At 39.7% G+C, this 72,089-nt stretch overlaps 1 protein-coding gene and 1 pseudogene across 1 annotated transcript; both read left to right on the top strand.

The window, feature by feature from the left end:
• The first annotated feature begins 36,147 nt into the window (after positions 1-36,147).
• LOC139707396 (rho GTPase-activating protein 29-like) lies at positions 36,148-54,677 on the top strand. Its single transcript, XM_071618634.1, is given in 9 exon segments — positions 36,148-36,442; positions 43,376-43,513; positions 44,071-44,261; positions 44,527-44,664; positions 47,759-47,795; positions 47,798-47,981; positions 50,780-51,098; positions 51,221-51,329; positions 53,824-54,677. Coding segments are annotated over 9 exon segments (2,265 nt in total).
• An 805-nt stretch (positions 54,678-55,482) lies between these two features.
• On the top strand, positions 55,483-57,416 carry LOC139707469 (endoplasmic reticulum chaperone BiP pseudogene; annotated as a pseudogene).
• The last annotated feature ends 14,673 nt before the right edge of the window (positions 57,417-72,089 follow it).

The raw sequence follows: 72,089 nt of genomic DNA, 5'->3' as shown, positions 1-72,089 counted from the left end.
CTAAGGATTATGGATAGGTCTCAGGTTACCATTAGGGTTAAGGTTTTGCTTAGGTTTAGGGATAGAGTTAGAGATAGTGTTAGGGGTAGGGTTAGGATTAGGGTTAGTGTTAAAGCTAGGTTTAAGTCTCAGATTATGGCTTGTTTTGGGGTTAGCATTAGGGTTACGGTTAGGGCAATGAATAATGTAAGAATCAGGATTACAATTTAGATAGATTTAGGGTTAATGTTTAAGATTAGTGTTCATGGTTAGGTTTAAGTTTAGGATAAATTTAGAGCTAGGGTTATTGTTAGGTAGGAGACAGGGACAGGGTTAGTTTTAGGATGAGAACTCAAATTAGGGCTAGGTTTACTGTTAGGGTTTGGTTTAAGGTAAGAGTGGTGTTTCAGAGCTAGGGTGAGTGTTAGGGTATAAGTCAGGGTCAGGGTTAGTTTTAAGATTAGGGTTAGGACTCTAATTAGTTCTAGGATTTGTTCTAGCTGTAATTTAGGGCTTGTTTTAAGTTAAGGTTTAGGGTTAGGTCTATTGATTGGTTTTGTTTAAGTTCCAGGGTTAGGGTTAGCACTAGTTTTATGATGAGTATTAGGGTTAGGTAAACTGTTAGTGTTAGGCTTAGGCTTATCGTTATGGTTATATTTAGAGTTAGGCTTAGATCTAGGGTTAGGCTAGGACTAAGGATAGGGCAAGGGTTAGGGCTAGGTTTAGATTTACAGTAAGGGATAGGGTTAGAAGTAGTTATAGGGCTAGTGTGAGAGTTAGAGTTTGTGTTAGGGCTAGGTTTGGATAAGGGTTAAGTTAAGGCCACGATTAGGGTAGAGTTAGTGTTCAGTTTAGGCCTAGCGATAGGGTTATGGTTAGGTTTAAGTTTAGGATAAGGGATGTCGTTATCGCTAGGTTTAGAGGTAGGGTTAGGGTTAGAGTAGGGATAGGGCTAGGCATAGAGTTAGGGTTATGATTAAGGCTAGGTTTAGGGCTAGGATGAGGGATAGTGTTTTTTTCTTTAGGTTTAGGGCTAGGATTAGGACTAGGGCTAATATCAGCTCTAGGGTTATGGTTAAAGATAATTTTAGGGTTATTTTTAGGTCTATATCTATTGTAAGGATTAGGCTTACAGTAAGGGTCAGGTTTAGAGCATTTGGCTGCAAAATTTCGTTCTTTTAAGTTGAAGCATTTGCTTTCAGGAAAACAGGAAGGGGACTGGGTTCCACTCCCTGGAGTGCTACTCAAAGATGCACATTCCTTTGTGCATCTGCATCAAAAGAGTTTAGATCCCCTTCTGGGACACTGGCCAATTTCACCTGTACAATCTGGGAACCCAGAACCCATGCTTTTCTACAGAAATGAGTGAACTTCATAAAAATTAACTGAGGGCCTGGGGACATAGCTCAGTGGTAGAGCACTTGCCTATCATGTGGAAGGACCTGGGTTCCATCCCCAGAACTACAAAAGTACATAAACAAATAAGTGAATGAATAAATCCAATATTGACGTGATTCCAGGGGAAAGTTTTCATTTGAAGAAAATTGTCTGTCAGGAGTACTTGAAAAGAAAAAAAACAGAACCCACATGAAAACAATCGAATGCATTTTTTAATTGGTATGCACAGGAATGGAAAAATGGTCTCCTTAAAGATTCTTTTCCGAAAACAACAGAAATCCTGGGTTGGTGTTGAAGGGAAAGTGAGGAAGAAGAGACAGATAAGCAAGAAATGAAAGACTAGACCAGGCAGAGATACACAGGAGAGTTTATTTTTCAGACTTGACAAGTAAAGGCCATCTCTCTATAGGAGAGAGGGGCAAAACTGGGAAATTTGTGGGGGAGGATCAGGAATCAGAGCCCAGTGGGTCCTCATGCAGATGGTTAAGTGTTGGGTTTGTATGAAGATGAGGTGAGCCTTTCTCAGAAATGCCCTTTGGTGGGAAAATGAAATGTTTTCCTTAATATGGGAGCTGTCACTTAAGATGGCCATCCAGGTGCTAAGCAGTGACCTTATAATGAGAAACTGATGTGACTCCATGTTTGAAATAACCAGCCTCTACCTCAGAGCAGGACCTGTCCAAAGTGGGGCGGGGGGAGATCCAGCATTCCTAGGCACATAGCTACCCCTAACTGCAGTGACCAGATAGCCTTGACTCAACAATGCAAGACCAAAGAATGCTTGAGACCTAATTTTGGACTATAGCAACAACCAATCAGAGTGAGACAGGGAACATATATGAAATGCCAGGTGACCCTCCCAGTAGTTTTGGTGATTGATAACATGTTAAAAAACCATGTAGTTTAGTGCATACGCCCCTCGAAGCTTAAACCAATCAGTTCAAACATATCCACCTCTTGAACTAACCAATCACCCTTACCCAACTTGTTCCAACCAGTGAATGTGCTAAACAATGTTAAGAGTTTTTGTTTGATTTTCTCATGGTGTGAAATGATTTGCTGTGTGATGGATGTTGTGATGCATAGAGTATCCAAAAAAAAACCCTATAAATCCTCACTGAACTAAGGGCCAGGACTCACTCCCTGGGACTGCTGCATTGGAAATGGTTGTGAGTCCAATCTGGAGCTTGCAATAAAGACTCTTGTGTGATTGCATCAGATTTGGCTCCTGGAGGTCTAATGGGGTCCCACGAATCTGGCATTACAATAGGTACTAAAAAGAAAAGAAAAATTGGAAGGGAGTTGTTAGAGACACAGCAGAGACTCCTGAAACCTTACACTACCCTTGGGGACAGGCACAGAGAAGCAGTCTTTGGTTCCCCTACAAGGAAAAGGGTGTTTGGGGGGATTGGCTCAGCAAACAGGCTTGAGAAGTATAAGATTCTTGCTTAGTATCTGGATGGCCATTTTAAGTGACAGCAGCCATTTTAAAGAAAAAAATTTGCTTTCCCACCCAACCCTAACCACTCATATTAGGACCCACCTTGGCTCTGATTCCTGAGCCTCCCAGCATCGGGTTCCCTGGTGTGACCAATCTCCCCTTTGAGGTTCACTGAGTTTCCCCTGGCCTCAACCTGGATTCCATCATGGAATTAGGCTTCTCCATTCTGCCAAAGGCCCTCTCTGCCCCCACCACCATACATTTCATCTCCAGTCGACCTAAAGGACCTGGGAAGTGATGGGTGATCATCTGGCACTCTATGTGGTTGGGGTCACCCCCAGAACAACATTCACAGCTACTGCTGATCCCTTCTATTGACTCAGTGTATAAGTGGTCATTTATTTGGGTCCTGGGTTTTGAGACAATACCACCAAGGATGATTGGGTATTCTTCCTGGTAAGACTACCTCTCAGCGTTGGGTTAATCTCTATGAACTTTTCCCCCATCTATGGGTGTCTGTCCCTTATACGGCTTTTGCTCCTACTACATAGTCCTGGCTGGTTCCCAAGTGCCTCTATGGGCTTCTGGTCTTATGCTTACCCAGCAGGGTTGACAGCCACTTGAGCAAAACCATGCTCTCAACAAGACTGGGGGACAGCCCACGTTTAAACTCACATCCTATGTCTCATGGGTGGCTTTTCACCCATCCCCTCCCAGAGTACTCTAGGCTGCCTCCTGGCTAACCTAGGGTCTCTTTCACCCCAGATCTAAACCCTGCAAAACTTATCTGCTTGTGCAATCAGATCTGGTTTCAATATCCTTTGAATAATAACTCTTAATTGCCACTTGAGGGCACTCTAGACCCCTATGTTATCAGGGATCTCTTCAACTATTGTGAGTGTTTGGGAAAATGGAAAGAGACATCATATGCTCAGGCCTTCTCCTTTCCATGTCCTAATTCCTCTCTCTGCAGCTCTTGCTCTACCACACAAGTCCTCGTAGTCCTCTCCTCCCCTACACCTTCCTCCAAAGGGACAGAGGATTCTACCCAGGACTCTTCCTCCTTTGACCCAATGGGTGAGACACCCACCTTGCCACAGTTCTCCTTCTGATGAAACTACCACAGCAACTGTCCCCTTGGCCCCTCCACCTTCTCTCCTCCTGCCACACGCTCACAGGCTGCCAATGCCCAACCCACATCTCTGTGTCTGATACACGAGGTGGCTGGGGTAGATGGTATAACCCGGGCTCATGTGCCTTTCTCTTTCTCACATCTTTCCGAGACAGAAAAGTGGCTTGGGTTCATACTTCAAGCCCCACCACATATATCAAAGAGTTTCAATATCTGACTCAATCATATAATTTGACCTTCCATGATGTCCATTTCATCTTGTCTAACACCCTCTTGCCTGAGGACCATAGGCGAGTTTGGGAGCAAGCTAGAAATTATACTGAAATACATTATACATCAGACCTCCCCTGCCCATCTGATTGACATTGAAGCAGTCCCTGATTGGGACCCCAACAGGGATTATAATTTTCCTGGAGGAATAACTAGTAGAAACCAATGCATTACTTGCCTCATGAAAGGACTTAGAAAGGCAGCCCATAAGGTTACCAATTATGAAACGCTCCAAGAAGAATTCCAAGATAATAATGAAAACACTTCAGCATTTTTAGATCACCTGACTAAGGCTTTATTACAATATATTAATCTGGACCCTGAGGCTCCAGATGTGAGACAACAACTAAGGACATAATTTTTCCCACAGATTTTCCCTGATATTAAAGCCAAACTAAGGCATGTTGAGAGGAGGCACCTAACTCCCCAAGTGAGGTTCTGGAAGTGACCTTTAAGGTGTGTAATGAGGGGGGTGAGAAGGCCTGAGAGCAGAGATATCACATGCTTGCTCAAGCCATCTATCTGGCCTCAGCATCTATGCTTGGTTCCACTGGCCCAAGTAAGTGTCCTTTGAGTCTGCTCAGACCCCGTTTGAAATGTGGTCAGATGGGTCACTGGGCTCCTACATGTCCTAAGCCTTGTAAGACTCTATGTCTTTGTCCTAAATGCCATCAACAGGGACACTGGGCCATTGACTGTCCCCAAGCCAATAGGAGCCCCCAGAATCCAGCCCTCCTGGTTCCTCTTTTCAATTCTTGGAGTGGCTGCAGAGGACTGACAAGACCCAGGTCCCCACCACCCAACCACTACCAACACTCCATTGGAAACTCAGGGTAACACTGTGTATATCAGGTAGGCCCATCTCCTTCCTCCTAGACACCAGGGCTACATATTCAGTTCTCAAGGTGTTTGGGGGGCTGACTACCAACTCTCATAGACACCTAGCCTTGTTTGTGCTTGTGGCTCTCTAATTTTTACTCATTCCTTTCTGGTCTTTCCACAGTGTCCTGTTCCCCTTATGAGAAGGGACATCCTCACAACATTGGGGGCTATGCTCTCCTTCTCCCCTCATAGACGCTTCCATGCAGACTCACCTGCTGTTCCCCTGACCCTCACCTTGGGACTATCCCCTACTCGGTTGGCCAGTGCCTTCCCATGACCTGCTTCTGAGGTGGACGTTTCCAGTCCTCCTATCACCTCATACCACGAGCCCATTCACATCTGTCCCAAAACCTCCTCCATTTTCTGCCCAATCACAATACCTGCACTCCCTCCTTGCTGATGCTGTCCCTCTCTTTGCAGAGCAGCCTTGATCACATTCTTCCATCATCTTTGCTCTTTCATCCAGGTATTGGGCTGCTTTGGACCCTGGCCTGAGGGCTCAGGACAATGACCCCACACTTTCTTCCATTCACCTAGGGCTCTTCTTTACCACACATTGGATTCCCTTGGGGAAGTGACTTTGCTTTTCCTCAACCTTCCTTCTCACAAGTCTACTTCCTAGAGATGGCAGTGACAAGTCTCCACTCTAGAGATGAAAGTTAACTTAGACCTTGGCCCAGCACCAAGATTCTCGATATTCCCATCCATTCCCCTTGGCGAGTTCACTCTCGAGTCTTGGTTCTCAGCTCCTCTGCAGAGCTCATGAAAGCCCTGGCCAGGCACCAAGACTCTCTTTGGCAAATCCTGGAACTAGGGAAGTAGCGGGTGAGGACTCCCTTCTCTCAGTTGCAGGAAGGCTTCAGCTCCAGGGTGAGAAAATTGTGTGGTGGTGACCCCTTTTCACTCTGTCCTCTCTCTCACTCTGATTTGTCCTAGAGCTGGGGATGCATCCATGTAGCCACTCCAGAAATCCAACTTTTCATGGACAACTCCCAGTCCAGAATCCCATCTGACTCACCTCTCGGCTGCCCCCTCACCCATGTAGCCTCACTTCATTTGGCTCCTGAATAATTCCACATTCCACTCAGTCATGGCCCTTTTATGACTTGGAAAATGACCACCTAATGGCACCTTAGGGTCCAATATTTTATGGAATCTTTATAACTTTTGAAAGCACTCAGGAAAATGGATGGAAATCCCTTCTATGAAGGTTTCTCCTCTGTCCACTCTAAGCCTTCCCTGGCTCCTCTTACTTCCGCGTCCAGCTTATACTTGCCACTAAAACTCTGGATTCCTCCAGAGACCTTCCTTCTAGACAAACAAGGACCCAGAAGCATCCTCCCTTCTTCTATTGGCATTGAACCTTGTCAATCTCTGGGCAGCAATGTCCCTGGCCAAGGCCACACTGAAGCTAACATTGAAATACAAAGGACAGACTTGGCTGGCTGGATACAAGACCTAAGACTAAAAAAAAGTGTCAATTTAACTTTTCCTTTGGCTACAATACAGAAGAAAACTTTCTCTCTCTCTCTCCCCATCTCCCTGAACTCACATGCCCTTTTCACCTTTATGTGGCTGAAAAGCAGTGGTTTGCTCTACATGTCCTTGGACACATGCTGGGGCCAACCTTTGCCCCGGGTCATTTATCTATTGAAGGGTCTTGACCCTACTGTTCAGAGATTGGCTCCTTGTGGCTGCAGCCTCTGGACTCAAACTAACTTTAGGGACCCCACTCAACATCCTGGCTCCCCCTCACCTAAAGGAACTCCCCACCTACAAGGGCTTACATTCCTTACCCCCCTGTAATTTTCCACACCTGCTCACTTTTAAACACTGAGACTCCCATTAGTTTCCACACCTGCTCACTTTTAAACACTGAGACTCCCATTTCCACTCCTCAAGACTCTTCCACCTCTTTTCCTGCTAACCATTCATGCTTAGAAACTTTGGAGGAGCTTCTTCACCATTCCTCCCACACACAGTAAGTCCCCTCACTCCAGGCAACATACACATGGTTCACAGATGGCTCCCCCTTAATTCAAGAGGGAATTCACAGGGAAGGGTAGGCAATAGTCTCTCTGTGTAAGAGCCTCCACTCCCAATATCAGCAGGCTGAACTTGTTGCCCTCATCAGAGCCTTCACTTTGGCAAAGAAAGCCTCCCTCAATGTCAATTGCCCCTTGAATTACATTTAGACTGAACTAAACTCCTTCCTTGGCTCTTCCTTTGTCACAGGCCCTCCAAAAAAAGCCACTCAACATCTCCCCTTTGAGCTTCTATATGGTTAGCCCACCTCCCTGCTCAGCTCATCACCCTCTGATTCTCCACTACCCCTTGTTCCACATCTTTTCTGGCCCCTTCTTGCATACACTAGGATCCTTCTTTGGCAACACAGGGATGTTGTTCTGGCAAAGCCAATTCTGCCTCTTCTCTTTCTCCCACTCTGTCTCCTGGTGACCTGGTACTTTTTCCACCCCCAATAAGCTCCTCTCCTCCTCTAAATTCTCTGCAAAATGGACTGGACCCCATTGGGTCATTCTTAACCCTTGCTTGGTGGCCCACCTTGAGGGCATCCCATATCGAGTTCCTAACCCCCATTTATAACAGTCCTCTCTGCCCTCTTATACACTGAGACCCACAGGCCCTCTCAACTGTGTATCTCCAAAGTTGAAACCCCAATCTTCCTTTGGTCTCTGAGGACCATGAGGACACTGCAGAACCATGAGTGCCATCTTCCTTTTTTTTTTTTTTTCATTTTTGCCCTCCTCCCTCACTCTGCACTCACCTCCCAGGGGTGTGCTACCACCAGGGACTACCATTCCAGTTTCCAGGAGACTTACAGCAACTTGCTCAAACCATACTAGCCATACAATGGCAGCTTGATTCTTTAGCTGCTGTGGCTCTGCAGAATCCAAGAGGCCTTGACCATTTTATAGCCAAGAAAGGTGAATTTATCTGAACCTACGGGAGGAATGCTACTAACATGTCAATCAATCTGGTATAATAAAGGACAAGTAAAACAACTCCAACAAGACCTTGAACACAGGAAAACACAGCTCTGCTCTGCTGAATGAATACTAATCCCTCACCAAAACTGGGCCACCTGGGACAGCATTCCAGTACCACTGAACCTCCCTCATTGTCCCAATGATTCAAACACTGCCTCTTCCCAGCAATAAGCAGTTAGAGAAGATTGACCTACATTCCTCTTCCCTATGGGGCCCAACACAAAAACAAAAAAGAGGGAATATAAGGTCCTTGCTTAGTATCTGGATGGCCATCTTAACTGACAGCTGCCATTTCAGGAAAAAGCTTCACTTTCCCACCCAAGGGTGTTTCTGAGAAAGGCTCACCACCCCCTCATACCAACCTGACCCTTAACCACCAGCATTGGGACCCGCTCAGCTCTGATTCCTGAGCCTCCCCCATAAAAGATCCACAACTCAAGCCTGTTTTGCCCTCTCTCCAGAGAGATGGTCTTTCCTTGTCAAGTCTGAAAAATAAACTGCCTTATGTATCTCTGCCTGGTCTCCATCTTTCACTTCTAACTTACACTTCAATCTCTTCCATTAGGTTGTATTTACTGAATTGAAAAAGACTAGAAATATGGTTCAGTGATTAACTGTCCCTGGGTTCATGTCTGGTGCCAAAAAAAGAAAAAGAAAAAGTGTCTTGTGGCTGGGGATGTGGCTCAAGCAGTAGCATGCTCACCTGGCATGCATGGGGCGCTGGGTTTGATCCTCCGCACCACATAAAAATAAAATAAAGATGTTGTGTCCACCGAAAACTAAAAAATAAATATTAAAAAATTCTCTCTCTCTCTCTCTCTCTCTCTCTCTCTCTCTCTCTCTCTCTCTTAAAAAAGTGACTTGTGTTATCTTCTTTTACTGAATAAAATTTGGGGGATGGGTATTTAAAAAAAAAGTGGTTGTAGTTGACACCATGGCACACACCTGTAATTCCACCAACTCAGGAGTTGAGGCAGGAGGATTGCAAGCTTAAGAACAATCTGGGCAAGTTAGTGAGACTTTTTCTTATAATAAAAACATAAAGGACTGGGTATGTGCTCAGTGATCAAACAACCCTGCATTCAATCCCCAGTTCCTCCACAAAAGAGGGGGTTGGGAATGTGTAACAGGGCTTCGCTTGATGCTCTTTTATGATTGTTATGCTCCAGTTCAGGACCCCCAAAAGACCACCAGAAACTGAGATCTATGTAAGCAGCAAAGAAGTATTTATTGCGAGCTAGCTGGGTCCTCTGTGCACACAGGAATTGGTGACACTGAGAGGCTCTGAGCCCAGGGTTTAAGCAGTTTTATACACTCTTGGGGGAAGGCAGAGACTTCACATTCATCATAGCAGCTCTTAGGAAATTATCACACGCCATGGGAAAATCATAAAACAACTCTAAAACAGGATTAGCATATTCACTGTCAGGAACAAGTTGGGTAGGGGTGATTGGTGAGTACAAGAGGGGGATTCTTTTCAACTGATTGCTTTAAGCCATGAGGGGAGTATGTGCTGAACTACATGGTTTCCCAACATGTTATCAATCACTATAAACTACTGGGAGGGTCATCTGGCATCCCAGGTATTTTCCCTGACTCATGCTGATTGGTGGTTGCTAGGGGGTTGCTATGAGTCCTCATGTAGCCTGAGTCAGGAACACCTGGCACTCCGATCTCTCCTGTTATTTGCAGATAAACAACTCAGCAGGGTGGTTATGTGCCTAGGAGTGCTCTGTGGGTTTTTCCAAGGACAATGGTCATGCCCCCTTTCTTGGACAGGCTTTGCTCTGAGATAGAGGCTGGTTTCTCAAAAATGGAGTCACATCAGTTTCTCACTATATCCCTTGTGCCTTGAAACTTATATTTTCCCCCACAAACCATCTCCCTAACCTTCTTCTCCCTGAACTTCCTTTCCCTGATCTTCTCCTCTCTAATATCATTTTCTCTGAAACACCTCTTTAAAAACAACCTGTTCCTGCTGATGGGCAGATCACAACCTTTGGGACAGGTGTCCTCTGTGTTCCTCCTTTGCTAGCAAAGTAATAAATATTCTTTTTCCTTTTTCTGAAAACTGTGTCCTGGTTATTGGATTAACACTGGGGACACCGACCTTTTACTACCCTTGTATAGAGCCCCTGGGTTCAATCTTCAATACTAAAAATAAATAAATAATTGGGCAAGCAAGCAGGATCAGCATACCTATCACTTGGCCATTGGCGATTATTACTTTTATAGTCCCCACGCTTGCTTTCCTGATTTTAAAGGCTTATAAACACCTTCCTACAACCACACACACTCCAAACTGTTGCCATCAGTTTCAGACAACTCAAGAAAACCAACACTTGTTGTGTTCTTCCTGAGGATGTCTATCCTGTGTACTTACAGGTGGAGATAATGGTGAAAGTTTTCCATCAAAATGACACCACTTCATGTCAAACTCTGACAAAACAGGGCTGGGGGGAGGTACTAAGAAGAGGGCATCTTGAACTACCCAAGTAGCTGGGATTACAGGGGCATGTCACCAAACCAGCTACTACACAATATTTTTAATAGACTGAAGTTTTCTGATCTATTTCTTTCCCTGGATTTCACTCCACAGTGGCACACTGTCATGTGTACAGGATACACATGACAATCTAGCCTCATCTCAGAATTAGCATTTTCCATCTCTTATTTCCAAATGCTCTCAAATACTATATGTGGCTTTTAGCATGGCTTACATTTAAACTGAGCATGGTGGTACCTGCCTATAATCCAGCTATTCAAGAGGCTGAAACCAGAGGTTGAGGCTAGTCTGGAAAAACGTAGTGAGATCCTGTCTCAAAATAAAATATGGCTAGGAGCCAAATGTGGTGGCAAGTGTCTGTAATCCCAGTGGCTTCATAGGCTGAGGCAGAAGGATAATGAGTTCAAAGCCAGGCTCAGCAACTTACCATGGCCCTAAGTAACTTAGTGAGAACCTGCCTTAAAAAATAAAAAGAGCTGGGGATGTGGCTCAGTGCTTAAGCACCCCTGAGTTCAATGCCCAGTATGAAGAAAGAAGGAGATGAAGAATGGGGAGGAGAAAGAGGGGCAAAAAGACAATAAGGAGGAGGAGAAATAGAAGAAGGGACAGAAAAATAAAGCAGCTAAGGGAAAATGGACAACCCAGACCCGAGGCAGAGTCCACCCAAGAGCTGACCATTCCCTCTACTGGGCACAATGAAATCTGACTCTAGAACCCAGCAGTAGAAAATTGCTTCGGGGAGAGGGGATGCACTGGGACAAGCCTGCCCCCTAGTGGCTTATTTACAGGTGGCTCTGGCTTCAGATTTCATTTTTCTGTGTTTGGTGCTGACTCTGGAGAGTAGACTTGAAAATTAATTCAAAACTAGATCTCCCCCCTCCCAGAAAGTGATTTTCTGTTTGTTTCTTTTTGTTATTGGACACAGTGTGTGGGGGAAGAAGCACTCTTGGTGCCCCTGGGTAGTGTCCTGATGCTTGGAGAGCTTGAACTTGAATGCAAACCGATGTTGGCCTTCGAGTCTTTTAGGGCTCACCTTGAGGTCTCTGTCAGCTAGATGTGAAGGTGCTGGCCCCAAGGACTTGGCCCCAAGGACTGAGATAGGGGCATCTTGGAGGTCGCTGGGTAGATGAAACTGGAAAACTGGATCCTAGTTGCTGGTGACTCTAGCTTTCCTGCTGGGTTTTGCTTTTCCTGGATTAGAGATCCTGTGACTCCTGCTGCAGGCAGAGCCTGGCCTCATGTCATCTCTGGGAACCCAGGGCCTCAACTCCTCATCTGCCTTAATGGCCAGTCTTGCTACCCTTGTCACTACAGAAATATCCCTGACCTAAGAGAAGCTTTACTCCTCTATGTAGTGCAAATCATCAGCCTCCAGTCAAGTTGCCCAGGGTGCCAAGTCACTCAAGTACAAGCCAGTCTTTCCCACCTGGTGCCACTGAGTCCTCTGATAGTGTCCCTATTTCTTGTTAATTCACTCTGGGGAACTTGGTCCTCTCAGCAGCCTTCTGGAAATGAAAACGACCTCAGGCCATGTTGAAACATTATGCAAGCCTGCCAACTGCCTCTTGGCAAGCTTTGCCCTGGGGGCACCTCTCCAGCCCCACCTCCCTGCTCTCCCTAGTTCAAGGTGATGAGTTGCCATTACCCCAGCTAAAACCAGTCTAGTCAGAGGACCTTAGCAGGCAGAGTCCAGTCTCTATAAGCTCTTTGAGAAGTTGGGGAGAAGTGTACATGGGTCAAAGGCATGTGTCCCAGTCATGGTTTGGGTATGAGTTGTCCTCTAAAAGCTGCTGTATTAAGAAGGGTTACTCACCCTTTATGTGGGAAAGACAGTTTCACTGAGAAAGCCAATGTCACTGAGAAAGCCCAGAGGCCCCTTTAAGTCACCAACCCCCAGTGGCAACTTCAGTGTTTAGTAGCAGAGGATTTGCAGCCTCTCCCATCCTGGGCGGAGGATTTAGGAGTTTCTAGGTGCTTTCTATGGCCCACCCCTCAGCGAGATGCCTTTGTCCCCTGCCACAGTCTGGCTGGGCACAATCAGGAGCCACTTGTCAAAAGAAACTAACTTTATTTTTAGAACCACACACGCCAAACAAAACAGCCTCTCAGGAAAAACCCTCAGAGCCCCAACTGCCACCACCGGCTTTCCACAAGCCTCTCTCTCCACCTCAAGCCTCTCCACCTCCCCCAATCCTCCTGCTCTTGAGGCCGATTGGCTGGGTTGTATGGGCGGAGCCAAACAAGTCCCCCAATGAGCAGCTCAGTGGTCTGAAAGGGCGGGGAAACAGCCCAATGAGCATCACCGAAGAGGAGCCAATCAGCTAGATGTTGCTGGGGCCGCTGTGAGCCAATCCTCAGCTGGCAGCTGGAAGTTTGCTGGCAGCTGGAAGTTTGCTGGGGCCCCTTCGGCTGTGGCTCTCAACATTTCCCCCTCTCTGTTTAAACAACAAGCATGTGGCTTAGGGACCGTGCCTGCCTTAGGTTGTCCAATAGTACATATGGTCCTTACCCGTTAGGTTGGTACCATTGCAATTGGATCTTACCTGTCACTGACTACCGGTCCAGTATACAGCCACACCTGTGGAGAGGTCTTTGTACCAGCGGGGGGGTGAGGTTCTTTGCCTCACCTCTCTTGGCCCCCAAATTTTAGCTGGATGATCATTCTTCACCGGCACTGGGATGAAGATAGGAATTCTGGCAATAATGGCTAAAGAAAAAATTATGTAACATTCCAGAAGGCACTAAAAGAAAACAATTTTCTGAACAATTTACATTATCTTTAAGAGAATTATTAAATATAGTGAAAAGGAAAGGTGAAAGTAAACAAACAGATCTGTTAACCTCCTTGTTTGTTCACATATTAAAACAATCCTCAACAGTTGTTTACCCAACTTAAATTAAACCATTTAAATCACGTGAATATAAAAAAAATTGGATCCATTTTTTTCATGAGCGCTCATCATATATGATATATGGACATACGTACATTCAAACATATAACACAAAACACAAGTGTGCACACATAATATAATACATAAAACACATAACCTAATAGTAAAGGCCTTATAACTTTTTACAGGTGAAATCTCCATTGCAATGTTTAAAAACTCTATAGTCAAAAAATAGAACTGATCAGCAAAACATTAACCTAGGTCTGTATGAGCTCAAACAAAATAGAATGTGGGAAAGGGCAATAATAAAATTGATATTGAAAAAAAAGCATCCTGGTTCTATCACAGATGTAAGGATAGCCAAACTGGAGTTTTGGATATCAGCTGTTATGGACTTGAGTCAAATCATCTTCTTTTTGGTCTGTAGAAATCACTTTAGTTAATCTCTCTGGAATCCAAATTGGCTGCTGTTCTCCCTGTGGAAACACACAAACAGGCCCCCGACTCCAGACAATCACTGGGTCAGGACCTTGGTTAATCTCTCTGGAATCCAAATCGGCTGCTGTTCTCCCTGTGGAAACACACAAACAGACCCCCGACTCCAGACAATCACTGGGTCAGGACCTTTCCATTGTCCTGTTAGAATATCCTTCCAAAGTACCTTGGGCTTATGTACATTTTTTGGACACGTGTGCCTTTCCATAGCACTAAGCCCTGATGAATCCAAATTTTAAAAGTTTGGAGTAAAAAGGGTTATTTAAAGTTTATCTTTGGGGGATACATACCCCTTCCCAATTCCCTCTTTTTGCTTTAATAAGTATATTTTAATAGTTTGATGAGCTCTTTCAACTATGCCTTGTCCCTGTGGATTGTATGGGATTCCTGTTATATGAGTAATGACAAATGATGAGCAAATTTTTTTTTTAAATGTAGAAGTATAGCCAGGGCCATTATCTGTTTTTAACTGTTTTGGAATGCCCACAGTGGCAAAATTTTGTAAGCAATGAGCTATAACATCTTTAGTTTTTTCTCCGGCATGAAGGGAGCCCATCAAAAATCCAGAAGAAGTATCAACTGTAACATGCAAATATTTTAATTTTCCAAATTCTGGCAAGTGTGTGACGTCCATCTGCCAAATATGGTTAGGTATCAATCCTCTAGGATTGACTCCAAGATTAACTTGTGGTAAAAAGGTCACACAATTTTGACATTGTTTTATTATTTGTCTAGCTTGTTCCTTAGTTATTTTAAAATGCTTTTGTAAAGTATTAGCATTGACATGGAATCTTTTATGAAAATTTATAGCTTCTTCTAGTGTAGAGAAAATATGTATGTCATGTGTAGTTTTATCTGCTAAATCATTGCCCAAACTAAGGGCTCCAGGCAATCCTGTATGTGCCCTGATATGTCCTATAAAGAATGGATCTTTTCTGTCCCAGATTAGACTTTGTATAGTGGAAAGCAAAGAGAAAACAGTAGAGGAAGGGGAAATCCTACCAGCATCTTCAAGGGATACTATAGCATTAACTATATACTGACTCTCGGAAAATAAATTAAATACAGAATCTTTAACAAAAGCTTGTAATACTGCATTAAGCTCTACCTTTTGAGCTGATTGTTTGGGTACTAAAAATGTAAAAGTTTGATCAGGTGTAACTATTGATGCTGTACCATTATTTGATCCATCAGTGAATGTATTTGGAGCATTCATGATAGGTGTTTTTCTTGTCATTTTTGGAAAAAATACAGGATGCGATGACCAAAAAGACAATAAAGGATTAGATGGTAAGTGGTTATCAAATGAAACATTAGATTTGCACATGATTATTGCCCAAGTATTTAACTCATTAGCTAACTCATCAATTTTATTCATAGTATATGGAGTAATAATTTTATTGGGAGAAATTCCAAACACTCCCTTTGCTGCTTTTATTCCTTTGAGTATTAATTGTCCTACAGCCTCAGGATACCTAGTAAGAATAGTGTTAGGAGAATAAGATAAATGTATCCAAAATAATGGACCTTCTTGCCAAAATACTCCTGTAGGAATATTTTTTGTTGGTAGTACAAAAAGTTTGTAAGTGTTGCATAATATTCTAGCAATGTGTTTTTAGCTTTGTGTGCTAATAATACATCATCCATATAGTGAAATATTTGTAGTTCAGGATTTTGATTTCTAAGTGGCTGGATTACTTTGTTAACATAAATTTGACACATAGTTAGGCAGTTAGCCATCCCTTGAGGGAGTATTTTCCATTCATATCTCTGATCAGGACCCTCATGATTCAGTGCCGGGATAGTAAATGCAAAATGTGGACTATCCTCAGGATGAATTGGAATTGAAAAAAAAAAAAAAAAACAATCTTTAATATCTATAACTAAAACATACCAGGTTTTTGGCAAAGCAGACAACTGAGGAATCCCTGATTGAGCAGGTCCCATAATAACCATCTCATTATTAATGGCTCTTAAATCTTGCAATAATCTCCATTTACCAGATTTCTTTTTGATGACAAAAATGGGAGTATTATGGGGAGATACAGAAGGTTGTATATATCCCTCCGCTAATTGTTGTTTGACCAGGTCATGGGCTGCTTGTATCTTTTCTTTAGTCAGGGGCCACTGAGGAACCCATACTGGTCTTTCTGATTTCCAAGTAATTTTTATTGTCTCAGTGGCCCTTTCTGAAAATCCAACCCATGTCTGTCTGTTCCTTGATCTATTTGTATTTGTGCTGCTATACCTTGTTCTTGTTTTTCTAATCTTTTTCCTTTCCTAAAACCTTGTCTAGTCATAATAGTGGGTGAATTTTGGGTGATGTTATTTGTTAATGTCAAACCTAATTGATCTAGGACATCTCGTCCCCATAAATTTACGGGAAGATGATCCAATACATATGGCTGTATAGTTCCTTCACATCCTTCAGGATCCTTCCAATCTAATACCATTGTACTTCTATGGGGATTAGTCGCCACTCCTAGGCCTCGAAGCGTTTGAGTGGCTTGTTGTAATGGCCAATGTTTTGGCCATTCTTGACGAGAGATGATGCTAAGGTCTGCACCTGTATCCAGTAGCCCATTAAATTCATGTCCTTGAATATTTAGTTTTAGCATGGGGCGAGAATGTAAATTTAAAGAAAGCATAGCCCAACTATACCTGTGGAGCCTAATCCCTTGGAACCTCTTTCTACAGTACGACTAGAAAATGTATCATGTAGGCTGGGTATTAGTAACTGTGCTATTCTATCTCCTGGTGAAATTACTGATATACCCTTTGGAGAACTGGCTATAATTTTTATTTCACCTTCATAATCAGGATCAATTACCCCAGGACTTATCATGAGTCCTTTTAGAGTAGAAGAGCTGCGTCCCAATAATAAGCCTACTGTTCCTTTGGGAAGAGGTCCTTTCACCCCTGTGGGAATGATTTGAACTCCCATCTCTGGAGTTAGTACTGCTCTGGCGGAGGCGCAGATGTCCAATGCTGTGCTCCCTCTGGTATTTCCGATGAGGGATCTGATGGACAATGTGTCCTGGGCACTACCCTGATGGGGTTGCTGGGTTCCTCCAGTGCTCCATATATTTGTGGTTTTGGGCCCCGGATCATTGGGCCCCCCTGTCCATTTTTTGGCAACGGAGCCTGATGCCTTTCTCCATGATATCGTGGATAAACACCTGGTCCTTGTTCGTTTTTTGATTATGGAGTACCCTCTATGGTGGTTTGAGAACAGCATTCATTAGCCCAATGTCTCCCTCTATGGCATCGTGGGCAAATACCTGGTATTCTACTCCTTTGATACCTAGTTTTGTTAAACCCTCCTCCAATGGGGCAATTCCTTTTAAAATGTCCTGTTTGTTCACAACAGTAGCATGTTCTTGGCCTGGCATCTAAAGCCTGTTTTACTGCAGCTGCCACAATTTGCCCTTGTTCATTAATGTCTCTGGCATCTAAAGCCTGTTTTACTGCAGCTGCCACGACTTGCTCTTGTTCATTAATGTCTCTACATAATTTAATATATGTGTTTAATCTTCATGTTTCCATGGTCTAATGATATCTCTGCACCAACGATTTGCTTGCTCATAAGCCAGTTGTTTTAGTAATGGCATTGCTTGTTCTGTATTCCCAGAAACTCTGGTAGCTGTTTGAATAAGCCTATCTACAAATTCAGCATAGAGTTCATTAGCTCCTTGTATTACCTTAGATAATTGACCTTGTAAACCTCCATGTCCTTGTAAAGTCTTCCATGCCTTAATTGCATCTACAGCAATTTGTGCATATACACCAGGATCATATGCAATTTGTTGCTGCTGATCCACATAAGGTCCCTTTCCTAACAACATATCTAGATTTCTCTGAGGATAACCAGCTGCTGCATTTCGCCTAGCCGTCTCCTTGCAAAATTCCTCATTAGCAACCTTCCATAACAGGTATTGTCCTCCATTTATCACAGCTTTACACATATTAGCCCAATCTGCTGGCGTCATGTTCAAGTTGTTAATGGATTCGACCATGCTTACAGTGAAGGTTGCTTGAGGACCATAGGTTGTTACAGCCTCTTTTAGCTGCTTCACTGTTTTGAAATTTAAAACATGGCAAACTCGCTGCCCTCCTGCCTCAAATACAGGGCATGTTAATATTTGAGATATTGTCTCAGGATTCCAACTATCAACTGCGGGGGTTGGGGGCCTCCCAGCATATGGAGGTGGCCTTGTTAGTTGGACACTTACATCCTCTGGTGATAGAAAGGTGTTAGTAGCAGTCTCCTGTTGTAACTTTCCCCCTGATGGCTTTTTCTGATTTACACTTTCTTTCTCTGTCTGACTAGCTTGAGAGGCCTTCTCTTTTACTTGAATTTCCTCTGTCTGACTAGCTCGAGAGACCTTCTCTTTTACTTGAATCTTTTCCTCTGTCTGACTAACTTGAGAGACCTTCTCTTTTACTTGAATCATTTCCTCTGTCTGACTAACTTGAGAGACCTTCTCTTTTACTTGATTCAATATGTCTTCTCCTTCCTCTACCATTGTCTGAACTGAAGGCTTTGGACTGAGCAAACAAGATACGAATGTCCACAATGGCAATGTGCCAACTGGCAGAGTCCCTGGGCTTTTCTTTTCTATTCTTTTTAAATCTTCACCATGATGGTTCCATTGTGATATATTTAACAACTCCTCCTTAAAAAGCCATGGGCTACATTTTTGTATTGTATCAACGTATGCCCTGACTGCTCTTGATTTTACTGGGATGCCTCCTTCCTCTACCAATTTACTTAACACTCTTTCGGTTTGTTTTTTACTAATTTCTGATCCCATATTTCTACTATAATACAACCCAACAAGATAACACCAAACAAAACCGAGATAGAATGAAATAAAAATGGAACAACAAAAAATCATTATAACCTTTCTCCCTATCTGTTCCTCAGATGCAAATAATTTTTCCTCAGATGTGAGCGGTTTTTCTTCCATCTCACTCATCTCCAGGGACAGGCAACTTAAAACAAAAGTGAAGCAAAACAAAAGAGAAATCTTAAAATGGCTACCCATCCTCTCTCCCTGCCCTCAGGGGCGAGCAGTTTACCTTATCACTTACCCTCAGTCGCTCCCCGTGCGAGCCACCAAATGCCGCAGTCTGGCTGGGCACAATCAGGAGCCACTTGTCAAAAGAAACTAACTTCATTTTTAGAACCACACACGCCAAACAAAACAGCCTCTCAGGAAAAACCCTCAGAGCCCCAACTGCCACCACCGGCTTTCCACAAGCCTCTCTCTCCACCTCAAGCCTCTCCACCTCCCCCAATCCTCCTGCTCTTGAGGCCGATTGGCTGGGTCTCGTGGGCAGAGCCAAACAAGTCCCCCAATGAGCAGCTCAGTGGTCTGAAAGGGCAGGGAAACAGCCCAATGAGGATCACCGCAGAGGAGCCAATCAGCTAGATGTTGCTGGGGCCGCCGTGAGCCAATCATCAGCCGGCAGCTGGAAGTTTGCTGGCAGCTGGAAGTTTGCTGGGGCCCCTTCGTCTGTGGCCCTCAACAGTCCCCTAAACTTTAGCATGCCTGAAAAGCCACCAAGGAAATTGTTCATCAAAGATTCCTGGGTCCCACTGTCACAGACTCAGGGTCGGAGACCGAGAATTCGAGTGTCCAGCAGCTCCCAGGTGCTCGGTGCTGTCAGCATTGATGGCTCCCCTGATGGTACTGCCCTGTCTGCTCTTGAGGCCCCACTTCCTTCTAGGTGGGCAGCGCAGGACCGCCTCATCACAAGCTCTTTTTGTGCCGTCGTTATTTCTGGAACAAGACCTTAGAAGGGCCCTGGATCCCTTGGACTTGGGCAGCATGGAAAAAGTTGGAGAAGCTGGCGGGTTGGGGGAGGGGTCGAAGCAAACTGGGTGGAAAGTGGGGAAGTGCTCTTCTGTCCAGATGGGGAAGCTGTATGTCCTTGCAGGAGGCACAGACTTCCTCAGCTGCCCCCGAAAGCCAGCCTTTGACTTCAGAACACCCAGGTCTGCAGGGAGAGCTGGTGGGGAACCCAAGGGCCACACCACAGGTAGCGCACCTGGGAGGAAAGCTACCTGCAAGGACTCGCATCTGTTCCCACTGTGCTTTGGGTGTTCCCCTCAAGTCCTTGCTCACTTTGCTTTATTAGAAAAAAATTACATAAGATTTACTTACAATTTTAGGGGCCATTAGCAAAAAGCAAACGTTTTGGAGTCAGAAGTCCTGGTAGCCCTTCCCTTGCCTCCAAGAGGTTGGGAGTAACCATGTAGGAAATGGTGGAAAGGCTGGGGGCCTTCTCCGAGTCTGTTTCTTCATGATTGATGGGTCAGTACTGCACAGGGCTGTTCATGCGGATAGAGCGATAGAATATGTGCGCAAGGTAGCCCCAGCACACCATGCCGCTGCTATGTAGCCTCCAGCCGAAAGAAAATGATTCAAATAATTTAGGCTTTTTTTTTTCCCCCACGGTGGAATTCTCTTCCTTCCTGTATTTTTTTAATTTTTTTTTTTTTATTTTATGGAGCCAAACCTGGCCTTCCTCGACCGTCTTCCTGCACAATGTCCCTGGTACAATATTGGCACATCCATGTGAATTCTTTAAGTAAATGGATAGAAACTTGAGAATTCAAGGGATGAACTCTTTGGTTTCCTGTTGTTAACAATTTCTGAGGTGGCATATCCCAGTAAATCAGTCCCTCTCCTGTATCCTCAAGGGACACTTTAAGACCCCAGTGGATGCTTGAAACCACAGATAGTAGCAACCCCGAGTTCTTTCCTGCACATACTACCCATGAGGAAGTGTGATTCATACATTAGTCATCATAAGAAAACAACGATAACCAAAAATAGAACAATTTATTACAGTATATAAGTATGTAAAAATACACTGTAATAAAAAAAAAGAAAAAAAATTGAAACTTAAAAAAACAGCTGCTGTATTAATGGAAGAGGAGAAATGATCAAAACAAGAGAGTTGTAATCTAATCAGTGGATTAATCCATCCAATGGATTAATTAGTCATTTTCCAAGCACACTCAAGTATTTTCCAAGTCTATTCTGATAATTAGCATTTCTCCCTCATATTTAACAATACAAATAAAATCAAAACAGAACCATGATGTTGTCAACCACAAATAAGAAAACTAACAACTAGACATTGGTTCAAAGGAAATTCTAGAGGCAAATAGAATTTCTCTTTATAAGATAAATTATAGTTTTCTGTATGGGATGGATAGTGATGAACCTAGCCTGATTCCACCTTAAGATTGAGAACCATCTCGTCACAAAGCCATGAAAAGTTCATTTCTGTTTTACTATAAATTACTGTAATTTCTAAACTTGTTTGCAATTCCTGCCTGTGCCTTGAACTCACCCATGCCTGGCTTTCCATGACCAGATAACAACCTTCTCTGAAACCTCAGTGGTGCCTCATAAATTCTAATATTGGGATTTAAATTTACTCCCTTCTTTGAAATATCATGCCATGTATATCATTAACCTAATATCTGCCTTTGTATTATACTTGTCAAAATACTTTTAGCTATAAGTTCTCAAGACATCCCCTTTGCAACTTTTTGTGATATAAAACCTTGTTCCTGTAGTGCTGAGGGGCTGGTCATTAGCCTGTGTTTGGAGGGACAGCCACTGATCAGTCTCATCATGTACATAAACACAAACTTGCTTTCATTTAATTTAAAATTGGAGTTGGTGGTCTTTTCTTTGCATCAGTTTTCAAAAATAGATGCTTAGGGTATATTTGTAGAGGAACTCAATCATGCTTAATTGGAGATGATATATGGGGTTTACTTAATCAAATTCATAGAAATTTTTTTTTCTTTGTATCTAACTTGAACTGTTATATTTAAAGCTTTGTCCCAGGGTTTCATAAACTGACTTCCAGACCACTCATGTATAATCAAATCAAGCCTTTATTGAAGCACACTGGTGGCGGCTGACCAGAACATAAAGCTGTTCCCCTGATCAGCCCTGAACAATTGCAAGGGCACTCCTTATACGCCTGAAAACCGCAAAAGGGATGTTCAGGGGGTCTAGCCAATGCAAGCAAGCCAGGTTACAGAAGTAGGACAGTGCAGTCAAGCGGAGGGAAGCCTAAACAATCACAGTTAGCCCAGTCACCCCAGTTACAGAAACAGAGCCCTGTTACCCTAGTTACAGAAACAATGCCCCATTGGGTAGTTCTGTGTTCTTAAAGGTTTCTTTAGCAAAAGGAAAAGAACATCTTGCCCCAGTCATGACTCTTCTACTTGGCATGGTTGTTTTACAGGATGAAGTCATAAAACAAAATGGAGTCACATTTGCTCCTATTATCACATTCCCCACTGGTTTTAGTAGGTTTGATGTCAATCTTGCACATCATTAGGCCTCAGTTTTTGTTCCCTCCTTCTGTGTCTAAGGGACTATACTGGGCTCGAAAGAGCATAAGTCTGACCTCATCTACATTCTTGTGTATATGGTTTAGGAGGGTTTTTAAGAGGCAAGGTCCTACAGTAATACCAATCAGGAAAAGGACTAGCTGCCCAACTACGGCTGAAATGATGTTAGTCAACCAATGGGACAATGAGAATAGGTTTTTGGAACAAATTGTCTGAAGTTTAACTTTATATCTATTTTATATATATCCTGTGATAAGAACTGCAGTTTCTATAGCAGTAGATCCAGCTATTCCCAAACCAGCCAGGAGGGGAACTAAAATGGGGGCAGCCACTCTATCTTGATAAATCAGTGGGGCCTGGCCTTTTAATAAGTCCAGGTGTTCTTTTCCTTTTACTCCATCAAAATAGTAGGTTACATAGTTCAGAGTTATTAACAGTTTGGAGATTTATTCAAGGAGTTCAAAGTGGGACCCAGGAAGCACAATTTTTGGTGAACAGGGAGTTGTCCCACTTATAAGTTGGGTTGTGGAAGCAAATGTCTCTTTATGGGTGATCACCCAGGGTGTTCTTGGGAGCAGTTTCCCAGGTACATCTTCCTGAGCTAGACATATTGACGAACATCTATGTTGACTGTAATTTTTCCTCTAATATTAGGGACCTCCAACTGCCATAAGGGAAAAGTGTGATGACCGTTATTGCTACTTCCAGCTGAAAGGAGGGCGATGTGCAGTGGGCAAGCAGTTTGGAGTCCCTTTTTAGAAACTGAGTGGGTCAAGGAGTCCATGGTAAAAATCTGGCTCAGGAAGAACAGGATGTAAATTCACCTGGGGTGGGCACTTCTATGAGAGAAACAAAAAGACATGAGTGCTGAAATAAGATTAATACAAATAGCAGTTTTAGCATCTGGAACCTGTCCATGAATATCATGAAAATGACAGAAATTAATAATTGTTTACCAGGAGGCAGAAGACCTGAGAAAATGTCCCCATATCAAGGCCTAACAAAGCCTAATATGGCACTTTTCTAGGGAACATTGTCAGAATTATCAAGAATGTAGACACAAAATTTAGTTAAATTAGTTAATGTAATCTGGTTTTTGTAAAAATACCTTTTTGGCATGACCTCTGTGTTCAGTAAAGATCCTTTTGTTACTTAGGGCTAGATAAATATATTAATAAACATTGATTAAATCTACCTGTGTTGGAAGTTAGGAAGATCTGTAGGACTTAAACTGACTAAAAACTTCTGGTAGTTTTTTTTATTGATAGTTATCAGGCATTTTTGCCTAAGGATTTCTCTATCGTTGCCTTCAGTCTTACTTATTTTGAGGGGTGCTAACACTAGTGTACATTTTAAGTTACATTAAAATAACTGTTGTTTCTTTTTAAATGTCCAGAAATGGCTGTGCTTTGGTTTTAGCTGTTTTTGCTAGGTGTTTCAGACCAAGCAGGTCAAATTGACCTTGTTTTTATCTATTGGTAAGAGTCAGCTGAGTTTCCTTGGAGGACATTCTTGAGGAACTTGTGAGCAGAATTTTAGCTCTGTTAGTGTCATCTGCATTAGGATGAGTCAAGGTCTTGCTGACCATATGGCTTCCCTTGGAAGCATCAGGCATGTCTCCTTTTTAAATGACCCTCCTCTTTTGCAGCATGTACACACTTTGTCTTTCTGTTCTCCAGGTGTCTCATTATTCTCCCTTATCGGGAGGTTATGTGGCCCAGAGTTGCAAAGCTTTTCCCCTTGTCCTGGGTTCAGGCTGACTCAGAGGGCTAGAACCAAATATTGTTGTTGTTGGTTTTTTTGGCCCCTTTATTTTAAACTTAATATTTAAATTGGGCCTTAAACATCCAGCAAGTCAGTTTTACCAGTTTTAAAGTAAGAATGCTGGGCTTTAACTTTAATGTTTATAACTTTACAGTTAATTTTTACATAACACAATATCATTGTTTTATTTATTAATTTATGTAATGCTGAACATCTGCCTGATGGCAAAAGTTGACACCTTAGCATCTACTGTATGATCAAATCACTGTACACCAACAAGGCAGCTTGCAGACCTAGAGACCCCATTAGATTTTGGCTATAAAAACTCTCTCTTGCCAGATCTTCCACTTTTGCTCTCTCCTTTTTCTCTCACTTCCCCTGTCTCTCATTCTCCTTCTCACTTTTTTCCTCTCTCTTTTTCCTTCTCTCTCTCTCTCTCTCTCTCTCTCTCTCTCTCTCTCTCTCTCTATTGCTTTTCTCTCTTGCACTTTCTTGTCTCTCTCTTTTTCATTTTCCTCTCTCTCTCTCTCTCTCTCTCTCTCTCTCTCTCTCTCTCTCTCTCTCTCTCTCCCCTCTGTCTCTCTTTGTGTTAATCAGAAATTGTCACAGTAAAGGTCTCTTGGTTGCTCTGAGTGTAGTGGTCACATTTTTTTAGTTATAATGAAAATACAAAGTGAAATTAACAATAGTAAAAACATATTTAGCTCATATATAATTTTGAACCTTGCCTGAGTTATACATTTATTTTTTTTATTTGAGATCACAGTAATCTTTCCAATAAAATTAATCTTTGAATATAACTTTAAATTAACTGAAATCTGGCCTACTTTAAAGTTATTCTGACATGTTGTAAGGTGGAAGGCAGAGCCTTGTCTAAGGAAAGGCAGGGTTCTTCACAATTTTAGGTAAAATGTTTTAGTTCTAAAGTTGATCTTTGTCTCTCTTTTTAGATATCATTTTATAAAGTTTCATATATTGTTTTCTGACTCTGTATGAATGTTAGTAGTACAATATGACATACATCTAAAACATTAATTAAGGAAAGGCTGAGAGCCCTTAACATTTTTTATGTGGAAATTTAGCAGAATGTTTTATAATAGTTAACCTTTAAATAGATTAGTCTCTCATTACTTTTTAAAATATCTTTAAATTTTTATATCTCAATGTAAAAGATAACATAAGGTTTGGTTACAAAACATCAAATAATATAAATCCTCAATAAAATTTATTATCTTTATAAGTTTAAATTACTGTTACAGACAATTTTAGTTTGGAGAATACCACCTTGATAAAATGTTTCTTTAAACCTTTTACCTTAAAGACTTCTATACCTGAAAGATACGAACACATTTGATCTGTAAACAAGAGTAATGTATCACACTTTTATTGATGTTTTTATATTAACCAAGGTTAGCTTTTAAAGGAAAATCTAGACTCTGTAATGTAGGACAATACTTTAAAGTAACAGTTGCTGTTTAGCCACAGATGTAAAAACCTTAGTTTTTCCAAGATTTGTTGTTCTAGTGGATAAAACTTAACAGACACAATGTAATTAATATTTTTAGAAGTTTTTGTCATTTTAACATATAAATATATCAGTACATTATTATTTGTCCTTCTTGAAAAACCTTGAATAGTTTTAACTATTTGTATTACATATATAACCAACTTAGTTACATATAAACATTTTAATATTTGTCTTTTATTTATAGACCTTTATATTACTTAATTAGACTCTTTTGTTGTTTACTTAGATATATTATAATTATACTTTATGACATAAAGACTTTTTACCTGGAAACCTTTTGTAATTAAATATATTTTAATATTTAGAACTTTTTAATAATTTTCTTAACCCATTGATCCTTTATTTAACCTTGAAATAACCCTTATAAATTTCTGAATTTAGATAAATTAATTCCTTTTAATAATATGAAATATTTGTTACTTACAGTACTTTAATTGAAATACAATTGAAGCATCTTGACTCTTTGTAGAATTATACCTGTTGGGACTTTGTAATTTATAGTAACTTTGCTTTTATAATAACACAAAATAATTTTACACTTTCTTTTTAGTTTACCAATTTATGAAAACATCAACATTGTTTAAATATTTTACCTTATGGAATTTAAGGAGTTAAGAGTACTTGATATTATATTTAACAGTTAGCATTTTAACTTTTTACCAATTAGATGTCTTTAAAAAACACATCCATGATTAATTTTATATACATTTAGATAAAATTTATGTATCTTTTTTAAAAACAAGTTATCAGACAAGTGCATTGAATAGTATTAGTAATCTCTTTTTTCTGTTGAATAAAAATCCTAGAGACAATGGATATCAGACACTTTATAGACATTGACATTTTAATAGCTGTTTACCCATGTAGAAACAAAACTGTGTATTAGTAACTTTAAAGACATTTGTACTTTTATCTATTTTCCCAATTTGAATTGAACCTTTTAAATCATATTAACCAAAAGTATTTGGATACATTTTTTAAAATTTTTATTTATGAGCTCATTTGTACCAAATATATTTAGACATGGCAATAAACATAGACAGTACACCGGTGCACCCACACAAAGCAAATAGACAAACAAAAGCCTTGTAGCTTATTAAAAAAAAAAAAAAGAAAACTACTAGATTGAGAGTTAACACTTGTAAATTGGCCTTGGAATAAAGCAGAGTGTAATCAGAAAAACATATTAACCTAGGCATATTGGATCAAAATTATGAGTTTAACAAATATAGAATTTTAAAAGTTTTCTGACTTTTTTCCTGAGGTGGTCCTGTTTATGAAAGCTGAAAAGAGTTGAGGGAACATAGACAAATGAAGGGGGTTTATTTCTCCCTGGAGGAACTTCCCAATGATGCAGCTTTATTGGTCTCCTTGGGAGAGTCCCCCAGGTTGGGATCCCATTTTAAACTGTTTTCTCTGGTTTCTTGGATAGCGGCCACCAACTTATTTAGCCTGACATTGAAAAATCTTTAGACTATTTTTTAATAGTTGGGAGTTATGCATGCTTGCAAATACTGAGAGACAAAAGCCAAATTTTCTAGACAAAATTATGCTTTTTATTATACAATTTAGGAATAATAAATAATAATTTTATAAAACACTTTAATTTTAATCTGTCCTCTATAGGAACTGACATGATTTACCCAGTTGGCCACCTGGCCAAGTTCCTAAATGAAGGCAATCTCTAGAATGCTTTTTTTTTTTTTTTTTTTAACCTTTAGCTTTTACTTTTGACAATTATTTTGGTTCTGTTGGCAGTACTTTACATTTTAATGCAAACTGTAGTGAGCACAGTTAAAACCATTTTAACCATTTTTTTCCATTAAAAACAAACTGAGGTAGATATTAACACAGAACACAAAGGGAATAAACAAAAACAAACCAACAGACAAAGTCCTGAAAATTGTTAAGAAAACAAGTTAAAGGAGTCCAGGTAGAGATCTCTGTAGCGCTTCCTTGTCTCTGATGTCAGTGGAGCAAAGGAATCCTGGTGAAAGAAGAGCAGTTATGAGAACAAGAAAAGGACCCCACACACAATACTCAGACAGATAAACACAAGACAAAGGGCTGGTGAACAGACACTGGACAAATGACAAACAGCAAGAAGATGCTGGAGAAATGAAAAACAGCAGAACAGATACAGGACAAGCAACAATCGCTGAGATCACACAGGGAGGCCTCTAATGGGGCAGAGACCCTGCAAACAGAACAAACGGCCGGCAAACTGACACTGGACAAATGACCAACAGCAGAAGACACTGGAAAAATGACAAACAGCAGAACAGACACTGGACAAGCAACAATTGATGAGGTCACACAGGGAGACTTCTAATGGGGCAGAGACCACATCTCGTCCTGCCCCCAGACAGATGAGGTCTCCCAGGGAGGCCTCCAGTGGGCCCCACATACAGACAGATGAGGTCACACAGGGAGACCTCCAGGGAGACAGTGACAACGTCTCGTCCTGTCCCGGGGAAGGTGTAAGCGACTGTGTCCAATCTGACCTTTTCCCCCAGAGTTGACTCCCCAGAACTGACAGCCAGCAGGAGGCTTTTCAGAGCATCCTAGGACGGATTGGAATTGTCCTAGGATTGAGGCTGAGGAACATCTCTCAGGAGCTCCCCTCTAGTCCAGGGCCGAGGTCCAAAGGCCCATCATTGGAGGCAAATTTGGTGTGAGGGTAAGGAAGAAATGGATCCAGGGTGAGCCCCCAAATGTTATAGTTCAAGCTTTGACCCAGAGTTTCATAAACTGACTTCCAGACCACTCATGTATAATCGAATCAAGCCTTTATTGAAGCACACTGGTGGCGGCTGACCAGAACATAAAGCTGTTCCCCTGATGAGCCCCGAACAATTGCAAGGGCACTCCTTATAAGCCTGAAAACCGCAAAAGGGATGTTTGGGGGGGGGGGTCTAGCCAATGCAAGCAAGCCAGGTTACAGAAGTAGGACAGTGCAGTCAAGCGGAGGGAAGCCTAAACAATCACAGCCCAGTCACCCCAGTAACAAAAACAGAGCCCCGTTACCCTAGTTACAGAAACAATGCCCCATTAGGTAGTTCCGTGTTCTTAAAGGTTTCTTTAGCAAAAGGAAAAGAACATCTTGCCCCAGTCATGACTCTTCTACTTGGCATGGTTGTTTTACAGGATGAAGTCATAAAACAAAATGGAGTCACATTTGCTCCTACTATCACAAAACTACACATTCCTCCTGTCAATATGCAGAGGCAGATGTGATAAAGGACTGTGACATCATACCACCACCAAGAGTTGGATAATGGGATTCACTTTGACCCTTTCTCTCATGAATGCTAGATGATTCACCTTGTGTGACAACAACAACAAATAAAATAAAATAAAATAAAATTTTCCACCTAAGTGGGTCGAGCCCAGTAGCTCATCCTGTCTCCTACCTGAAAAGGCCAGAGATCCTCTTAAAAAGCTGGAGACATCCCTAACTTAAGGTCCTACATCCCTAACTTAAGGTCCTACCTCTGATTAGTCTGTCATATGTTCCCACGCCCAATTGTTTTGTGCTTCAGAGAAATGTGGCCCTGTACTACACTCCAGGATGCTTTTGGCTCTTGATAATCTTCTCAAAGCAACTTATATAACCTTACCAAGGAAGATGGGTCCATGAGACCAATGCTAAGGACAGATAGACCCAGGATTGCATCCAATACTATTTATTGGAGACTAAGGGACAGAAGCATTTCTCAGGCAGCAGCAAGATGCTGGACTGCCACTGGGATGATACCTGGACATTCTCAAAAACAATAATGTCTCTGACACATCAGTGGATATTACGAAACAGGTCAGGCCAGGCTGGGTGGGGTCATGCCTTTAATCCCAGCAGCTGGGAAGGCTGAGGCAGGAGGATGGCAAGTTCAAGGCCATCCGGGGAACTCAGAAAGATCTTCAGCAACTAAGCGAGATCCTGTCTTAAAATAAAAAAATAAAAAGTGATGGTGGGTAAAACACCCTTGGGTTACATCCCCAGTACAAAAAAAATGGCGAAAGAAAAGTAAAGGTCTGAGAATCAGAGACTGGGACAACATGTTTCTGTGATTGCTAACAACTTTGTTGGCCTCCAGGGCTTGAGATGTGTGTCAGGATTAACTGGTGGGTAAAATGGCAGTTATGACTGAGATGGCTCTGGTCACATCAAGCTGTATCCCTATGCTATGGTTTGGTGCAGTTTTGTGTATTAGAAAGCTTCATGTATTAGAAAGATAAACCTCATTGTGGTGATTTTAGGAGGCAGAATCTCCTGGGAGGTCATTGGATGTGTGTTCTCAGAAAGGAATGGCTCTCCTGAGATTCTGAGTAAGTCCTGAGAGCTGTTTAGAAGCCTGAGCCTGAGCCCCGGGTTTTGCCCTGGCTTCCTCCCACAGGCCAAACCAAGAGGGCTGCCTGATTTTGGCCTTGCATCTTTCAGAACTGTGGGATAAATAAATCTGTTTTAAAAAAATAAACTGAGCCTGTCTCAGGTATTTTATAACAGTAACAGAAAATGGATTAATGTACCTATGACCAGAAAGGGCTAAGGATTTCATTCTTCTGTAAGTGAAATTGTACCTCAGGTAGGAATCTCTAAATTGGAAAGAAAATCACTTATTAATATTTTAGCAACTGTTATAAAAGTTTGAACACTTTGAATTGTCTACTAGCAGTGCAATCTGAGAGGGATTTGGCCTAGGAGGACTCCAGAGGAGAAGTGATCTCTTTGTCCTGCTGTTCATCAGGAAGTCACTTGTGCCCTAACTAGTAAAAAGTGATGTTTCTGATAAAAATCTAAATGTTTTTAAAGAAGAAATGAGAGCCTTTTATCAATGAGCACACCCTACATCATTGACATATTCAGCAGGATAAATCTGGGTTCCCTGGAAACTTCATCCAGAGGAATTTTGCAGTCCAAGGCTATTATTCATCTTATAGGTATGGTACTTGCCCACTGGTGCAATCTAGTCTCTCAAGGGTTTTAAATGATCTATGGCCAGGTACCAAGATGCACACCTATAATCCAAGCAAGTTGGAGGCTGAGGCAGGAGGATTGAAAGTTCCAATACTGAGATCCTCTCCCAAATTAAAAAAAGAAAAAGTGTTCGGGATGCAGCTCAGTAGTAAAATGCCTCAAGTTCAATCCTCAGTACCAATACACACACACACACACACACACACACACACACACACACAAACACACAAACACACACAGTCCAGCAGCCATGTGTGTACCAAATGATTGCCATCAGATTTACACAATTCAAGGAAGCCAACACTGACCACGGCTTAGAATATTCCATGACCACAGTGTCCCTGCTGATGCTGCTACCGTGAAAGTCTGCAAATCAAAATGAATTTATTTGTGCCAAAAACCTGACAAAAATGGAGGCCAAGTGACCATGCAGGAGAAGGTCCTTAATCTTGGTAGTTTGATCAAAGAAACTTTCAGGAGGACTCTGCTAAAACCACCACCTTATCCAAAAGAAATTCTTCCAAACCCCTGACTTTCCAAATGAGATCATAAGATTTTATCTTTGGTTCTCAAGAGATTAATAAAACACAGAATGGGACCCACAAATTCCAAGGAACTCCAGGAGAGCCTTTCTTCTGCATTCCAGCTGAGACTATTATGGTTCATTCTTAAGCACATTTTGAAATTGGTGGGCAAATGTTACCAAAGAGAATTAAAAATTGTGATGGCTTTCATGTGAATGTTCCAGATGAACAGCTGTCAAAGAGCTTCACTCTAAGAAGTGTATTTCAAGACAGGTGAAGTGGGCCATGTGTGTAATTCCAGCTTCCCAGAAGGCTGAGGCAGGAGGAGGTCAAGATTCAGATGAGACTTGGCAATTTGTCAAGCCTATTTAAAAATAAAACCAAAATGACTCAGCATATGGCTTAGTGGTAGAGTACCCCTGGTTCAATGCTCAGTACTGGGGGGAGGTAACTTTTTATGCTTCAGATTAGGTTTATTTGGGGGGTGGTGTGGGACACAAACTGGGGATTGAACTCAGGGGGTACTCGACAACTGAGCCCCATCCCCAGTCCTATTTTTTTTTTCTTTAGAGACAGGGTCTCACTGAGTTGCTTAGTAGTGCCTTGCTCTTGCTGAGGCTGGCTTTGAACCTTCAGCCTCTGGAGTTTTAGGTTGGTTTTAACAAGGTCTCTGATTACTTGAAAAAAAGGAAAACTTAGTCATCTATGATAAAAGTTGAAGTACTATTTCCTATGACATAACTTTCTGTATTAGCTTTCAAAATCTTTCATCACTCTGGCTAAATGACTTATCTTTTATAATGATCTAAGACCCTACTTTCAATAAGTGCTTAAAACCTTTTGAGATTGTTGACTAACTTCTCTAGGATCAAATTCTACATTGTCACTTTACCTTGAGCTAACATTGGGATATTACAGAGTGCTCCAGAAATTCTCAAGGGATTTCTAGAAGAGAGATATTAACCCAATTAGCCTAATTTGATATGAGGGAAACCCTGTCAAATAAGACATAACTTTTTCAAGTTATATTTATTTGGCTGTTTATTAATATTTGCTTCAAAATTGCACTAAATTCATTTAAAAAAAAACTAACATATTGTCAGACATAGTTCTGGACATTATATTAAAACAACCAAATCACCTTGTTAATAGCTGGTTACAGCGTATTACAAACATATTTTTAACCATGGCTTTTCTAAGTGTTTATCATATGAATTACCATTTGGATTTTTTTTCCTACAAGTAACTACAATCAGATTCATGGAAAAAACAAACAAATAAACAACCTCTAACAAGTATACTTGAACACAGGTTTTGGATTTACAGGTTTATTTATTTTTGGTGCTATGGATCAAACCCAGGGCCTTGTACATGCTGGCAAATGCTGTACCTTTTAAATTTTTTAATTTGAAATAGGGTGTGATGGTGTACACTTGTTATCCCATCTACTTAGGAGGCTAAGGCCAGAAGATCTCAAATTAAAGGCCAGTCTCAGCAATTTAGCAAGAACCTGTCTCAAAATAAAAAAAAATAATAATAAATAAATATAAAATAGTCTGGCAGTGTAGCACAGTGGTACAGTGCCCCTGTGTTCAATCCTTGGTACCAAAACTACATAAATGAATAATTTAATTAGTTAATTGAAATGAAATGAAAAGGGCTGGGGATGCAGCTTGGTGGTACAGCTCCCCTGGGTTCCATCCCCAGTGTCAAAGGAAAAGAAAATAATGTCAGTACCTACATTGTTTTAAAACAATAAAAGGAGACTGTGGCAGGAGGATGGCAAGTTTGAGGCCAGCCTCAGCAACTTAGTGAGGAACTCAGCAATTCAGTGAGAACCTGTCTTTAAATTAAAAAAAAAAAAAAATGGAAAGGGCTGGGGATCTGGCTCAGTGGTAGAGCACCAATGGGTTTAATCCCCAGTACAAAGAGACAAACTGAAGAGGTCTTTCCTAAGCCTTGAAGACTGATTCCACCCTCCTTGTCCATGCCTCCTCTCTCAGTGGGTCTAGATATGCTGCATGGTAACTGGATACCTATGTGACTGTTGGCAGTTGGATATCTGGTGTCCATTCTGTTTTCTTCATGGGTGATGCTACTGTCTTCAAAAACCTGTTTTCTCTCTGGAATTTTTTAAAATTATTTTTTAATTAATTTTGATATGAACAAGGTTTCCTTTACAATGATATTTTGGAGTTTCAGTTTTTCTTAGTTTAGGGATTAAGGGCTTTCCTGTCTCACAGGCAGGAGCAGGAGGGTCACATATGGGCAAAATTAGTCCATGGTGTGGAGTGCATGGACAGAGGCTTCCTTGACCCTCACTATCCCTGATTCTGCGCTCATGCATGAAAATCTGACTATATCAGTTAATCTGGAGAAAGAAAATCTAATCAGGGTTGCATGGGTGGAGATTGGGGAATGTGATCAGATACTGCTTTCTGATTGCATGCTAGTCAAAAGGTGGAGTTGGGGGCACGGTCAGGGAGGTCAATAAAAGCTTCTTCAGAGCCAGAGGAGAAACACAGGAGTCCTGGAGCCCAGCAGTCCAACCCTGGCATGCTGAGGATCCCAGCCTGGCCATCTGCTCAGATCCTGTAAGTCATTCACCACCCTGAGCACTACCCCGTTCCCACCTCATCTGTGCAGAGGTAGGAACAATTTTGTATTTGATTTTTTCTTATGCACCAATTTAAGACCTAGATTTTCCTCTCAGTGTGATTTTACCTTTATGCTGAACATTAGGATTTCCACTTTAGTTTATGTTGCTTTCAATTTTCTTTCTTTCTCAACTTTTGTTCCAGAGATTGAACTCAGGGCACTCAACCACTCAGCCACATTCCCAGGCCTATTTTGTATTTTATTTAGAGACAGGGTCACACTGAGTTGCTTAGCACCTACTCTTCTGAGGCTGACCTCGAACCCACTGTGATCCTCCTATCAGTTTTCCCAGCTGCTAGAATTACAGGCTTTTGCAAAAAGGCCCAAATCTACTTTTTTTTCTTTTTTTTTTTCCTTGAGAGGAACACAATAAATTTATGAATCTATCTATGTATTAGGTGGTACTAGGAAATAAAGCCAGGGCCTTGTGTGTGTGAGCAAGAACTCTACCAACTAAGCTATATCCTCTGCCAATTATTTATTTATTTTTATGTGCTGCTGAGAATCAAACCCAGGGCCTCACACTTGCTAGGTGACCACTTCACCACTGAGCTTCAGTCAAAGCTGCTTTAATATTTCTTAACCAAGGAGAATGATTGAAATTCTATATCATTCTAATTGATTGGAATTCTATTTTTGATGTTTAAGATATTTACTTTGTGTGCCTTTAAAATGATACTTTATTGCCAGGTGATGGTATGTGCCTGTGTTCCGATCAGCTCGGTAGGCTGAGGAGCAAGAGGATTGGTGTTCAAAGCCAGCCTCAGCAACAGTGAGGCCCTAAGCAACTCAGGGAGGCCCTGTCTCTAACTAAAATACAAAATATGGCTGGAGATGTGGCTCAGTGCTTCAGTGCCCTGAGTTCAATATCCAGTCCCAAGTCCCCCAAATTATACCTTAAGGCCTACATGGTTTTGTGATTTTATTGCTTGTTTAAACAAATTAAACAAAAGCTTAAAACTATCTCATGCAACACTTCACAGACTCTGTTCTGATCTATTTGTTCTCTTCAACTCCCCCTAAGGTGGAAGAATCTCACAAGGGTAACAGATATCCATGAGACTCTGTTGTAATTTCCAAGTATTTTATAACATGGGCATGTGCTTTTACAATTGCTCATTTAATTTTTTAAAACTAAAACTAATGTCACCCATGTGAGGACATGTCCTTTCCCAGGCATGGTAGTTGCAGAAACTGAGGAGCCTACTGCCTTAGGTCACATGACACTCCAAATCCACTTTTACAAGGACAAAATAATAATTGAAGGCTTTCCCCCATAAGGGTGAGGTGTGTTTTTAGACTCCCCAGTACCCCCTTCCCAGTGGCTGGCAAGGTATGGGATAGTGGCCTTTTCCCTGGACCATTTTACAGGATCCTTCTTCTTTCAGACTCCCCAGGATGAGCATCCAGTCTCCACCCATGCTGCTGGAGCTGGCAGGGAGCAGCATGATGAGCGACAAGTCTAGGGCCATTCTGGATCTGGAGGACCTGCCCGTAGAGCTCCTCCCACCACTCTTTTTGGAGGCTTTCAGCAGGGGACACTCTGAGGTCCTGAAGAAAATGGTGCAGGCCTGGTCCTTCACCTTCCTGCCCCTGGGGGCCCTGATGAGGAAGCCACAGCTTGACATGATCCAAGTGGCACTGGATGGGCTGGACATGCTGCTTGCCCAGCAGGATAGCCCCAGGTAAGGGGGACCCAGGTAGCCTGGAAGGGAACACCCTTGGGTTCCAAGAAACTGACCATGACTGATAGATCCAGGGAAAGTGGATGTTGAAGGGTGGACCAAGTATTTCCTACTCTGCCAGCAAGGAGGTGTGGAGAGGCCTTGGCCATGCTGAGCCCCATCTGGTAGAGGCTTCTGTATATGGAGGTGCTTGGGGCAGCTAAGGTGACCCATGATGGAGGCTGTACCTGCCCCTTCCTCAGCCAGTAGAAGTGGGTGACACTAGGCTGGATTGTAGGGGAAAAGTGTAAAGAAGAGTGAGACAGAAGGAAGAAGTGGAGCAGGGAGAAGCAGCTGAGAGGTGAAGGAGGGGGCCTCAGGGCCTCTGATTTCATCCCCACAGGAGGTGGAAACTGCAGGTGCTGGATTTGCGGAATGTTCCCCAGCACTTCTGGAAGACATGGTCTGGAGCCATGGTCGATGCCTGCACATCAGAGGCCATGAAGAAGAATTGAACATTAAACATGGTCCAGCAATGGCAGGTAAGCCACCCTTGAAGGTAGTCATAGACTTGTGAATCACAGAAAGGCCCCTGGATGAATTCCAGGCCCAGTTGTTCCTGTGGGTCACAAAGAGAAGGGACATGGTACACCTGTGTTGCAAGAGGCTGAAGATCTTTGAGAAACCCACTGGCCACACCAGGAAGGTCCTGAGATTACTGCAGCTGGACTCTGTCCAGAAGGTGGAAGTGCACTGCACCTGGGCACCCTCCACCTTGGATGCTTGTGCTCCTTTATTGGGCCTGATGAGCAACCTGAGGAAGCTGCTTGTCTCCCAGGTCTACGTGCCTGCCCATATCTCCCCAGAAGACCAGGAGTGGCTGCTCACCCAGCTCACTTCTAAGTACCTCAGGATGGACTGCCTGCACCACCCTGAGGGTAGAGACTCAAGCTTGGATTAGACAACTCCACCTACTGAAAGAGAAGAGAAGAAAACGGAACTCTGAGAGTAATTTGTTGTTTGTTTGTTTTGTTTTTTGTTTTCTTCTCTTCCTTTTTATCCTCTTTCTTTCTCCTCTACCCCTCCTCCTCTGGTCCTCACAACCCCAACATATGTGCAACCAAGAACTTTGTATGAAATAGAACTTTAAGAACTGAGTCCCCAGCATAATATCATATAGAGGAATTGCATAAGACCCCCTTTTATATTTCTCTCTCTGTGTTCTCTTTTTTCTTTTTATTTTTCTTCCTCTATCTCTCTTCCTCTTTCAACCTCATAATTTTTACTTCTTGTAATTTTCTAAATACATATATGTGTTGTTTTTTGCATTCTACTGTCCTCCCACATACTTGTCTCCCCTAAATTACCTCCTGTCTATTCTCCTGCTACTAACACTCTTGATTAGAGTTCTCCTCCATATTTCCTAAGATTTATTAACCCCATTTCCCTCACATCTTTCCCTGTTAATATATCATCAGTCACCTGATCCCCAGTTCTCTGTCCACCGCCAGAAAATGTACACCTTCTATGATATTACTGATTATATTTTAAATTATAATTGAATCCAACATTACTAGACATTGAGACTAACAGTAAATGTCTTAATAGCAGTAATTTACACATAGGTGATGTATTGTTGATATTGGGAATTGTCAACATTGTCCTTCCCCACAAAGGAGGGATCTTGGAATATACAAGAACACTACAAATCTATAGGATAAAAGCAATAACACCAGTCCCACAGAGCAGGAAAGAAATGCCAGCAACATGAAAAGACAAGGGAAGAAAATACCAGAAACAATTGAAGACACACATCATTAGAAGAATTATCAGAAAGAGCAGAAAAAAAATGACAGAGAAACTTTTCAAGATTAACATTATTCAGATGTTTTGGAATCTCAAATAAGACATTAGACAACAAATACAGACATTGAAAGATCACTTTGACAATGAGCTACATAAACAAATCCAAGAAGCAAAAGATCACCTCTACAGGGAGATTGAGGTATAAAAAAAGAAAGAAAGAAAGAAAGAAATCCTTGAAATGAAATAAATAATAAACCAAATTAAAAACACAAATGAGAGCATCACCAGCAGAGTAGACAACTTAGAAGATAGGACATCAGGCCAGGAAGACAAAGTCTATCATCTTGAAAAGAATGTAGCAGCACAGCAAAGATGATAAGAAACCACAAGCAGAACATCCAAGAAATATTGGATAGCATAAAAATACCAAATTTAAGAGTTATTGGGATAGAGGAAGGCACACAGGCCCAAACCAAAGGAATAAGCAATCTGTTCAATGAAATAATATCAGAAATCTTTTCAGAAATGAAGAATGAAATGGAAATCCAAATCCAAGAAGCCTACAGGGCACCGAAAATGCAAAATCACAAAAAACCCACACCAAGACACATTATAATGAAAATGTAGAACATTCAGGAAGAGGAGAGAATTTTAAAAGCCACAAGAAAAAGGAATCAGATTACATATAAGGGAAAACCAATTAGGATAATGGCAGATTTTTTTTAACACAGTCCCTGAAAGCTAGAAGATCCTGGAAAAATATATTTCAAACTCTGAAAGATAATGGGTTCCAACTAAAATATTGTACCCAGCAAAACTAAGCTTCAGATTTGAAGAAGAAAGAAAAACTTAAATGATAAACAAAAGTTAAAATAATTTACACCTAGAAAGTCAGCACTACAAAACATCCTTGGCAAAATATTTCATGAAGAGTAATTGAAAAACAACCATGAAAAACAGCAGAGGGAGGTAGTACACTAAACGAAAAACTAATCAAAGAGGAAACCAAGTCACGTTAAGTAACAAAAATAAATAAATATGGCTGGAAATGCAAAACATATCTCAATAGTAACCCTAAATGTTAATGGCTGAAACTCACCAATCAAAAGACCTAGGCTAGCAGATTGGATTTTTTAAAAAAATGATCCAACAATATGCTGCCTACAGGATTCTCATTTGATAGGAAAAGACACACACAGACTGAAGGTGAAAGGTTGGGAAAATCATACCACTCACATAGACTGAGGAAGCAAGCAGGGGTCTCCATACTCATATCAAATAAAGTAGACTTCAAGCTAAAGCTAATCAAAAGGGATAAAGATGGACATTACATACTGTTCAAGGCAACCATACACCAAAAGACTTAACAATCATAAATATCTATGCCACAAACAATGGTGCAAAAATATTCATCAAACAACTCTTCTCAAGTTCAAGAGTCGAATTGACCTCCCAGCACAATAATCTTGGGTGTCTTTAACCCACCTCTCTCACCACTAGACATATCTTTCAAAAAAAGGTAAATAAAGAAACTGTAGAGTTCAATAATACAATAACTTAGACTTAACTGACATATATTGAATATATCAACCAGCATCAAGCAGATACACTTTCTTCTCAGCAGCCCATGGATTTTTCTCAAAAATAGACCATATACTATGTCACAGGGCAACTTTTAGCAAATACAAAGGATTAAAGGAACTTCCATGCATTTTATCAGATCTTAATGGAATAAAATTGGAAATCAACAACAAACTAAACATTAAAAATTCTGCATCACATGGAGACTGAACAATATGTTGCGGAATGAACAATGGGTTACAGAAGGCATCAGGCAGACAATAAAAAATTCTTAGAGGTAAATGAGAACACAGACACAACATATCAAAATCTCTGGGACACTATGAAAGCAGTACTAAGAGAAAAATTCATTGCATGGAGTTCATTCCTTAAAAGAAGAAAAAGTCAACAAATAAATGTCCTCACACTACACCTCAAAGCCCTAGAAAAAGAAGAACAAATCAGCAACAAAAGCAGTAGAAGGCAACAAATAATTAAAATGAGAGCTGAAATCAATGAAATCAAAACAAAAGAAAAAAATTGAAACAATTGACAAAACTAAAAGTTGGTTCTTTGAAAAAATAAATAAAATTGACAGACTCTTAGCCATGCTAATGAAGAGAAGGAGAGAGAGAACTCAAATTACCAGCATACGTGATGAAAAGGCAATATCACAACAGACCCTACAGAAATACAGAAGATAATTAGAAATTATTTTGAAAACTTATCCTCTAATAAAATAGAAGACAGTGAAGGCATTGATAAATTCCTTTAGTCATATGATCTGCCCAGATTGAGTCAGGAAGATATACACAACTTAAACAGACCAATATCCTGTGAAAAAAATGGAAGAAGCCATCGAAAGAATACCAACCCAAAAAAGCCAAGGAACGGATGTATACACAGCTGAGTTCTACAAGAACTTTAAAGAAGAACTAATGCAAACACACTTCAATGTATCTCAGGAAATAGAAAAAAAGAGAGAGTACTTCCAAACTCATTCTATGAAGCCAATATCATCCTGATTCCAAAACCGGATACAGACACTTCAAAGAAAGAAACCTTCAGACCAATATCTCTAATGAACATAGATGCAAAAATCCTTGATAAAATTCTGGCAAATCAAATATAAAAACATATCCAAAAGATTGTGCACCATGATCAAGTGGGATTGATCCCAGGGATGTAAGGTTGTCTCATCATACAGAAATCGAATAAATGTAATTCATCATATGAATGGACTTACAGATAAGAATCATATGATCATCTTGATAGATGCAAAAAAAAAAAAAGCATTTGACAAAAGACAGCACCCCTTTATGTTCAAAACAGTAGAAAAACTAGGGATAATCAGAACATATCTCAACATTATAAAGGCTATCTATGCTAAGCCTCAGGCCAATATCATTCTAAAGGTAGAACAACTGATAGCATTCCCTCTGAAATCTGAAAAAAGTCAGGGATGCCCTCTCTGACCACTTCTATTCAACATAGTTCTGAAAACACTGACCCAGATCAATTAGACAGAAGAAAGAAATTACAGGAATAAATATAGGAAAAGAAGAACTTAAACTAGCACTATTTACTGATTATATAATTCTATACATAGAAGACCCCAAAAACTCCACCAGAAAACTTCAAGAAATAGTAAATGAATTCAACAAAGTAGCAGGATATAAAATCAAAACCCATAAATCAAAAGCATTTCTGTGTACCAGTGACAAATCCTCTTAGCAGGAAATGAGGAAAACTATTCCATTCAAAATATCCTCAAAAACAGATACTTGAGAATCAACTTAACAAAAGATGTGAAAGAACTATACAATGAAAACTACAGAACCCTAAAGAGAAAAATAAAAAGAAGACCATAGAAGGTGGAAAGATCTACCTTGCTTGTTTATGAATAGGCAGATTAAAATTATCAAAATGACCATATTACCAAAAGCACGATACAGGTTCAACACAATTCCCATCCAAATCCCAATGGCATTTATCATAGAAATAGAAAAATGCAATCATGAAATTCATGAAAAATAAGGAACCCAGAATAGCTAAAGCAACTCTAAGCAGGAAGAATGAAGCAGGTTGTATCCCTATACCAGACCTTAAACTATACTACAGAGCAATAGTAATAAAAACAGCATAGTATTGGTACCAAAACAGGCTGGTAGACAAATGGTACACAATAGAGGACACAGAGACTAACCCACAAAATTTAAATTATCTTATATTAGACAAAGGTGCCAAAAACATGCACTGGAGATAAGAGAGCATCTTCAACAAATGGTGCTGGGAAAACTAGAAATCCATATGCAATCAATAAAATTGAAACCCTATCTCTCACCATGCACAACACTTAAATGGATCAAGGACCTAGGAATTAAACCAGAGACTCTGTCTCTAATAGAAGAAAAAGAAGGCCCTAATCTTCACCATGTGGGACGAGGCCCCAACTTCCTTAATAAGATTCCTATAGCACAATAATTAAAAAGAAGAATCAATCAATGGGATGGATTCAAACTAAAATTTTTATTCTCAGGAAAAGAAACAATCTGTGAGGTGAACAGAGAGCCGACATCCTGGGAGAAAATTTTTACCCCTCACATATCAGATAGAGCACAAATCTCTAGGGTATATAAACACCTCAAGAAGCTAAGCACCAAAAAAAAAAAAATAATAATAATAATAATCAATAAATGGGCCAAGGATCTGAACTGACACTTCTCAGAAGAGGATATAAAATCAATCAACAAATATATGAAAACATGCTCATCACCTCTAGAAAGCAGATAAATGCAAATCAAAACTACTCTATCATCTCACTCCAGTGAGAATGGAAGCTATTATGAAGAAAAACAACAAGTGTTGGTGAGGATATGGGGGGAAAACGTACACTCATACATTGCTGGTAGGACTGCAAATTGGTGGAGCCAGTTGAGAAAGCAGTATAGAGATTCCTTGGAAATCTGGGAATGAAACCACCATTTGACTCAGCTATTCCTCCTCTCGCACTTTACCCAAAGGACTTAAAAACAGCATATTACAGGGACATAGCCACATCAACGTTTATAGCAGCACAATTCACAATAGCTAAATTGTGGAGACAACCTAGATGTCCTTAGATCAATGAATGGATAAAAAAGTGGCATTTATACACAATGGAATATTACTCATCATTTAAAAAGAACAAAATCATGGCATTTGCAGGTAAATGGATGGCTTTGGAGAAGATAATGCTACTAAGTGAAGTCAGCCAATCCCCAAAAGACAAATGATGAATGTTTTCTCTGATATAAGAGGAGTGACTCATAGTTGGGTAGAAAGGAAGAGCATGGGAGTATGAGATTAATTCTAGATAGGGAAGAGGGGTGGGAGAGAAAGGGAGGGGGAAGTGGAATAGCAAGGATGGTGGAATGTGATGGACATCATTATACAAAGTACATATATGAAGACTTGAAATGGGTGTCATCATAGCTTATTTACAAAGAGAGATATGAAAAAATGTTGTTTATATGTGTATTAAGAATGTAATGCAAAAAATATCGTACATGTGTAATGGCATAAACTGACATGAACATACTTTATATCCATAGATACAAAAAATGTGCTCTATATGTGTAATAAGAATTGAAATGCATTCCAGTTGTCATGTATTAAAAAAATAAAATCAATTTTAAAAAAAGAAATAGCTTCACTAAATACATGAGAGTCTACTTTTGGATTCTATTTTATTCTGTTGATTTAAATGTCTCTTTCTAGGCCAAATCTCAAATCTTGAATCCTGTAGGTCTACAGTGAATCTTAAGCAGTCTAAATTCTCTAAAATTTCTTTGGCTCTTCCATATCTTTAACATTTTCATATAAATTTTAGAATCAACTTGTTAATTTCTGCATAAAAACGTGCAGGGTTCTTCCAAAATCCTATATACTCAGCAGTAAAAGAGAATAAAATCATGGCATTTGCAGATGAACGGATGGTGCTGGAGAAGATAATGCTCAGTGAAGTTAAGCAATCCCAATGAAACAAATGCCAAATGTTCTCTCTGATATAAGGAGGCTGATTCATCGTGGGGTAGGGAGGGGAGAACAAGGGAGGCATAGACCAACTCTAGAGCAGAGGGGTGGCAGGGGAAGGGAGAGAAAATTGAGTTAGAAATGATGGTGGAATGAGATGGTCATCATTGTGCCAAATACATGTATGGAGACAAAAATTCGTATGAATATACTTTGTATATGAGCAGAGATGTGAACTATTATGCTCTATATGTGTAATATGAATTGTAACACATTCCACTGTCATAAGTGACTAAAAAAGAAAAAAAAATGTGCATTTTATAAGAGATCGAGAAATGAGATGTTTTTTTTTCATGTTAGAAATGCAAAATAATAGCTTTTTGTAATATATAAAAAATCTCAAAGTCTAAAAATTATTCCAAGTATAATATCATGTGGTATAAGTTTTTTGTCATTTTACCCTTCTTACATACTAACATTTCTGTTGTAAGGACCCAGTTCCCTTGGAACATTTCAGCAACCATTAATGGCAAGAGTAGCTGCCACCCATAAGTTCAGAAAATGGAGATTTCCCACAAGATGTAGATACTGTGAATGCATTGTCATATTCCGAGGTGTTAAAAGCAAAGAGGAAAGATCTTTTTGGAATCACAATTTTTCATTTTGCTCTATACTTTTTTGTTATGATCTTACTTATTTGGAGACGTGTGTGTGTGCATACACACACACACACACACACACACACACACACACATATATATATATATATATATATATATATATATATATATATATATATATATATAAATTTTTTGTTTGTACTCCTGAGAACTAAATTCAGGGTCTTGTGCATGCCCCACAAGCACTCTACCCATTCTTAAAATTGTGTTTTGAGATGGGGTCTTGCTAGATTGGGCTGGCCTTCAACTTGTGATCTTCCTGTTTCAACCCCTCAAGTAGCTGGAATCATAGGCATATGCCATCACACCTGGCTCTGCCAGTACATTTTTCATAAAGTCCCACAGTTTATTTCTAGTTTTCTACTTTGTTTTGCTGTTAAATGTAGTTCAAAAACCACAAGTAATACTTTTTAACTTATTTTTGTCATTATTAGTCTGCCTGTACTTTGCTTAGTTGTGAATAATTTTAAGGTGTGTCAATCATCTTTCAAAAAACATTTTCTTTTAGTGTCTTCTTGTCTGCCATAAAAAATGCATGGTAAACTTAGCCATTGTTTGCAGACATCAGAAACTTCAGGGGAAAACTCACTTATTTAGAGCAGAATTCTCACGCATTGCCAAAAAGGAGCCAGATGGCATTCTTTTCATAATAAAAATGTGTTCTACAGAGATTGAAAAGACAGCCTTGTATTTAGAAGTATGTTGTTAACTCTTAACACTCTAAAAACATAAATGCCTTTTTTGATTTGTTTTAATGAAAAAGAGACTTTAAGAAAATCAGCACTCTTTCTTTATAATAACTGAATTTATTCATATTTATTTGGAAAATCTTTATTTATTTGATTCAACTTTTTAAATACCAATAAAAATTGAAGTAGATCCATCAACTCTGTTTAGATGTCTGTATTTAGCCCTTTGTACTAAAGTAAAATATTGCATACTGTTTTTCTTTTCTCTTCAAGGGTATTTATCGTGTCAGTGGCAACAAGGCAAAAATGGCAAGACTGTGTCAAGCTCTGGAAAACAGTAGGCATTTAGTAGATCTGTCCCAATTTACTTCACACAACATCTGTGAAGTGTTAAATTTACACCTTTAACAGGTTAAATTTGTATTCTAAACCTATCATCAAATAAAAAGAAAAAATATTTTATATTTCATATAAATATTGCTCCCCCAATTATTCTAAGATTTTATAATGATGTACTTTGATGTGGATATATTTCCATCCAGTATTCTGGCCACTCCATGAGCTCTGCCAGTTGTGAGCACTTTAGTTCTTGGAACTTTTCTTTATTTTTATTGCCCATTTCCCCACCCATCCTCTCTCTTTGTAATTTGCACCTGAAGCTCTTATTTGGAGATGTGTGTGTGTGTGTGTGTGTGTGTGCACACATACACAACACACATATAAATATTTATAAATTTGTTTTTTGTAATCCTGGGAATTAAAAATTCAGGGTCTTGCACTTGCCTGGCAAGCATATATGTTCTCTACTTCCCTTACCTTTCCTGTATTGTTCTTTTTTTCTTCAAAACCTTTCTAAGACATTTCCTTGTCTTTTTCTTCTTGACTAATGTAAATTACTCCATTTGTGAGATCATGTTTTGATTTTCAAGAAGTGTGATTTTTCTATTCCTTTGATAATATTTTTAAAAAGATTATATTATGCTTTCTATTGTGGATATTCATCGATTTTTCTCATTAAGTGTTCTTTTCTCTATTTAGCCTCTAACCTCTGTAGAAATGCAATGTCACCCTCATATATAACATTAAGTTTTTTATAGCAACATAAAATTTAAAAATTAGGTGAAGAAAATTTTAATATATCATTTAACAATTTGAATATCTAGTGTTTTAAATTATGAGGTATTTTGTTTATTTATTTGTGTTGCAGATCTTCTTCTTTTAAATATGGTATCTATTTTTCATTTAGAGCACATCTCAATTTAGATCAGTTGCATTTCCAGTACTCTTTCACCATATCTGACTGGTTGCCAGAATATTGACAGTTTTAGACCTTCAATTTGTTCTTTTTCTAACCGTTTTGATTTTTGTCTTTCATGGTGTCTAGTTATGTTAAAGTTTGGACTTGAAATCGCATTGGAAGCACTTGAACACATCAAGGCTTTTTAAAAACTTTGAACTTTACTATAAAGTGGTCTAGGTGGACTGTTTGTTATATGCCTAACTACATTTCTCTAGTTCCCTGTTCTGGCACTGGTGTGATCCTTCCAGGAAGGCATTTTTTTTAATTGTACATGGACACAATACCTTTAGTTTATTTATTTATTTTTATGTGGTGTTGAGCATCAACCCTAGTGCCTCACACATGCCAGATGATTGCACTACCACTGAGCCAAAGCCCCAGTTCCCCAGGAAAGGGTTTTTTCCTTGCCTAGAGATACAGTACCAATACTGTGGGAGCAAGGGTGCCTAAGATGACTGTAGGATCTGTGTTTTCAGTGTGCATATACCCAACAAATCTCCACTGGAAGACAATTACCTCTCTGTGCCTTATGTTTGGCATTGCCTCAATTCAGAGAGCCTCTGTATCACATTGCTCAGAGAAAAAATTTCCAGTGTTTTAGGAAGGAGATTGCTCTAGTACATGGAGTAGAGACAGGATTCTATAGAGAGCTAAGCTTTCTCAGCTAGCCTACATGCAACCTAACCCAAGATCAACCTAACCTAAACCTGGTAGTGATTGTCCATGTCCCTTTAGGATTCTGAAAATCATGTTGAGTGACAAAGGGTAAACTCTCTTGTAAATGCTGCATCAGGACTTGTTCATCTGCTCTTCTACTTGTGAATTTTGTTGCTTTTTGTTTTCTCTATTTTCCTAGTCCTTATGAGCCTACAGTATCTTAGTGGGGTTGAAGGAGGGAAAGAAATTAAGTATAAATTGCTGGATCTACAATGTTAGCCCAGAAAAGCATTGATAGCTCTTTAATCACATTTTACAGACACCTCAACTGAGAAATGGAGGTTGATACCTTTGAATGATTGTAAGTCTCATAATGTGTCATCCTTAATCTTGTTTAGTCAGTCAGGGAGAAGAGATGAATAGGATTCAATATAATAAACTTGCATTCTGTTGAGAAATTTTGTATGTCTAAGAATTTCATTTGGAAAGTGTGCTCAGTTCTTGCAATAGTGTCAGAGAGTAGCCTTTATTTGACTCATTGACCTAAAGCTCCAAGAGTTAAATTGACTTGTTTCAGATATCAGAGTGGTGAAGATAGAAACTGATCACAGGGAAACACCCTAAATTGCCACAAATATTATAGGACATCAGGTAGCTAAATGTTCACTGAATTTTCTATTGTAGATCAGTAGAAACATTGAAATTCTTATGGCAGTGGATATTTGTTGTAAGAATTTTTTCTTTTGATCTATTCATTGCAAATCAGCCTGTTTTAAAGATTCATGAGATGTTGACAGTATGGTTTTGTAGGTCATATTATCTTGTGCTGATCTTCATTCATGCCCAAGTAAAATCTGGGCCCTGTAGCACTTTGATATTTTTACCCCTTACTCATAAAATCCATGCCTTTTCTGATTCATTTTATTGATTTGTGCACTATCCTATGTTTGTTCCAGTAAAACAGCTGAATATCATGCTATTTGAGAGGCAGATGTTAGTATAATGTGTTTAGAATAAAGATTAAGACTTTTAAAATCCTATCATAAAGCTTAAAGTTTAAAATTCATTTAAAGTTTAGAATTTCACTCATTATCTATTAATTTGTTACTACCATAAATAAAATTTATAGTCAAGATTTTGATTTGCTTTCTAAGTCAATTCCTTACCAAACACATATATTTTATGGGAAGGGATGAAGCTCAGTACTAGAGTGCTTGCCTATCATGCTTGAGGCCCTACGTTCAATCCCCAGAACTGAAAAAGAAATAAATAAATACAGATTGTCTTTAGATTTTGTAAATCTAAAGGGACATGCTAAATTCTTTGAGTAACTCTCACTTACAGTTGACTATAAGAAAAAAAAAAGTTGATTTTTTTCAAAATATTTATTTTTTGGTTGTAGCACGATGCAATACCTTTATTTTATTTATTAATTTTTATGTGCTGCTGAGGATGAAACCCAGGTCCACACATGTGCTAGGCAAGTGCTCTACCTCTGAGCCACAACCTCAACCCAAAGGTATTTTTAATATAATTTTATTTCTTTAGCTACCAGAACCATTGGTTTTATTCCAATGGTACCAGGAATTGCAAATGTCATTCAACAGATTAACCAAGAACAGGACACAAAAAGGGACAACTATGAAGACAACACATACCGAAATATGTGTATGGAAATCAACCAAATTCTTCTCAAAACCAAGGACCTTCTAAGACAATTGCCACCATCCAATTTTAACACTCTACAATACCTTGTCGTCCATCTTAAGTGGTAAGAATTTTTATACCATCTTAACCATTTTTAATTGTACAGGGCAATAGTATTCAGTACATTTATATTGTTGTGGTATAATTTTCAAAATGATTTTTAGGATGTTTTTATTATGTGTTGGGAAAGGGAGACATTGAATATATGTTCATTCAGCAAACATGGTTCTCTCAGACGCCTCCTGTGTGCCAGGCTCTGGCTGGGGAGACTAGGATGAAAACACCGGGTTTCTACTATTTGTGGGCTCATCATTTTGGGGAACAGACCTGTATATAACCACAGTATATCATCATCCTTTTTCTTTTAGCTGTGCACAGCTTGCAGGCATGCATAGAAAGTTTTGGGGGTAGGGATAGAGCAGAAGAGGCAAAAGCCCTTGAGTTCAACTTTAAGAACTGTGTGATGATTTGGTAGAGAATATGCAGAACAGCATACTAGGCAGAGGGTAACAGACATGGAGACACAAGAAATCATTTTGCATTTGGAAAATTTGATTACATTAGGATACAATATAGCAAGCAGTAGCAGGAACTGTGCTACCCTTCCTAGAAGCCTGATAAGACAATCTTACCTACCTGGCAGATGAGTTGACCATATTGTTTCTGTATTCACTAAAGAACTTGGCATCAGGAATTTTACATATTCAGATTTGCCTGCTAGACCTTTCTGACAGCAATTCAGATCTCCTTTTTAACATTTTGTTTAAATGTATTTTGGGAGGGGCTGGAGATTTGGCTCAGAGGTAGAGCATGTGCAAAGCCCTGGGTTCAAAGATCAGCACCACATAAAAATAAATAAATAAAATAAAAATTTAAAACATATATGTTTTTTTTAGTTTGAATCAGTTATACATGACAGTATAATGTTTTTAATCCATTGTACACAAATGGAGCAGAAATGTTCATTTCTCTGTACATGATGTAGAGTCACATCTCATGTGCCATCTTACATGTACCTAGGGTAATGATGTTTGTCTCATTCCACCATCTTTCCTACCACATACCCCTCCTCTTCCTTCCCTCCCCTGTGGCCAATCAATGTTCCTCCAGCACCATACACCCAATTATGGATCAGCATTTATTTATCAGAGAGAATATTTGGCTTTTGATTTGGGGGGACTGGCTTACTTCATGGTATTCACTAACTCCATCCATTTACCTGAAAATGCCATTATTTTATACTCTTGTAATGCTGAGTAAGAGTCCATTGTGCATATATACCAAAGCTTTTTTAATCTATTTGTCTGTTGAAGGCCTCAAATTATTCCATAAAATAGAAAAGGAGGAAACCCTTCCAAACTCATTCTGTAAAGCTAGTATCACCCTAATACCCAAACCAGCCAGAGACATATCAAGGAAAGAAAATTTCAGATCCATATCCCCAATGAACATAGAGGCAAAAATTCTCCATAAAATCTGGCAAATCACATACAAAAACATATGAAAAAAACAATCAAGTTGTGTATTCCAGGGTTGCAAGGTTGGTTCGACGTACAGAAATCAATAAATTTAATTCATCACACCAATATACTTAAAAAGAAGAATCCTATGATAATATCAATTGATGCAGAGAAAGCATTTGACAAAACACAGCATCTTTTCATGTTCAAAACATTAGCAAAAGTATGAGTAGTAGGAACATACCTCAACTTAGTAAAAGCTCTCTATGCTAAACCTAAGGCTAACATCATTCTAAATGAAGAAAAACTGGAAGCATTCCATCTAAAAATTGTTCAACATAATCCTTGCCTCTCTAGCCAGAGCAATTAGATGAAAGAAATTCAAAGGAATACTAATAGGAAAAGAAGAACTCAAATTATCATTCTTTGCAAATGATATAATTTTATAGTTGGAGGATCCAAAAAACTCCACGAGAAAACTTCTAGAATAATAAATGAATTTGGCAAAGTAGCAGGATATAAAATCAATACCCATAAATCAAATGCATTTCTATACATCAGTGATGAATTCTCTGAAAGACAAATAGCAAAACTACCACATTCACACACACACACACACACACACACACACACACACACACACACATATATATATATATATATATATATATATATATATATATATATATATATATATCACAGCTTCTTTACCCATACATAAGGCGAGTATCATCCTGATAGCTAAATAAGGAAGAGACAGATTTCCTTAGATAGTCATAGAAATAACAAGCTGAGAGTTTTTGAAGTAAAACCAGAACATTGATGGTGGCCATAGAATAGAGAGATGTTCATGAGAAACAGTCATCTAGGCTAGAAAACTAGCTGTGGTGGCTGGGAGTGTGGCTAGTTGTAGAACACTTGCCTAGCACATATTAGACACTGGGTTTGATACTCAGCACTGCATAAAAATAAATAAATAAAATAAAGGTATGTGTCCAACTCTAGGTAATTTTTTTAAAAAAAGAAAAATAACTGGGCAGTGAGAGAGAAATTGACAGTGATGTTTCAGTTTCCAGTATAAGAAATGGGGAGTATATCCCACATACAAAGATGGAGCAATTTTTAGGGGTATTTTTCTTCCTTCTGCTACTAAGAGTTCAGTAGTTCCTTCTACTTACATGCATTTTATCCTAATATAGTACTCTGAAACTCAATTTGGTGTGTGGTAGGTATCATAATGAAACAAAGAATTCTTTCCCTAGACCCCCAAACTTGACCCTTGACAAACCCTTTGTAGTCTTCTACATCCTGAGTTTTCTTGACCCTTCTCAAGTCATAGTAAACTACCATTAAGGACCTCTATAAGGCAAATCTCATACACTTTATGTGTTCTTCTTTTCAGGGTTGAAGACCATTCTAAAGAAAACCTAATGAACTCAAAAATGTTGGGGTTGATATTTGGACCCTGTCTCATGAGGCCCAGGCCTACAACCATTCCTGGTACCATCTCCTCCTCCCATGCTGCATATGCCAATCAGGCCCTGTTGGAAGAGTTCCTCATTACCAATGCACAGATGATCTTCGATGTGTCCCTAGAGCCACAAAATGTTCCATGTAGTACTTATGTTGTTGAACCTCGAGTGGGTAAAAGCCCTCCTTCCAAACCTGTAATATCAACAGAACATTCCCCAAAGTCAGAATATTTTTCTACAAACAAGTGAGTTTTGACCATTATACAATTACATTAAATTTGTGATGTTTTTGTTAACAAGTTAATAGTCTTTGAACTGTTTGTTTTGAGATATATTTTGCTCTTAGTTTAAAACTTTTCTTGTATCAATAGGATATCCACACTGCAGATATTGAAATTCAAAATTTTGAATTGGCTACATCATCTGAGGAATCAGAATGCAAGCAAAATGCATTGGAAAAATGGGATGCATGACTCATTGGTGAGTGGTCATGTAACATATATGTTTGCATATTTCAAACCTTGCCAAGAAGTCGTGATTAAAAACCAAGGTGAGGGCTGGGCTTGTAGCTCAGTGGTAAAATGCTTGCCTCAGCATGTGTGAGGCCATGAGTTGGATCCTCAGAACCATATAAAAACAAATAAATAAAAATAAAAATATTGTGTCCATCTACAATTTTCATTCTTTAAAAAAGGTAAATTAAGGTTGGTTCAAACTTCAAGGTTTTATTAGTTAACTTTGCTAGCCATTGAGAAAGTTTAACGAATGTCATTTAAATGAATATCATGCTTTGTTTCTTTCTTGTGAAAGATATTTTGAAATTCATAAATTATTTCTGTTCTCTTTCTGAAATTTGTTTTCACCTTTACTTCTTTGAAATCAATTAAAGTCAAAGGAGAAAAAAGCTGTACTTCTGAAACTCAAAAAAATAGACTCCTAAAGTTTTTTGATATCCCTTTACCTGTGGCCTAACTTTAGCACATTAAGCACACATGTCTTCCATTTTCTTGGCTCCAGTCTTTTTGTTCACTGTTCTTTGATCATTTTATTTCAGTGAATGGTTTCTGGTAAGGGGGTTGAAAACCTTCCATTCATTTCTGCTTTAGTAGAGCTAAATCCAAATTTTTCAACATATAGCAATATATGTTAAATTTGACATATTAAATTAATGAAATATCAATGAGTGTAGCCTGAGAAAGTCTGAAAACAAAGACAGTCCACTACCTCTGCAAAGAAAAGCACTGAACTCACTGATTCCATTTATCTGATTTGATCTTATTAGCATTTCTGTGCTATGAACCTTGGCCTCATTTAAGCCATAGCTAACAGTCTCAGCAAGGTAAATAATACCAAGGGTCATATCCCTAAATTATTGTAGATTCAGGATTTGAACCTCATCCTGTCTCATTCCTAAATGTAAACTTGTTTTGCAGTCCAAGAAAATTGGATTTCCAGGTAGGTATAGTAATAACAATAAATAATTTTAAAATATTTGAAGTTTTCATTATATACCAGGTATTTCTGAGCCTTTTCTTTAGTAGATCATTAACACCACATGCCAACATATCTCCACATAGGAGTCTGTCTTGACACAAGAAGGCAGGTAGGGCTGATGCACTAGATTTGCCCAGGGCAGAACTGGAGCAGGAGCTGAGCCAGCACCCAGGCCGCTGACTGCATAGCCTGCACTCTTCATGGTGCTCGAAGTTCTGCAGGAATGTAAATACGTTCTGGTGTTTACCATCCAACCACAATGGCTCAGCTCCCTTCTATCAATGTGGAGAAGGACCCAGGACCACAAATCATATGAGCACTGCCTGGGAACCAGAGAAGAGAGCCCAGCAGCCTCAGGTGAAGACGAAGGTCAGATGAGATGATGACTTGCAAGTGATGCTGGTGTGCACCTGTCTGCAAACCACTGCCCAAGGATATGGTAGAAGGACAAGGTGGCAGGGATGAGGACAGCGGGCTATGAACAGGGCCATTGGAAAGCCGTCAGACCACTGGCAAGGCACACAGGTTTCTGATGTTTCCCAGGAGGGAGATGAGGATCTTGGCCAGAGGGCTGCACCTTTCTAGTAACAGGAGCTTCTGGGGTACATTCAGCAAAGACACAGTGTGAGGAGCTAGGGTTCTAGGTGAGAAAACAGGGACCTTAGGGCCAGACTAGAAAAGAAAGAGAAGGAGTTAAATCTGGAGTCTTCAGGACCAGTAGCACAATGGCAATTTTGACAGCTCTTCAACCTTCCTTTGACCAGAGGATGTTGCCATGTATTAGTGGATTAGCTGGGAGAGCATCCAAGTCCTCTCTGGTGTGTTGCCCTCTGTATGGAAAGAATGTATCTGGGAAGCAGATTGATTGACAGGAAAAGTCCTTGGGATTCAGGACATGGCTTTGGTGGGTGTACAGAATAGTGTTACTGTTGTAGAGTTACCATTGTCTGCCTATTGAAATCAGGAATGTTCTAACCCAGAAAATAATCATTCATAGATAGTATATTAAAACAAGTTACTGGGCTGGGGATGTGGCTCAAGCGATAGCGCGCTCGACTGGCATGTGTGTGGCCCGGGTTTGATCCTCAGCACCACATACAAACGAAGATGTTGTGTCTGCCAATAACTAAACAATAAATATTTAAAAAAAATCTCTCTCTCTCTCTCTCTCTCTCTCTCTCTCTCTTTAAAAAATTTTTAAAAAAAGTTACTTCAGGAAGTGTTCTTTTTTAAATTTTGTGCTTTGTAGCTAATTGTTCCATTGATTTAGATAAATTTTAAAAAGTAATGCTTTAATTCAAAATGAGCCTTTAATAGTGTATGGATTTTTAATTCCTCTGCATAGATGACTGAGAATATCATGTAGGAAAAAAACATGTAAGACTATATTTTTTGAGAGAGTGCCCATTTATAAATAACCACACTTCCTTATTAACCAAGCTCCATGAAGTTAAAAAAAAAAAAATCTCTTATTTTTCAGATAACAAACAACTTGAATCATCATCCCAAAAGATGGATGATATGTGTAAAACCACAAAACCACTTAGTCTGAAATCTGATGTGGCAAAAAATGATATACAGAGGCCTATGCCAAGCACCAAGATTATACATTTCCATTTGCCTATAGATAGGTTCCATATTGCAAGCTCTCCTAATGAGAGAAACAGCAGCAGAAATGTGGGAAATGTGAATTCAGACAAGTTTTGCCAGAATCTTACTTTTGAAGTACTTAATAGAAAAGATACCCCTACTACTGCTGGTTTCCAATTTAATGGCTTTGATCAGCAGATTCCACAAAAAACTCAGGAACAACAATGTGAACCAAAGAACTTAACTGGCATGAGTGCAGTGATTGTGCCAAGTGCACTCCAGGAAAAAGTCACAATGAGCTTCAGGGTTAGTGGTGACCATTCCAGCGATGCCACACAGCCCAACACGCCAGCCAGTTCAGCAAGAGAGGCACCAGTGAGACATTCCTCTCATTCTCACCATCTTGCTCCTTCAAGAGCACCCAGAATATTGCAGATCCATCTTGGGACCACATTTTACATACCACCTACTCTGACCAGCAAAGTCAGGGTGACTGAGGAGAGACCAGCTTCACCTTCAGCAGCAGTGCCTCCTAGCACAGCTCTTACTCTCCTGAGACATGTAGAGAAATCTGTTCCAGAGGCAGACAGCACATCAGCTTATGTTTTGAAGCCAGCCGCTGAGCCTAAAGAGAACCGTGAGGAGGTTGGCCTGCCTGACATGAATCCAATGTGCCAAGGACTCAGGCTAAAACAAATGGAAGAGTTACAAGACCTTGAAATTGAAATGCCACAGTTTGTGTAGGGTTGTCAAAATTCATTTTTTCTTTTTCTTGTTTCATTTTTTGGTATTGTGTTTCTTTTAGGAAAGAATGTTGTGAAAGAACCCTTTTGTATAGGATGGCCAAAGTGTGTATTTTGCCTATTGGCCTTCTATTGTGTTTGCTAGTCATATAGAATGGTAGTGTTTTAGTCATATAGAATGATAGTGCCTCACTGGTATTGTCTTTAAATTCTGTGTTTTTGAAGTTGTGCATAAAATAAGTATTATAATTTTAAATTTCAAATGATTTTCTCTATAAAATGATCCATGTAAATGTATCCTTAATATATGGTATTGTTCTCAACAAATAGGGGCAGTAGGGGAAAATGAGTTTTATTTTGGAGCAAATCTGGTGCTGATTCATAAAATGCTTCTGAATGCAAGTACCTGAAAAATGTTGATTGGGTATGAATATATTTCTTCCCACATAATGTTCTAGTGCATCTTTGACCATTGTGTTGTTATACTATGTATGGAAGCATTGACAATTCACTTAACTTTTTAATATTTACATAGTGGCCAAAATGCTTGTGAATCTATATTTAACTACTTGACAATTTTTACATATGGTAGTCAATACAATTGTAGAAATAAAATGCACTTCAATACTAAAAAGTTTCAGACATTGGCAGAGACAACACAGATGGACAGAGTTGAGGTGTCTCAGTGTGACAGACCCGTAACCTCATTGCTCTTAGCTGCAGCCTGTTGCTAGATTGCCTGTGTCTTCTGGCTGTCTGCTTCTCTGGCTGCTGACCGAGAGCAAGTGGCCAACAGCTATGGCAAGATGAAGCTCTCTGTGGTAGCTGGGGTGCTGCACAGCAGCCCTGGCTGAGGATGAGGACAAGGAGGACATGGGTACCGTGGTTGGCATCGACCTGGGGACCACTTATTGCTGCATCAGGGTGTTCAAGAAAGGCCATGTGGAGATCATCTCCAATGATCAGGGCAACCTCATCATGCCATATTATGTGACCTTCACCTCTGTAGGGGAATGTCTGATCAGTGATGCATCCAAGAATCAGCTCACCTTCAATCCTGAGAACACAGTCTTTGACACCAAAGGGCTCTCATCCGCACTTGGAATGACCTGTCTGTGCAGCAAGACATCAAGTTCTTGCCTTTCAAGGTGGTTGAAAAAAAAAAAAAAAAACTAAACCATACATTCAGGTTGATCTTGGAGTTGGGCAAACTAAGACATTTGCTCCATAATAAATTTCTGCTATGGTTCTCACTAAAATGAAAGAGACTGCTGAGGCTTATTTGGGAAAGAAGTTTACCCATGCAGTTGTTGCTGTACCAGCCTATTTTAATGATGCCCAGCAGCAAGCAACCAAAGATGCTAGAACTATTGCTGTCCTGAATGTTATGAGGATCATCAATGAGCCTACAGCAGCTGCTATTACTTATGGCCTGGATAAGAGGGAGGGAGAGAAGAACATCCTGGTGTTTGATCTGCGTGGTAGAACCTTTGATATGCTTCTTCTCACCATTGACAATGGTGTCTTTGAAGTCATGGTCACTAATACTGATACTCAGGGGGTGGAGAAGACTTCGACCAGCATGTTATGGATCAAACTGTACAAAAAGAAGACTGGCAAAGATGTTAGGAAAGACAACAAAGCTGTGCAGGATCTCTGGCATGAAGTAGAAAAGGCCCAGCAGGCCCTGTCTTCTCAACATCAAGCAAGAATTGAAATTGAGTCCTTTTATGAAGGAGAAGACTTTTCTGAAACCCTGACTTGGGCAAAATTTGAAGAGTTAAACATGGACCTGTTTCAGTCTACCATGAAGCCTGTTCAGAAAGTACTGGAGGATTCTGACTTGAAGAAGTCTGATGTTGATGAGATTGTTCTTGTGTGTGGCTCTACTCAAATTCCAAAGATTCTGCAACTTGTTAAAGAGTTCTTCAATGGCAAGGAGTCGTCCTGTGGAATAAACCCAGATGAGGCTGATGTATATGGTGCCACTGTCCAGGCTGGTGTACTCTCCAGTGATCAAGATACAGGTGACCTAGTACTGTTTGAAGTATGTCCCCTGACACTTGGTATTGAAACTGTGGGAGGTGTCATGACCAAGCTGATACCAAGGAATAATGTGGTACCCACCAAGAAGTCTCAGATCTTTTCTACAGCTTCTGATAATCAACCTACTATTCCAATCAAGGTCTATGAAGATAAATAACCCCTGACAAAAGACACCCCACCTTCTGAGTACTTTTAATCTCACTGGAATTCCTCCTGCTCCACAGGGGGTCCCTCAGATTGAAGTCACTTTTGAGACAGATGTGAATGGTATTCTTTGGGTGACAGCTGAAGACAAGTGTACAGGGAACAAAATTAAGATTACAATTACCAATGACCAAAATCGACTGACAACTGAAGAAATTGATGAGAAGTTTGCTGAGGAAGACAAAAGACTCAAGGAGTGCATTGATACTAGGAATGAGTTTGAAAGCTATGCTACTCTTTAAAGAATCAGATTGGAGATAAAGAAAAGTTGGGAGGCAAAGTTTCCTCTGAAGATAATGAGACCGTTGAAAAAGCTGGAGAGGAAAAGATTGAATGGCTGGAAAGCCATCAAGATGTTGACATTGAAGACTTCAAAGCTAAACAGAAGGAACTAGAAGAAATTGTTCAGCCAATTATCAGCAAACTCTATGGAAGTCCAGACCCACCCCGGACTGGTGAAGAGAATACAGCAGAAAGAGAAGAGTTGTAGACAATGATCTGCTAGTGCTGTAATATTGTAAATACTGTACTCAGGAACTTTCATTAGGAGACAGTTGAGAGAACTTAAGTCTTGAATGTACTTGCAATCTTCACCTCAGAGTGGAGTTGAAAATGCTATAGCCCAAGTGGCTGTTTACTGCTTTCCATTAGCAGTTGCTCACATGTTTTGGGGTGGAGAGAGAGGAGGAATTGGCTATCTTAAAAACTGGATATAAAAACGTGGGTGAGGATGTGTGTTCACCTCACAAATGTTCTATTTAATGATTGGGTCATGCACATCTCATGTAGGAACATTTTTCAACCATAAGTCACACCAATAAATGTTTGTTATTAAAAAAAAATTAAAAATGTTTGGAACTGTCATAAAATAAAAATTTATACAGATAAAGCTAAGCGAAAAAACACTATCAGAAGCATTAAAACCATCTAAAGCCAAATAACTAAACTATATAATTTAAATTATATTTATATATAATAAATTATGTATTATGTATATTATATATTACATATTATAGAATTACATATATATATATGATATATTATAAGTCACTTATATATAATTATAATATAATCCATATATTTTATATATTATATTAATATAAATTAAACTATAATATAATAATCATATCATTATCTTATTAATAATAGAAATTATATTATTATATAATTACATTACAATAAGTAATATAACACAAATAAATATAAATTTAGATATACTATATGATAATAATTTTATATATAATATAATAATATATATTTATATTTAGTTTATATATTATTATATGTGTATATATAATATGTATTTCCTATATTATAAATAAGTTTTATTAAATATGTATAAATCATATATATTTTATATATAAATACATAAAATTTATATAACATATGATTTATATGATATATATAGTTTACATATATATTTACATATTAATATATATAATTTGTATATAAGTATATAAATATATTATATATATAATTTATATAAATATATAATATATAAATATATGAATATATAACATATAACATAATTTATATTTTATATTACATGTAATTTATATTATTATATAAATTATATGTAACATATAATATGATTATATATTAGTATTTATAATTTATATATTTAATTTATATATAATTTATATATAATTTATGTGTTTATAATAAAATAACAATATTTGTAATATAAATTAATATAAATGAGAATGTTATATGAATATTTCTATGTATTTTCTCTTGAGATCATGTGGGTTTTGTTAAAACCATTCCTTTTGGCCAGGAACAGGGATGTATGCCTGTAATCCCAGTAGCTCAGGAGGCGGAGACAGGTGGATCTCAAGTACAAAGCTAGCCTTAGAAATGACGAGGTGCTTAGCAACACTGTCTATAAATAAAATTCAGAATAGGGCTGTGGATGCAGCTCAATGTTTCAGTGTCCCTGAGTTCAATTCCCAGTACCAAAAAAAAATATCCTTTTGAATGAAATGTTTTTACTTATAAATCACTTTACATACTCTTTCTACCTGGACTATCAACCAGTGAAAACGTTTATGTCATTAGAATAGAGCAATAATTTATTTAAGTTCATTTTGAGAGTATAGTAAGTCTCATTGTTTGCAATTTGAGAGATGTAGATTACTGAATCTGTTTCATTTATAAAATACTCAGTTTTTATAAACTAATTCATTCCTGTTGTTTTCTGGGTTTCATCATCTTGCCTAAAATAGGATGTAAAAGGGACAAAAATAAAATAGCCTTCTTTTGTATGTTTGAACTGTATTGTGAGTCAATGTTTTTGTATGATCATATTATACTTGATAAAAAATTACATGTAGACATTATACACACATTATAATCCCAATGGGATTACAGGTGTGCGCCAGTATGCCCGGGTGGTTAGTGCTCTTAATGAATGTGATTACTAAATAATAGCAGGAAACACTGAAAGATAAAAAATGCATCTTTCGATGATTTTATTGTAAAATACACATAAAAATTAGCCATTTGAACTATTTTGAACTGTACAGTTCAGGAACACTAAATATATTCACATAATTCTGCAACTATACTCAAGGGTCCATTTCCAGAACTTATTCATCATCCTGTGAGAAAACTTACTTACATGTAAACTCCTTCAGTTTTAAGACATGGATACAACCCAGTCAAACCTCACAAATAGAGTTGCACTTTCATGTCCTTCCTGGGATTTTGTTCAGCTTGGAGCCTTCAGCCTGAATGTTCCAGCTTCCTGGAGGCACTGAAGCAAAGTGTCTCTGGAGAAGGGGTTGCTGTTTCTAGACTACCCAGAGCATACACAGTGCCCTGCTACCAATAATGTGGCAGAAATTGTTCATTGAAAAGTTGTTTTAGGACACTTGCAAACAGATGTGAGCAAGGGGAAAGGGCATCATGGAGATTCCTTTTAGAGCTGCCAGGCCACCAGAAAGCTTTGTGAAAAGCATATTCTTCATGATTATGAGAAGTATTTCCTTTCATCGGCCTATTTTACATGCTGAGAATTTCAGGAGAATTTATGAGTATTTTTAAGCTACTTTTAATGTACAGTGTTGGTTGCTGGTAGCAGGCCCGCCCTGGCCCCTGGGGACTCATCCCCCAGTTCTTTGTTATGCATGTCAATGTGGCCAGCTCACAAGGCCGTGATGCAGTCTTGCGGTTCCCTGTTTATCTGCCTAGAGCATATGTGTCTCTCGGGAACATCTTGACCTGTTCGAGCCTCCTGATAGGGGATGGTGACATGATGGTAACCCAAGGACGCAGATATTACTCTTCCCTCCTCACTTTTGAGTAATTTCCCGCAGCTGTTAAAAAGATATATAAGGGGAACAAATTGGGCAATAAAGCGCACACACGCTCCCTCCTGGATGAATAACCTTGGTGTCCTGTGTATTTTTTAACCCTGCCGTCCCTCGCCGGACTCGGCTCCATTAGCTGGACTCGGCATCTGGAGGTTCCCACCGAGATCCGGAAAGCAGGGGTAAGCGTACGGGGCTCACCTTCTAAAGGTAGAAGGGGGAGGATTGGTTTAAAGATAATTTAAAGAGACAGGGTACGTACCATGGGTAACTCAACAGCGAAGGTTCGTCTGGCCAACGAACTAAAAGAGCTGTTAAATACACAAGGAACAGGAATAAAAACTAAGACTGCAACCAAATTCGTTGAAGTTATTGCCCAGGCTTGTCCTTGGTTTCTGACAGGAGGCTTTCTCAATAACAATGACTGGGATTTAGTTTGGCAACAGCTTCGCACGGCTGTGTTGTCTGGAGGGGATTTTTTGTTGTGGAAAATTGAAAATCAAGAGAGGTGTCGCGAGCTAGCCCGAGTCAATCAGGACGCCGGCTTCCCATGGCGTAACCTCGAAATGTTAACAGGTCGGGACAATATGCTGTCATAAATCAGCAAATTAATTATGACCCTGGGATCTATGCTCAGATAGCCACAGCAGCCGTTCAGGCCTGGAAGGCTCTGCCCGTTTCTAAGACTGAAGCAAAAATTTCCAAGATCTCTCAAGGGCCCTCTGAACCTTATTCGGACTTTATAGCCCGCCTAATGCAGGCGGCTGGAAAAATATTCCCTAATCTGGAACAGGCTATGCCACTTATTAGACAACTGGCATATGAAAACGCTAACACTTACTGCCAAAATGCTATTAAGTCCTCCCGGGCCAAAAGTATAGATGACATGATTCGAGCATGCAAAGATATAGATGGGCCTCATATTACTGGTCAGGTTTTGGCTGCTGCCCTTAAGACTGGAATGCAAAAATCTGATAACAGGGGAACCTGCTCTAAGGGGTGTTTTAAGTTTGGGAAAGAGGGACATATAAGGAAAAACTGCCCGGAAAGGAGCAAGGGTGCTGGCAGAGGGATGCTTGGAATTTGTCCTCGATGTCATAAAGGAAATCATTGGAGTAGTGAGTGCAGGTCAAAATTTGACATCCAGGGTAACCCAATACCATCAGGAAATGGGAGCAGGGGCCCACCCCTGGCCCCGGAAGCCAAAGTGTATGGGGCAGTGCAGGGACAAAACAGTGCCCTGGGGAGTGGGCGTCTCCGCTGCCTCCCCCTGACCAACCCCTTTCTATCTGGGAGCTCCCAAGGGGAACGCCCGGAAGTGCAGGATTGGACCTCAGTTCCACCTCCCGAGCAGTACTGACTCCGCAGATGGGTCCCCAGACCCTGCCGACTGGAGCCTTTGGCCCTTTTGCCGGAGGGAATTGTGGGACTGATACTGGGAAGAGGCAGCACTCTACATAAAGGGCTTAGAATTCTTACAGGTGTGGTTGATGGTGATTACCACGGGGAGTTAAAAATTGTTGCCGAGGCTACCCAAGGGATCGTTATTATTCCTCCCGGAGAATGCATAGCACAATTATTGCTGCTGTCAGCGGTGTCCCTACCCAGCTGCGCCCTACAGGCAGCCCGGGGTAATGGCAGTTTTGGTTCCACCAGCACCCCTCAAACCTTTTGGGTAGCACACTTGGACTCCCGACCACAGTTAACCATTAAAATACAGGATAAAATCTTCAAGGGGATATTAGATTCGGCTATCCCTAAAGATTGGCATCTTATTATTTTGGACCTAAAAGATTGCTTCTTTTCTATTCCCCTGGCCCCCCAGGATCGTAAACGTTTTGCTTTCTCTTTACCTTCAATAAATTTTAGGGAACCCTATCAGCGGTTTGAATGGACTGTCTTACCTCAAGGAATGGCCAATAGCCCTACTATGTGTCAGTACTTTATAGCAAAAATTCTGCAACCCTTTAGGCAACAATTCCCAAACTTTTACCTCGTCCATTATATGGATGATATATTGTTGGCAGGCCCTGATAGGAAAGCACTTTTCCGGTCTTATGAAGTCCTCCAGTCCCTGTTAAAGGGGGCTGGACTGATTATAGCCCCAGAGAAGGTGCAGATTCAGTATCCTTATAACTATCTAGGTTATACTATTAACAAGGTAGGGATCACTCCCCAGAGGCCTCAATTTCAGGTGAACCAGCTCAAAACCCTGCACCAATGGCAGACATTTCTGGGGGAAAATCAATGGCTGCAGCCTTCCCTCCATGTCCCTACTGGTGAACTTAAACCCCTGTATGACCTTTTGAGAGGAGACCCCTCACCCACCTCCCCGCAAAAACCTACTCCAGAAGCCTTGAAGGCGCTTAGATTGATAGAGACAGCCTTACAAGAGATGCAGGTGATGCAGGTGGACTACTCCCAGTCCTTGTTATTCATTGTTCTGCTGTCAAAACTCACCCCGACTGGAGTTTTTTGGCAGACTGGTCCTATTTATTGGGTTCACTTACCTGCGTCCCCCTCCTGGGTCTTGATACCTTTCCATGATCTGGTAATACAGTTAGTTTGGAAAGCAAAATATCTAGGAGATGCCTTGATTGGGAAAACCTTTGATGTTCTCATATTACCATATAATCAAGACATTCTTTCTAAATTAAGACAGTAACATGATCTCTGGTGTCTTTTCTTCTGTAGTTTCATGGGACAGGTTGACAATCACTACCCTAAAAGCAGGCTCCTTGAAAGTCTAAAGACATATTCAATAATTTTCCCAAAGATCCTAAAAAAGGATCCTCTCCCGGGGGCACAAACCGTCTTCACTGACGGGGCCAAAAATGGGTTTGCTGTTGTTTCAGATGGGACCCAAGTCATCCGCAAGAGAGTGGCCGATTGTTCGGCCCAAAAAGCGGAGGTTGCAGCCTTAATATTGGCCTTACAGACCTATAGCTCGGTGCCCCTTAATGTTTTCACAGACAGTCTCTATATCGCCAGGCTCACCTCCGTGATTGAGACGGCACCTTATATTGGAAAACAATCCACGATCATGGATCAACTACAAACAGTGCAGCTTCTTATATGGGCTAGGGCAGACCCCCTCTTCATAGGTCACATTAGAAGTCATTCTGGACTTCCAGGTCCTCTGGCGGCGGGCAACACCATGGCAGACGCTGCCACACATGCCACTAATTTTATATATACAATAACTGAGTATGATAAGGCCCTACAACTTCATAATAAATTTCACCTAAACACACAAACTTTGCGCTTACGCTCAGGATGTTCCAGGGATCAAACTTTAAAAATTATCTCCCTATATCCTACTTGTGCACCTTTTATCCATTCCCCTTCTCTGGGAGTCAACCCAAGGGGCCTTCAGCCAAACGACATCTGGCAAACTGATGTAACTCATATTCCTAGTTTTGGAAAACTGTCTTTTGTGCATGTCAGTATAGACACGTTCTCTGGTTTTATCTCTGCTACTTTACATTCAGGAGAAAAGGCTAAGGACGTGATACAGCACTATGTTAAAACCTTTTCCTTTATGGGAACCCCTCGATATATAAAAACAGATAATGGCCCAGCTTATATTAGTCAAACCTTCCAAAAATTTTGCTCACAGTGGGATATTATACACAAAACAGGAATCCCATATAACCCCCAAGGACAGGCCATTGTTGAACAGGCCCATCAACATCTTAAAACCTATTTGCAAAAAACAAAAGAGGGGGAGATATACCAGAATTGTCAGGGACCACAAGCACTCCTAAGCATAACTCTATTCACTTTAAATTTTTTGCTCACTGACACCGAAGGCCTTACAGCGGCGCAGCGTCACTTTTCCCCTCCCACCATACAAAAAGCACAGATAAGATGGAAGGATATGGCTACAGGGAAGTGGCAACCCCCTGTTCCACTCTTGGCTAGAGTGAGAGGAGCTGTATGTGTCTTCCCTCCAGGGACAGAAAAACCCATTTGGGTCCCGGAACGCTGCACGAGACTGGTAGACGCAGACTCGGGAAGGAGCAACGACCCTGGGACTTCAGGGGGAAATTGACTCCTATCTTCAGTTGGCTGGGTGCCAGGGTCAAGTCGGTAAGCCCTCCTGTTGGCCCACTGAAGCCCCCACAGGGATCTCTGACGGGGGGTGGGGCACGGATTCTGTTAAACATCTTCAAATCATCAGGCTTTTGAAACCACAGGTCCCTGACCCCATATACCACCCCTTGGTGCTGCCTAAGTCTCAGCTCCCAGATCTGGATGCCAACACGTGGGATATCTTAAAAACCACCCTTTTCTTACGTAACAACTCTGATCCCACGCTTGCTAGTGACTGCTGGCTCTGCATGACGGCAGGTGCAGTCATGCCATTGGCGGTCCCCATTAATTATACCATTGATGATGACAACACATGTCAATCTGGGCTACCCTTTAAGGTGCAGCCTAGGTGGTTTTATGTCTTGCCTTCTGGGCATGATGCAAAATAATACCTATGATGTTGATGTTGGAGTCTCTTCCTTTGGGAACTGCTCATTAGTAAAGAATTATTCTTCACCTACTCCGCCCATTTGTCCCCCTAATGGTACAGTTTTTATGTGTGGTGGAAATTTAGCTTTTCCCAGGCTCCCTACAAATTGGACAGGTGTCTGCGTTCTCACCCTGCTCCTCCCTGACATAACCATTGTCCCTGGGGATGAGCCCCTGCCCATCTCCAGCCTAGACACTCTAGTGAGAAGACACAGGCGAGCTATACAGGCTCTACCATTACTCGCCACACTGGGGATAATGGCTGCTGTGGGCACAGGCACAGCTGGACTAGGTACAGAGATACATTCTTATCGCCATCTATCTCAGCAGCTTATAGATGATGTGCAGACCCTATCTGGCACTATTAGGGACCTACAAGACCAAATTGACTCTTTGGCAGAAGTGGTCCTCCAAAATAGGGGAGGCCTAGACTTACTGACTGCCAATCAGGGGGGAATCTGTTTAGCCTTAGGAGAAAGGTGCTGCTTCTATGCCAATAAATCGGGCATAGTTCGCACTAAAATCAAGGAGCTTCAAGAAGACCTAGAGAAAAGGAGAAAAGAATTATTCGAGAACCCTCTTTGGCCGGACGCGGCAGTTGGTATGAATGTATATGTAGACAATTCAGTGAATATCTGTAGTTTGGCAAAGTTTCATTCACCATCAGTCTGGAGTATTCTGTCCTATTCCTGGATATGGGCCACTAACAGAAATTAAGATCTCTTTAATAATGAAATGAAAAGTGGAAGGGCTTAAGAATAAAACTGTATAAAAGATCTTCATGGATAAAATTTTAGACCACATCAGAAATTAGAAGCCTCAAAATTGTAAAGACATTCATTTAACTTACATTTATGGATTTAATATAATCCCATCCAAAATATTTTTGGATCATTTGAAAATTAAAGACATAATGCTCCATTACCTCTAACCACTTGAGTGTGTACTTAAACAGTGATGCTCCTTTTTAACCATAGTATACACATCGAACTCTGCACATTAACATGATGACATCTAACCCATAGATTGAATTCACATTTTGGTAATTGCCCCAATAATGCTGCTGTCTTCAAGCATCCCAATCTAGGATCACATGGTGCATTTTGTTGTCTTATCTCTTTGGTCTCCTTCCATCTGGAATACTTTTTTTTGGTCTTTTCATTCATGACCTTGACACTTGAGGAGCATAAGCCAATTTGTATAGTGTTGCTTGCTTAGTTTGGGTTTCTGTAATATTTCTCATGATTAGAGTTGGGATATACATTGTGTCATAAATATCCGAAATGATGATTGATTCTTTTCATTGTATTATACTAGAAGATTCACCGTGTTTATTTGTCCCCTTACTGGTGATGTGGTCTTTGGCCACTAGGTTAGGATAGTATCTACAAAGTTTTTCCATTATAAAGTTAGTAATTGAGGAGATTCCTGGAGACCATGAAATGTTCTAATTCCTACTGAATTGCTGACAGCTAGTTTGAGTCTGTTGACAATTCTTTCCTGAATCAGTTACTATTTTGATTGCCAAGTGGTGAGTCCACCACTTCTGCTTTGATATCCTATAGTAAAGAAGAACCTTCACTTCTCTATGTGTTTATTCATTTATATCAGTTTAGGCTTCTGGGTTCTCATTTTACTTAAGTAGCTGATAATATATCATTGATTTTCATGCTGAAAATTTCCCAGATTTTGTCTGTGGGAATCTTTTTACACTATCTTCTAAGTCCCTTCTACATGTCTACATGTCTTTTTGGATTCTTCCTTATTTTTGGTACATCAAAATGTTACAAGGTCATCTTGTACTTTTCCCTACCCCAGATCTAGATTAGACAGTTTCAAAGGAACACTGTTTTCTTTAAATGGGGAATGGTATATGGAATCCATGACTGGAGAAGGATTCATAGCTAATTGGGAAGTTACTGGCTTTAACCTATTGGGAGACAAACTTGTACATATACACATGTAGACACAAACACATTGTTGTGCATTCTCATGTAAGCATACATTGTAAACCTTGAAAACCTTGCGTTCTCACTGATATTTAATTGTTCTTCTTTGAAGCTTTGGGATTTCAACTATTTCCTTTTCCATATTTGTAAATCCCTTTTCTCCTGTATTGGGATGCATGAAGACATCCCAATCTGGCTTCCATAATCCTAAATATTTTATTTGTTCCCTTAACCTCCTGACAAGGTCAACTGCTCCTTCATTCTTCTTGGTCTCAAATATGCCAAATCCAGTCCTCAGTCATTGCTGTACTGGTTATGTCCACATGGATCCCTGAAATGCCACTTGAAACATAACCTCTACTACACCAGCCCAGACCACACTAACTGAACTCAGCCCCAGGGAATTTCTTGCTGAGCCCACCATTGGAATCTTAGGTCCCTATCATTTGCTAGAGAGAGGCAAAAAACAAATCAACTATCTTTTGAAAATGAGCATTTATTGAATTTTTAGTTTACTAAGGAAAGTTTAAAAAACAATGGTTATACATATTTACCAGAAATAATTAAACAAGCATGTATTCATGACATTTTTAGAAATAATTTGTAAAAAATAAAGTATGATTTTACTTTTGACTGTAACAAATTTCAAATAATAGTGATAAATTAATTAGTAAACCATATATGTTATGCTGTTCTAAAATGTCTTTACATTCAGCCAGTTTAAACCTAGCACCTAAAAAGAAGAAAAAGAAAAATAATAAAACAAAATCTTATCTAACCATATATCACTAACATATTGTTAATCAGCAACTTACATCCCTCCTTAATCATAGGCCTGTTTCTTCCCCCACCAGGGTAAACATTTGTGAATGATTGAGCTAGGGGTTGCTAGAATTAACCCAGCATTTTGCACATACTAGGCAAGCATTTTACCACTGAGCTAAAAGCCCAGCCCTTTTTTCTATTGGATTTTGAGGCAGGTTCTAACTTGCTCAAACTGGCCTAGAAATTGAGATCCTCCTGCCTCAGCTCCCAAGTAGCTGGGACTGCAAGTGTGCACCACATCACCCAGATATTATCTTGAGTATTATTATACTTTGTTTGTTTATTTTGATTTGCCATGAACATAGTATTCAATTTTGCCTGTTTTATTGACCTTTTTGCAAGTGGAATCACCAGATCTTTTGTTACTTTGTACAAGGCTGGAAAAAGAAACTTGGAACTCTCAATGTAAAAGCTCACCTAACTACACTGTCATCTGATAAAACAGATTTTAAGTGAAGAAGCACTATCAAAGACAAAGAGGGATATTTCAAGCCTAGTGTCATCATCACAGTGCCTCAGGGAACAGAATGTCCAGGATGCATATATGAGCTAGTTTTCCACAGCATCAAGCTCAGAACTCAATATTCCTTGAGCTTCTCTTGGGGATACTACCTCCTACTAGCACTTCCCATCAATGGATAGAATCAGCTCTTCAGGATTAACCAGTTCACTCTCAAATCCCCCAGCATAGTCCCTGCCCCCTCTGTATTCTGAATGGTTCTGTGCTTCCTTGAGTAGTATTGTAAAAACTGCTCCAGCATTACCAGCCTCAAGATTTTTCCCTTTGTGTGCATCTCTGGCTTGAGCCACACATAGCAAATTTCTCAGAGCTGGGTCACTGCCTCATGGGGCCCAGGTGATATCCACACTGCTCAAATTGCTATCAAAAACCTTTGTGTCAGGGAGACAGTTCCAGGTAATACTTGATCTCTCTTCACTATCGAGGATTCTACTCAAGTAAGCTTCATTATCAGAATTTTTCCGCTCTTCATCTAGAGTTGGGATAAGTGCTGAATCTTCTTCCACTAAATATGCAGACATCCTGACTTACAGTACTTCCAGAAAATACAGTCAAGGCAGTATGAAAACTTGAGGTAAATGTCACATTTTCGTCATGAGTCCTCCCCTGGCTCGGGAACCACAACATCTTGGCTGTCCATGGCAGATGCAGAAACTCTGCTTCAAATGGTTTCCCAGAAACTTCTGGGGTAGGCACCTCAGAAAGTGAGTTAGTTACTTGTAAGTTGAAATGATACAGCTTCTGTATGTGATGTAAAATAAGCAAAGAATTCAGAAGATAAAGTTGCTATGGCCATTGTTTATATTTCAAAACAGTCAAAATAAAATCTAGAAAGATGTTAAAAATAAAAGTAATTTAAAATAGAATAAAAATTATGAACCAAACTTTTGTGACAATTTATTCTACCAGCAAACTACATTATTATTCTCAGAACAATATGCAAAAGTATACTCTTGGCACACATTTCAAATTATATCATGTCTTGGTAATTCAAAGTATTCTAAACTTTTTAAAAGAGTGATTAAAATAAAAAGACCACTGGGAGCTGGGGTTGTGGCTTAGCAGTAGAGTGCTCTCCTAGCATGTGCAAGGCCCTGGGTTCAATCCTCAGCACCACATAAAAATAAATAAAATAAAGGTATTATGTCCAACTTCAAAAAATATTTTTTTTTAAAAAAAAACTGCTATGAGGAATGCAGATATTTGCCAAGTAGCATTGTGCAAAGGTTAAAAGGTCATACCCAGAGCCAGGTTCAGATCCTGCCTCTGCTATCTGCCCCTTGTCACTCACACTGGACACATTCTCTAACCTCCCCATATTTCATTTTTTCTCCTGTAAGAAACAGAAAATGTATCTGGAGAAATGAAATGAAATTATACAGTATTCATAACAGTCTCTGGCTTATAGTGTGTCTCAAAAATAAATCTTAGAAGCTGCTGTTATCAAGAATGTGTGTAGTAGTTCTAAGTCCACTTAAATTTGTCCACTAAAGTAAAACAATGGAAAAATTTGTGAGAATTTTCTTCCTCAACATTAATGAAGATCTCTGTGTTAAAAGAGATGTAGCTTCTTGGGACACAGAGAGAAAAGAAACCTTTGGGGAGGAGGCAAAAACAAGTAAAATTGTGGCTTTTAATTGCAACGTTAAGGTTAAATTAATCTGTCAACTCCAGAAGTGTCTTTATTTGGCTTAAGTGGGTAGAAAGGTAGTATCCTTCATTGGGAAAACTGAACACAAGAATATTTTGTTTTATATATTTATTCACTGATGCATTTTGCTAGTGGGTTTAGGGAGATGGAAAAAAAATCTGATTTTGGAGTGACTCATTTGGAAATGTTTAGTAGGCAGACAGACATTTGCTAGAACTCAAAGAAGAGTTCAGGACTGAAAATACAAATGTGAAGGTCCTAATCATGTAAATGGTCACTGAAAACATGGGGATGGATTAGGCCATTTGGGAACAGTGGACAGAGAAGGAATGGAAGAGAAAGCCTAGAACTCCAAGGAACACCAATACTTTGGGTATTAGAGAAGGTGGGCAGTCAGAGGTGAATAAAATGTTAACAGAGGAAGAAGCAAAGATTAGTTTATCACCAAAACCAAAGGAAAAGATTTTTAAGAAAGAATTGCTCAACATTATCAAGTGTGGCAGAGATGTCAGGTAAGATAGAACTAAAGAGGGCACACTGGATTTACCAACAAGGAAGTCACTGATAACACTGGTGAGTGTAGTTTCAGTGAAAAGGTGGAAGCCAGATGAGCATTGGAAATGGAGTCAGGGAACACAGACAACTCATCTGAAGTCTTTCAGTAATAAAGAGAGAATTCAGGGTGGCAGCCAGATGGGATATGACATAAAGGAAGGAATTCATTTTAACATCCAAGAGACTTAAGTGTGCTGTAGTAGGAATGGGAAAGAACTAGAATGGGAAAAAGCTGAAGATGAATAATGGAGAAGATCCAGTCCTGAGAAAGTCAGAGTGAAGGGATTTAGAGGACAGTTAGGAGAATGGGTGCTGGACAGGAGAATGTATCCTCTTTCATTATGAGGAATAAAAAGAAAATAAAAATATTTGGTATAGTCAAATTTATCATTGAATTTTCCTCGCCTAGAATTGTTCTAATGAAAACTTTCATAGAAACAGCATTGCACTACTTGGCATGTAGAAAGTCCTCAAATGTTGGTGTGATACTTTCTTACAATTTCACAAAAATCTTTGTAGCTTCATATAAGAAAATACTTCAATTTGATCACACAAATTCTAATGATAAATATATTTTTTTTAAATAGCATGCCTTTTCTGGAGTAGGAGAAGGCATGCTATTTTAATATTCAAAATTTATAAGGAATTCACACAACTCAATAGCAGAAAAACAACAACAACAAACAACCAAAAAAAGCAAAACTCAATTAAAAATGGGCTAAAAATTTGAATAAACATTTTTCAAAAGAAGACATATAGATGACCAACTGGAATATGAAGAGACACTTAACAGTATTCATCAGTGAAATGTAACTGAAACTACAATGAGATAACACTCCACAACAATTAAAGCAACAATTATAAATAGATAAAATAGAATAAGTTCTGGCCAGGATGTGGAGAAAAGAGAACACTTATACAGTATTGGTGGGGATGTAACTGGTATGACCAAAAAACAAAACAATATGGAGGCTCCTCAAAAAATGAAAAAAAGAGCTGGGCACAGTTGTGAACAATTATAATTCTAGCTAGTGAACAATTGTAATTCTAGCTAGTTGGGAGGCTCAGGCAGGAAGATCCCAAGTGACTTGGGCAATTTAGTGAAACCTGTCTCAAAAGGGCTAGGAGCCAGATTTGGTGGCTCACACAAACAACCCCAGCCTTGAGGCTTTGAGGCATGATAATTACAAGTTTGAGCAACTTAATAAGACCTCAGCAATTTAATGAGACCAGCCTCAAAATAAAAAATAAAAAAGGTTGGGCCGGGTGCAGTGGCACATGCCTGTAATCCCAGTGGCTTGAGAGGCTAAGGAAGGAGGATCACAAGTTCAACGCTAACCTCACCAACAGAGAGGCACTAAGCAACTCAGTGAGACCCTGTTTCTAAATATAATACAAAATAGGGCTGGGGTTGTGGCTCAGTGGTCAAATACCCTTGAGTTCAATCCCTGATTTTTAAAAAAGGGGGGGTTGGGATTAAGCTCAGTGGTAAAGTACCCCTGGGTTCAATTGTCATTACCATTTAAAAAATTAAAAATAGAACCATAATATTATCCAGCAATCCTATCCCTGGGTATTCATCCAAAGGAAATAAAATTAATATTTTGAAGAGACATCTGCAACTCCATATTCACCTCAGCATTATTTGCAATAGCCCAAATATGGAAACTGCCTTAAGGGATGAATGAAGAAAGAAAATGTGATGTGAGATATACACACACACATAAACACACACACACACACACACACATATACACATATACACAATGGGTACTATTCAGGCTTTTTTAAAAAAAGATAGGGGGGAAGAAATTTTCCCATATGCATC

This window comes from Marmota flaviventris, chromosome 10, assembly GCF_047511675.1.
Source record: "Marmota flaviventris isolate mMarFla1 chromosome 10, mMarFla1.hap1, whole genome shotgun sequence".
Taxonomy (NCBI): Eukaryota; Metazoa; Chordata; class Mammalia; order Rodentia; family Sciuridae; genus Marmota; species Marmota flaviventris.
Note: the sequence above shows the minus strand (reverse complement) of the source record. Positions and strands in the feature narration are given on the sequence as shown.